The 54,538-nt window shown below is 31.8% G+C and overlaps 1 protein-coding gene across 1 annotated transcript; it reads left to right on the top strand.

Moving 5' to 3' along the window:
- Positions 1-6,542: 6,542 nt before the first annotated feature.
- Positions 6,543-50,311, top strand: LOC111622081 (farnesyl pyrophosphate synthase-like). The gene is made up of 10 exons (XM_023364433.1): positions 6,543-9,178; positions 16,324-16,477; positions 21,345-21,485; positions 22,775-22,855; positions 26,478-26,600; positions 32,934-33,107; positions 34,668-34,781; positions 37,910-37,987; positions 43,653-43,787; positions 48,563-50,311. The coding sequence occupies exons 1-10, from the start codon at positions 9,000-9,002 to the stop codon at positions 48,767-48,769; spliced, it is 1,386 nt and encodes a 461-aa protein (XP_023220201.1). The 5' UTR covers positions 6,543-8,999; the 3' UTR covers positions 48,770-50,311.
- The last annotated feature ends 4,227 nt before the right edge of the window (positions 50,312-54,538 follow it).

The following is a 54,538-nucleotide window of genomic DNA, read 5'->3' as shown; positions in this document are numbered from 1 at the left end:
AATTTCTGAATATAGACAGACTGACTCACTTATTTAATTTTTGTCTTGTTTCAGTTACTATGCCTTGACTCTGGTTCGGCATAGTACAAAACAACCAGTGTCCAGGGCCGGATTAACCCACTTTGGGGCCCTAGACATTTTCTTCTTCCGGGTCCCCTCCCCCCGGCTCTTTCAATTAATAAATCTTGTTACTATTTATTAAATTTCATACGGACACTGCAGCTGCTTTATAAAAAATAAAAGCAAAATTATTTAACAATATTTCACAGGATTTAAGAATACATATAGTTAATATTATTCTTATCGCTATAAAAAATATTCGAAATTATTGGGAGTTTTGCTTTTTATTGAAAGTAAAACTTTCAATAAAAAGAAACATAAGAATACAAGGGTTGTTCAAAAAGTTCCCGAACTTTATTTATTACAAAAAAAAAATACTTCATATACAATTTATTTGTCGGGATCCCCTTCAAAGTAGTCTCCTCAGCAGCATATACACTTCCACATTTTGAAACGGTCCTGGAACGCTTTTTCCGTAATGCTCATAAGCTCCACCGTCGTTTTTTTTTCTATCTCTGGAATGGTGGCAAATGTTTTTCCTTTGAGCGCGTTTTTTAGTTTGTTGGAGAACAGGAAAAAGTCTCTTTGTGTCAAGTCAGATGAGTAGGGGGGCCAAAAACTCACGAATTCGGAGGGACAAATGAGCCGCCGCGTTGTCGTGATGAAAAAAACCACTCGCCGCTCCTCCAAAGTTCGGGCCGTTTTCGCCTGATTCTGTCTCTTAGGCGTTTCATAACACCAAGTAGTACTCCGTGTTGACTGTCTGGCCTGTAGGTAGGTATTCGTGATGCACAACCCCCTTTGCATCGAAAAAAAACAGTCAACATCACCTTAACATTTGAGCGAACTTGTCGAGCTTTTTGGGGCGGGGGCTGTTTCACCCACCCGTGGGAAGTTTCCGTGAAGGATTTTCCGAGTTTCACACAGAATTTCACAGAACAACGCTGTTCTTTCAAAGAGCTGATTTCCGCGGATCCGATTTTTCGCCGAACCCCACAAACACCCCTTCACATAAACGGCAGTAGCTAATCACCAAAACAAGATATCAACAAATGGGTTGAAGGAGGTTACTCGGGGGTTTCCGCGGACACAACTCCTCCAAGCGGATTAAAAAAATAACAAACTGGAGGTGCGCTATTCAAAAAGTTCGGGAACTTTTTGAACAACCCACGTACATTTTTTTTAGATTTTAGAATTCACAATAACCATATAAAAAGAAATATATTTTTGTTCATTTGTTTATTATATACTGTTATCCAACAAAAAAGTAAACTATCTTATTTACAAATCTTTTCAAAATAGACAGTTTGACCTGGCCCTTCTAAAAACCGGGCCCTAGACAATTGTCTCATTTGTCTATGCGATGATCCGGCCCTGCCAGTGTCAATTGAGTATTACTCACTAAACCCAACATAATTATTATAATAATAATTTTTAAATAAAAGCTATATGATAATTTAAATAAAATCTAAATTTTAAATTATATGGTACAGATATTATTACTGTTTAAATGACAATTTCCAAACAAATGTTTAATTATGTTAGGCAAATAGTTTATTAGAGTGGTTTTAGCAATTAGTTTTTCCTGCATACCTCTTCAAGAAAGAGTTCAAACTCGTGTACCCCTTATAGCAGAAATTTATATTAATCCATACTAATATTATAAATTCGAAGGTAATTCTGTCTGTTACCTTTTCACGTCTAAACCACTGAACAGGTTTTAATAAAATTTGGCACAGGGACAGCTTACATGTTGGAGATGGACATGGGCTACATTTTACTGTGAGAAAATATCTTACTCCCACGAGAAAATTCGATATAATGCGGATGTAGCTGTGGGTAGACAGCTAGTGATAAATAGAATAAGTTTTTTTTACATTTTTTTTTTACATTTATTACCTTTAAAATACAATTCTAACAATAATGAAAATAACATAAGGTTATTCAATTTTAATGGGACAAATGTGCATGATTTTCTTTGCACAACTTTGTAAAATCTGGTTGCTTTTTGGTCAGCTTCAGTCTTAAGTCATCTTTGAGTTGAAGTCGGAGATGTTTAGTTTTCATATTTGTCATGGCCTCTCTCACTCAAATATGCTCTCACAGAGGTATGTTGTGCAAAATGGTAGTAAATATTTCATTGCCGCTTCGTTGACATGATAATAGTGATAATTGTACAGTTAACACAAATTGTGTTAATTGTACAATTTTTGTTTCTTATGTAAGAATTTCATTTAGGTATTGTCACAAATGCATTTTTTTGATGAAATTTCGAGAATATTTTTAGTTATAAATAAATAAATTTGTGCATTTGACATCATGTTGTAAATTGCTGAATGTTTGATGGCCCACCCAATATTTTTTTGATTGCTTCATCTCATGCATTTAAATTTTAAATCGACTGATTTTAGATTGCTGCGCATACCCCTTCACACAATTTCATGTACCCCTGGGGATATGCGTACCACTAATTGGGAACCATTGGTCTAAAAGAATGGCTTTTCTATCAAAGAAATCGAGTGTGGAGGGACTTACAGTTTGAAGTAAAGCAAAAGCAGAATTAGATGATCACGTAATCACCCTTTTCCTTATCAGGATTCCCAACACCAGTTAATCAGTTTTATTACACGCTGATTAATACGTGTTATCGCCAACTTGTGAGTATGAGGAACACAAGTAACTTGAATAGGCAGAAGTGTGAATATCTAACATTAACCAGGCCATATTTATAATATAAACTAAAAACATTTAATAAATCAAAAATATTAACAGTATACAAATGAATGAATGAATAAATCAAAAATATTAACAGTATACAAATGAATGAATAACTTAAACCTAAACCTATATATCCTATGTTAAACCTAACAAGAGAGAGTTTACAATCGAGTGGAATGTGGTTATATATTACCTTCCCAGTTCATTCAATATTCCAATGCATGAGAATCTTCTTATTTGTGGACATTCTTTTTCTTATATTTTCTATGGCAAATTCTTTGTATAAATAACTCTTCTTATAACGGTCTCCTCGTGTAATGGACTCTATACATTGTATGGAGAACTCTGTAATATGACTTTCGATTGATGGACTCTATATTGTATGGAGAACACTTCGAATGGTGGGAAAATGTCTCTTTTATATTGGCCTTCTCTGACGGCCAAATAGCATGTGCAAAGGCCGCATTTTTTACTCATCTCGTGAGTCGGCCGTAGGAAAGGAAATCAACTTCCTTTCTAAAATCAAAAGTTTCTTTTGACATCCGTTTTTCAAAATTTTGTTGAAGTTTGAAAATAAATTTTTGTAACTTTTAATCTAAATCTTTTTCTCTCCTCTGTTAATTTGTCCAAAAATGACTTTCCTTCTAACTGTAGATTCTCACAGGGGTTACCAATATATGGTTCTTTTCAATGTTAAAATTTGTTTTCCCTACATTAAAAGTCAACAAACTGTAGATATGTATATATTCTATGATAAATTATATTATATTCAAATAGATTTTAGTCTAACCAAATATCTTTTTTCTTTAATACTTTCATTACAACTTTAGATATAATATATAAAATGCAAATACCAACTAGGTTAATATATTGTATCTAGCAACTTCATTCTGATCTTTAANTCAACACGGGATAGGTTAATATATTTTTTCGTACATAATCGGTTATTTGAAAAATAAGTTATCCGAACAACCCCAGTCCCCAATTGATTCGGATAAATGACGCTCTACTGTATAATCTACACACATAATCTGTAAATACAGGTAACCCCTGTATAACATGGCACTTCTATAGCACAGATTCACTCTAACACTGTTTGAGAATTGGGAACATCCCTGTATAACATGGTGCTTTTATAGCACGGGTTCACTCTAACATGGTTTGGGAATTGGGTAAAATCCTCATACAACATGAAATGTAATAAAGGGTGCATTCTTTTATACCTCCGCGTAACTCTGCGTGAGCATTCTAATTGTTTTCATGGCTACTTTGAATGATCTTTCAACAAATAATCCATTTAATGGTTAAATTTTACAATTGGGACCCTTCTTTTGCCTCTAAAAGCTCATTTTAGAATTATAGATTCCTCCATCACGATACTATCAATAGTGTGGGCGCTGCCATCTTTCTTTCACCGTTGTTCAAAATGCCTACAACCAGCAGTGCACTCCCGTTGCAATGCAATCGCTATTAATGAACACATTCAAAAACTGTTACCAGTTGATGATGCTCATACTGAGATCATCATATAGGATGAATAATCCTCTGGTAAAATATTTATTTAAATAATAAGTATTTTACCTATGAAAAAATAAATAATAAATCCGATCTAAATAAGGATTTAACAGCATGTTTTTTAATTTTTGGAATCTAAACCCCCTTTTTGTACTAGTTCTTTGTTTCGTATAACACGGATTTGCATAACATGGCAATTTTTTGGAACGTAATTCCCATGTTATACAGGGGTTACCTGTACTAATATTTGGAAACTTTATTCTGTCAATATACCTACTATTAAAAGTTTAAACTGAACTGTAGATTAATTTTGTTCTAACTTGATATTTACTAAAAGTTTCAAATATTACTCACAATAGAATATAGCAATTATCAAATTTATTTATACATTTTTAATTTTTTGTTATTTTATGAAGTTGAAGTGCAATACTTGTTAATAATCTTTGTTAATAAATATATTAAACACATGGAAAGGTAGTAAATAAAATAGATTCACATATATTTATATACTAGATGTATATAAATAGATTTACCATTTTTGAAAATAAATAAAAATCAATATTTTTTTACTTGTAAAACATAAAACTTTGGATTGACAATATAGACTTACTTTTTTAATATAAAAATGATGTATGTTTTTTAAACAATTGTTGTCAAATTCTTATGTAATTACTAAAACAGAAATTTTAATTTTTTTTATGACTAATTCTTTAATAAACTGATAATTTGTAATACATTAAAGTAATATTTTAAAATACTATAAATTATATTGTAAATATTCACAATATAGTTTATAATGGAGAATTTATTATATTGTTATAAGAAATTTTCCATTAATTAAATTGTTTTTTCATAATTAAAAAATGTTTGTATGATAATTAGAATACTGTATGTGATAATACTGTTGATATATACTTTGTATGGTCTTTTCAATAAGTATTCTGTGCAATTAATTTTTAAAAATCCAGATAACAATAATTATTTGGAAATGAACATATTAGTAGTTGATATGCAAGGTCTGTTCAAAAAGTATCGGACCTTTGGTCGGCAAAAATAAATTTATTGACTTTGAGGTACAAAACCCTAATCCCCTTCAAAGTAGTCTCCTTGGTAATGTATACACTTCTCCCAGCGTTCCTGCCATTGCTGGAAACACTGCTGGAACGCATCTTTTGGAATGGTTATCAGCCGGTCCGTCGCATTTCGCATGATGTCTTCTCTCGACTAAATTTGGGTTCCTTTTAGCGGCATTTTCAGCTTGAGAAATAGCCAAAGGTCACACGGAGCCATGTGGAGAGAGTACGGAGCGTGACGAACCACAGGAGTATTGTGTTTGGCGACGAAAGCCCGAATCAGATGCGCAGAATGGGCGGATGCGTTATCACGATGGAGCTGCCAAGTTTTGATCGACCACAGATCCGGTCGTTTGCGTCGCACTGTATCGGAAAGACGACGAAGGACCTCCTGGTAGTACTCCTTTGCGATGGTTTGGCCTTGTGGTGCGTACTCACGACACACCACCCCACGAGAGTCGAAAAAACTGTCAACATGACCTTTGATATTGCTGCAGACCTGCCGCGCTTTTTTTTGGCCTCGAGGATCGTCCCCGAAAGCCTGCTGAATCTTGCGAATGATTTACACTCGGGTATCGCCAAGGTTTTTGGCAAAATTTGATGTAATACCGCTGCTCGCGTTGTTCAGTCATTTTTCAGCTTAGTGGAATCCGACGAGAGCGCTCTACATGACCTCACTCATAGGCCGATTGCCAACGACTGACGCTTCCTGCAGGCGGGAAAAAATTCAGAGATGTGCACGACTGTCCCCTCCACAACTCCACCAAAGGAGGCCTCTCGCGCATCATTGGTTTACGCGGAAAAAAATAAGGTCCGATACTTTTTGAACAGACCTTGTATGCATGTTAAATTTTATAAAACTACATCAATTTACTTGTACAAAATTTAGATAATAAGTTATATACATCTCTAAACCTGATATATTTGTAATAAGCCAAACAATTACTGGAATTAATTAGAAATTAATTAAATATAATCACAAAAATGTAGCCCATATAATGTGGTGGTTGTTTGGCTTATAAGTTATATACAGTACTTAAAATTTATTATTTTATTAATTAATTGAAATTAAAATATAGGGTAAAAAAAGAAACTAAACATTAAAAACTGCAAAGTATTAAAAAATTCAGATAATTTAATACTTTTCCATTACTAAACTGTATATTTAAATTATATAATGTAAATTATATAATTTAAATCGTCTGTGTGTTAAATATTTGATCTTTTTTTTTTTATAAACAAAGTTTTTAGTGTAAGGTTTATTCCACTCTGTTCTGTATTCTAAATGCATTCTATATACTATATTCATTTAATTTTATGGATTTTTTTACATTTGGTTGTACGGGTAAAAAAGTAATGCAAAGAGATTTCTGCTGAATGTAGAAAATTAAGTACAATACTATTTGTAAAAAAATTGATAATAAATTGTTAATATTTTAGAATAAATTAAATTTTGTGTTTCATTTTATTTTAATTAATTGAATAAAAACAGACTATTTTAAATAATATTTTGTACCTATTAACTGTTGCTTTTAAGAAATTGAAAATAATATTGTTAAACATGCCTTAATATGCCTGTTTAAACTTAAGAATATATTTTATTTAACATATAATAGGTTCTTTAACATTGACAGTACAATAAACAATGATAAATGCACTAGCTTTACTTTTGAAATCATGTGAAAAGACTGACGTTGACAGTGTAAAAGAAATTGATGTTAATGGTTGCTTAGGGTCTAGGTCAGGGGTGACACAGGTCCCCAAAATCGCAGGTAGGGAGAAATCATCTGGCATGCAACATAATTAATATTCCATTAGAGGAGTTTCATGTTGTTTGAGACATTGATTATGTGTTGTTTTTGATTTGGATTTTTTCCTGGGTCCCACTGGTTTTTTGTCACTGATGCCAGTATTTTCTTTGCACTCTTTGCATTTATGCCTGGTGGAAATTTGAGTGACATTATTTGATCGGGTTGGTTCTTGTGTGTCTTTTGTGTTCTCTGTTGACTGCTGATTAGGATTTAGGAATGGGGTATGGGGCGATTCTTGTTAGTACATTTTAATGAACAATTGCCAGGAGTTTTAGAAGTTTGTATTATGTCTTGCAAGTGTGCCAACATGATCTGAATTGTTTAGTTTTGCATGTTTATGGAATTTTGGATTTCACATAGTTGTAAAATTTCAGAATTTTGGGTTTGGATAAATTCCAGTGTAATAGACAAATTTCTCCACCAACAAAGTATAAACAATTTATCTTGAATGATCTCACTATATGGACTGGTGGGGTTTCATGTTTGGTTGCCAGTGCTTTGTGAGCTTCTTTGGGAGAGTGGTTATACTCCTGTTGATATTGAACAATACCCTTGGTAGATTTGTAAAATGAGCAAGTTAGGGATGTGTAGGAATGTGAGTCCCCACAGTTGATGCATTTAGGTTCTGTGATGGGGCAGGAATATGCTTCATGGGGATCTTCACATTTTTTGCATTTAAAAAATATTTTACAAAAGGGTTTTGTATATCCTAAGCATATTATGGTATAGTCTTGGATGTTCTTGATATATCTCAGTACGATAGGAAGTAAAAAAAAACCTGATACACTTTAGGATTTTATCGGTTTCCATGGTTATCTTGATGGTTGTGGTAGCCGAGTAAATTCTATTGACGATTCTTTTGAATCTTCGGATGATAATTGGGAAGAAGCTATCTTCATGTAATTGTTCCATTATGTCACATGCATTGAAGTTGGTTGGAACTCCTTTGACAATGAATTGCTTAAGTGTATGAGCCCTTTGTGAAATTGATGCTAATGAGAATGAATGTCTTTGATCTGTTTAAGTTGTATAATCTCTGGGAGAGTGGATTGTTTGGACTGTATGTATATCAGGCCTTGTCTAGTCATAGAAATAGCAAGGATTTTATGATGTAAGGAATATATTGCACTTGAGATGTTTATAAATGGATAATTCATCAAGATTGTTGGTCCGGTAAAACCAGATTTAGTTTGTATGTTGGATTAGTAATCTGGATGTTGTTTTTGGACAGGCATTGAAAAAGTGACTAATTGTCGTCATCCGAATTCCATATCCGGTATTGGTCTACGTTAGAATCTTGACGGTGAATTGAGGCCATGATTGGACAGAAACAAGACCACACGGGGGAAAGCTAGTTTACTGGATGTGGGATGTGGATCTGAAGCCGCGGGGATACTCTTGTAGGTCGAGAGGGCTCCAAGAAAGCTAGCTTTCTTGGTGCCACGAGTTGACTGGTCTCGTGCGATAGATCTCCACGTGACGTAATACTAACAATCGAAAATTTCGAATTCACCTCTGGCAAAAGAAAAACTAAGGTCGATATTGTATTGATACTGTTCGTCATGTGACCTTGATATGCTTCCTCTCTAGATGACGCTATCTTCCCATCCCCATGTCGTCGCACTAAATGTACTGTAGTACGTCGCCTTTTAAGGGTAACGGTTTACAAATTTAAGCGATTGTAAATTTATGCATCATTTAATTTAGTTTGTAAATTATTCATAAAAAATAGAAATTTGATCGATTTTAGTAACGATTTTTATATCTTGTTATGCAGATATATTGTATTTAAAACATAAACATACGACGATAACAGGAAACGATGTTGGCATCAGGAATTTCCATGATGAATTTTGGCCGTCTTATTAACCGTACTGCCAAACTGTGTTCAAAATCAAGAAGCTGGATAAAATGTAACAAGAAAGTCTGGACTTTTAACGTTACAGATTCTTACAGAACAAAATCCACAGCTCAAACATCCAACATTGGACTTATCAACAGGTTAGAGGATATTTTAAAATTATTTAAATAATAGATCCGTACATAAAATAAATGCTAATATTCAACGTAATTCATTTAATACGATATTTTAAGATTAACTGAATAGAAAATTATATAATTGCTATCAAGATAATCAACGTTATTGTTGGTTATCCGAAATAAAATCATTGTAACTAATACAGATTGAATACTTTTGAATGATCATAAAGAAAAAATTTAAGATTGATAATTCTAGATTTATAAAACATGCAAATAATTTAAATAGTCTAAATCAGCGGTTCTAACCCTTTTTTGACTTGAGTACCCCTTGGCAGTCTATTTTCCTAAGTTTTATTTCTCATTTCTGATTTTTGCTAAGTTTAATTTCGCGTGTTTGTCAAACAGTAGCATCTTGGACAATTTTATAGGTCTGTATACTTACATATATTTTTATTTCAAACTAAGCATTGAGTGCTGTGACTTTGTCAAAGTCCTCAACGCAGAATTCGAATATTATTATAGTGCATCCGCCATTAATAATTTTTTTTCGTGTACCCCTAAATTACCAAGCGCGTACCTCTGGTTGGGAATCGCTGGTCTAAACGAATTATAGAAATCTATCACATAAAAATGTAGAATAAAGTAATATATTATTGTGCTGTTAAGAGTATAATTTTCAAATAATGGTTTCGAATTTAAATTATTTGGTTACTAATTGTGTTCATTAATATTATTATATTTATATTCGTTCATTATTATGAACGAGCAAATTTTTTTGTGACATCGTTACTATGCCGGGCTGCAATTTTTAATCATATTTTTAATGTATTTAATTTAAAATATGTGCTCTCCTCCTCAAATTAGTATTGGCTTGCCCCTGTACAGTACATCATACTTTTCCTTTTACAATAGACTCGTGCCCGTCATCTATCTAACACTTTTTAGGGAAAATTTTTGAATTGAAATAACATGACTTCCAGTTTGCATCGGAAGTTTGTATATAGTTTATCGGAGTCTGCTACCCCAAAGGTTTCCATACCTGGTCTCGTCTTTCGTCTATATGACTCCGTTCTCAAAATAAAGGAAGGACGGACAGTAGGAATTCATATGTCTACAATGTTTTCAAATTGCAGTCCAATGATCTAGGTGAAATTTTTATTATTACTGCTCTATTGCTATATGTGTATATATATATATTACAGTCTTATTAAATTCATCATCAGTTATCCAACATATCCTCCATTGTGATCGCCTATGCACTTCCGTTTCATATCACACATCCTGTTTGATGCCCTGAAGTAGGCGCCAAATATTTCTATCAACTAAAACTCACGTTCTTGCCGCGATACGTTTAGGATTAGAGCAGAATAAATCTACGTACGGTACGTTGACCCTGATCCAGACCTTCAGTTTCCTCTGGTTTTTTGTATTCCGGATATTTTTATCGAGTAAATAATGATGTGAAAGATTAGTCTTCATTTGTACCGGATACAGATTAGTTTCGTTTGTACTGTGATATTTTTTGGGATTAGAGCCAAATTAACGTACAGTACATTAAGTTTGATCTTCTGTATATTCACGAGTTTCCTGCGAATTGTTTGATCCCAGATATTCTGCTGATTAAAAAAATGGCGTGGACCGATTGATCTTTGCTTGTACCGGATTGTTCCGTGAAAATTTTTGTTTGTATCATAATATTTTGAGAGTTAAATGTAATCAACATTAATTTGATTCTATTAGATGCCAATGTGGGTGTCAGGTAAGGCCATCCAGGGGGGGCTTGTTAACAAAGTAGTCCCGAAAATTCTGACGTCATCACATGACCTCAGAATATAAACTTCAATAAATATAGTTCTAATAAAGTTAGAACGTAGAAACTTTTTTATTCCAAAGCTAAAATACTCCTGTAAGTAATGACATAGTCAATATATAAATATGTATTCGATAATTTTTTTCTTTTCCGGCCGTTATATACAACAGAGGAAAAGTGTAGTGATCGGTCAAAAAATGATCCTACCACAAATTTTTGCATTTTTGGACTCGGGACACCTCGAAATGTCGAGATATGCAAAAGATTCAGGTTTTTCTTTTTGTATGTACGAATGTTAGACTATATGGGAGGCACAATCTTGTATCGGAGTCGGATGGTTTAACACAGGAGTTATTAAATTTGAAAATGGTTGAACTAAATCGGCTGGTACATATTCTAACATCCGCGCGTACAGAAAAAACTCCGAATTTCAAAGCTTCCCGAATCCAAAAGAGTAAAAATCTGAGATTCATTTTTTTGACTGATCGTCATTCTTTTTCTTTGTTATAGGCCTATACTGTATAACAGCCGGGAAAGTAATAATGACGACGATTCTGATTATTTTTAAAATACAAAATAAAACGATTTTAAAAAATTAATTAAACATTAAAATTTGACAGATTTACTGAATATATAAATTCACATTTATTGACTTGTTTGATTATGTCAATGGTATTTGGTAAGCATATGAATAATGTTGTACATAATAAACGAGTATACTGGGTAATATATAAGTATACAGATAATACAGATATATTAAACTAAGCCAAGAACAAGAAATATAACATTTAGACTGGTAAAGAAAAAGGTTGCTTACTTTGCCATGTTGATTAATTTATTATTTTTCATCTCTGTTATAAACTGAATTACTCCTTACAAAAAAAAATCACTTCTATTAAGTCAGCATTCACCGAAGCTCTTAAATCATATTTAATAATTTTAAGAGCGGAAAATGAACGCTCTACTGAAACTTGGTTGGTGGAAATGCTATGAAAATCAATGTTATATTCTGGATAATCTCATTTTGGTGTCACCCCGTAGAGACTAAATTGTACTTAGATATTAGATACATTTTTCATTTTTTACATTATCATGTATTATCAACATTCTACGCTGTGCTGAAAACATTTGTAATGAAGCGTTAACTCTAAACGCACAGTTAGTTGTTGACGACCTTTTTCTTTTAGCGTCAGGATTTTTCGTCGAAATATTCGGACTTAAGTAGCTAATATTGAAAGATTAATCGCGGGCCGCATAAATTCATTAGACTTGCCGTATGTTGGCCATGCGTGGTCTAGATAGTGTAGTATTGCCGTTTTAACATCCAAACTTTAAGACTGGTCCACTCTTCAAGTATTTTTTCCAGTGCATAGTAAATATCATCATCAATTTTTGTAAGATTTCTTTTTCAATCTGTACTCATATTAGAAATCAAGCTTAATTTTGCGGGTAAAGACGAATTTTATATATATATATATATAAAACTAGTAGCAGATGAGCCAGATGTTGCTCGGGCACAAAGTAACGATAACGAAGATTATTATTATTAGATTATAGCCAATTTTTACCCGTTTTCACTGGGTTCAATAATTAGGTCCCCCCTCTTTCGAGACTTAATTAGAGAAATTTTACATGGGTCTAAAAATATGTTCAATTTTTCGCAAAAACGCAGAAAACCGCATCTAGAATAATACGGTAGAACGGAGTTCTTCAGGGTAATCCTTAACAGTCTCCCTCTCTCCCGCGAGAGGAATTTCGAAGAATCCCTTCTTAGGATACGTCATAAGAATGTACGTACACTAACTATGTACCAGATTTCAACTTTCAACTCCTAACCATTTGAACTCTGAGCTAATTATTATTATTATTAATCCATCTCGATTATAAGATTGTGAATGCTAATAACGAGGAAAATATTCATTAAGTCCGATCACACTGGAGATATGACATATGATCCCTTTTATATCTCTACTCTGTCGACCCAGTGGCGTAGCGTGAGTGTCAGCCTCCCGGGACAAAGGAAAATTTCTCCGCCTCCTTATTTAGGTATCTCAATTTAAAAAACTAAAATTCAGTTTCGTCACAGAATAAGTAATGAAAAATTTCGTGCTAGTGTTGCCACCTTTTTAAAATCGCTGACCCGGACGGCAGGTGAGGTTTGTTCGAACAGAAGTTCCTGACGCATGCGTATATTATTTTGCAATGCGAAGAATAATGTGCAGTGCATGCCGGTTCAGTTAGCGATTACGGAGAATTGGGTAGGAGTAACGTAAGTAATCTAGATGACTTAGCTGTATTGGACATTGGAGGTGTATATGAATACGAGTGATTTGTACAAGAAAAAAAAAGGTCAACAGGTTGTGCACGAAATCCCGGACTGTCCGGATGATGACACTTTTCGTGCTCATTTCAGTCGGTCCGAATCGTAGGTGCGACGAAAATATGTGATGAAATGGTCCCAGTTTTTACAAAATATTATTATTATTTATTGTGAAATTTTGCCGCCCCCTAAAATGTAATTTTGCCGCGCCCTGAAAAGTGCCGCCCCCGCTACGCTACGCCACTGTGTCGACTTTTAAGAACCAAAATTTAATAGCATTAATACCCTTTATACGCATGCTACAGCCAAATTGTGTTTCTTAAACTTTATTCTGTTCTATAATATTAAACACAATCTCATAATGAGTAAAGAAATTCAACAAATTAGATGCCAACATACGAGCGTGGGAGCGCGAATTTTTCCCTTTATTTCACTTTTTTTTTTTTTTTGGGTTCGCGAGATCTCCAAAGGTATAGATTTGCAAAACACTTGTAGGGTCAAAGGTCACACGATTCAAATACTTTTTCATTTTTTTTTTATATATATAACAAGTTGGGAAAGTAAAAAGGAGTCGAAGTCGAGGGGGGGGATTTTTCATGACTGCGACTCCACAGCCCTGTTAAATAAACTTGAAAATGTCATTTTTCTTAAAACGTATCTGCAATTAACAGTAATTTTAATGTGGCTAACTCTTTATTTTCGGTTTATCGCAATAATTTTTGTCTACATTCCTGAAAAGTGAAATCACAACACCACGAAGGAATGCGGTAGCCATATGAAATTGGAGGACAGGTAGAGGTGACAGAGATATGGGTACCGAGATATGAAAATGATTAAGTTTGCCTACGCATCAGGTCATGTGGTACCCAGTTTCGGGCTATAAAGATCAGCAGCCGGCTCGGGACGTAAATGCTATCAGCGACAGTTCGTGGCAACCGAATTTTCGAAGAAGCGTAGAAAATGCTTCGGAGACGACAGCGAGCTGAATACCAGCAGTTAATGACTGGGGAACGAGACCGTATCTAGGAGGTTATACTTTAAATGAATGGACATGACGTCACAAGACTTAAGCAGGAAAGAGGGAGACATTTTGTGGTGATACCCTTTTCGAATTCACTTCGGAAGACGTACGCGAGTTTTCGATTTAGCTTTACATATTATTAATATGACGACTAAAAACTGTCATCTGCTGCTTTTGGAAGTGCAGTAATAAGCTGAAAAAAGATAGAATATTTAATTGGCAAGTTTTATTTTCCCGGATGTTGTGTGTACATAACGAGGGAAAGTATTGGAATCGTGTCAAATTTCACACTGCGACTTTTTTTGCAAATTTCCACATTTTGTGACTCCTAAAAGAAAAAAAAAACCCGGGAAAAATTCCGTGCATGTGTTGGTCTATTTCGTTTAATATCTCGAGATCGGGTTAAGATTAAGAAACGAATTTGGCACTATTGCTTTGTGTGTGTGTAAGGGGCATTGATGCTGTTAAATTTTGCCGGTTAAAGGTCGAGGGAGTAGAAAGATAGATGTTATCATGTGTCAAATCTCGTAAGCGGTGGGACCTAATGCAGATTTTTCGTTGTTAGCATTTACAGTTTTTTTTTTTTTTTTAATAAAACTCACCACTATCGTCAAAATTAAACTTTTTTTGCTATTTTACAATAATATAAAGTTTTTTTTAAAACAAAATCTCATAACAGCCAGGAAAGTTACAAAACTCGTTGCTAGATATTTTCTATGCATTTCGTGAAAAATAATGGAATAATAAAACTGTTTACATGTATTATTTCTTTAACTTTTGCTTCATCTCTCTGCATTGCATTATTGTTGAAAAGGATGATAGGATGGGGGTTTTCCAGACTCTGCCCACCACCTTTCTAGCTTCATGTGTTACTGCAGGAAGGATTGGACATGTTTACTTCTTCTACTATACACTGGACATTACAATTTGGTGAGGCATCATGTTTGATCAGCAGACAGCCCTGGTGCACATTTCCAGTACTTGGGCCATGTGACATACTGGTCTGCTGTCAGTGGTTTGGCCGCTGATGCAGACCACACCCAATATGGTGTTCCAGCAAAAAAATGCCAAATTGCACATCTCATGCCAAAGCCTGAATGGAATTCCTATTCTTCCCTGTGGGCAGCCTTGCTAGATCTCTCTTCCATTGAACACCTATGGGATCTCGTCCGATGTGAGGTGCACGTGGGGCTCACCATCACATACCTTAGACAACGCATGCACTGCAGTAAATGCAACTTGGCAAGGGTTATGTGAGGAAACTATTAATTGCCACATTGATATATGCCTCACCATATAGCTGACCATGGGGACATACTCATTACTGAGAAAACACATTACATATCTCTGTTCTTTTAATCATTTACATATCTCTGGCATGTGCATATGGCTAAATGCTTTCCTTTGTGGTGTCACTATTTCACATTTGAGGGGTGCATTAGTGTATGAATCTTCAATATACAATATTACACATAATATATAACATATAGTGCAACATTATTTAATAAATAGGCATAGGGCTAAAATAATTATGGGATCATTTATGGACATAGATTTCTTTTAGTTTTGGAAATATGAATGGTCAAATATTAAAATATATTAAAAGCATGAAAGGTGTTATGCAAGATAATCAAAAGAGATCTAATATAAATAAGTAATAATTATATCATTAATTATACATCAGATATTAAAAATTTTATTTCAGTATCCTATTTTGTACTAATATTTAAAAACAAATATCCAAAATATTTGTTTTGCATATACAATGTAGTATTTTTAAACAAGTCAATTAAAAGATTGCACTGAATATATCAATAGAACAGTAATAAATATATCACATTCAAACTAATTTATATGATAATTTATGTATGGAAATCTTTATTATTATAAGAGTAGAATATAATTCTATTGTCATAAGACAAATAGAAATTATATATTTCTATTTGTCTTATCAGTCATATATGTTTTATCAGTAATCCATTAACATTTTATTAATGTTATATTTTCTTATATAGAGAAGGATATTTTAAAGAAAAAGACTTAAACTTATTAGATCAAAGAGAAGTGGAAGAATTTGATGCAGCATTTACCTTTATTGTAGAAGATCTTATTAATGAAGAGGACATCCAAGATGAAAGAATAAAAGATGTTTTTATTAGATTCAAAGAAGTAAAGTTGATAAGTTGTTAACAATAAGATTGGCCAAACTGCAGGATGTGAAAGGACATCAAAAAATAAGTATAATTAGGAATAATAAGCTTAATATCCTGAAATATTTAGTTTTTGAGATAACAGGGGCTTAAACTTAAGAGTAATAGCTAGACTTCCTAAATATTATCACAGTATTGGAACAGAATGTCACTATGTACAGTATATGACATTCTGTTCCAAATTTGAGATATTTATTAGCCTGATAACAATGATTTTGTATCATTGAAAGTACTTGTTATAAAAAAAGAGTTTAATTCCATCTGCCAGTGTATTTACTTTATTTATTATTATATTACAATATTTATTGTAGAGTTTATTATTAATATTGTCTGTTTGAATAAAATATAAGATAATAATAAACAACGCTTTTTTGCCCGCGACTGTAAATTAGACAGAATTAGATAACCCAACAATTAGAGTATAACGTTTTGCAGGGCTTATCACACCAAGGCCGACTGGAAGAAGGACCAGAACTTTATAAAAAAGGTTTGGTCTTTAATAATCACATATCAAATTTAGGTAAGTATGCATTTCGGGTACAAGGACCCCTCATCAGCTTACAAACACATGGCAACAACGTAACAAATACAATACCAATAACCTGTCGGTACAACGGGGTAATCAACATATGCAGTGCACTGCATTTACAAATTATCAAAGTAACTTATACACTAAAACTAAATTATCAAGTATAAATCAGCATCCAATGACAATGTGGTATCACATATTATCTCCACCCGTAAATGTCTTAGTTTCTCCTACATTTTCCAAATTCTGGTAGACGGTTACACTATTAATAATAAATATTGTTAAGTATATTAAAACCTCAACAAAAGGAGGGGAGAGGAATCCAACAATGAACTTACTCTTATTAAACCAATTGGTCTCCAAATTTTAACACAAAACAAAATACAACTAATCTATAAGCCTTTGTGAAGTCAACTGCACTGTCCATCTGCATTTTACAAGGTGATGTGCCTAAACTCCCCACATCTGTTCAGCATCTGTTTCAAGGTTAAGTGAAAACAATGTCAATCCACCCCTCATGTAGCTTCAGTCCCATGTTGTTATTAATTCTGATGTCTTCCTGTATCTTCAGAATTTCTAGGTGTTCCTGTAGTCTTCTTTTAAGTTGATTGTTTTCTGTCATAATACACTTGATGCTATCTTTTAAAATTTCACAACCTTCAGTGTTGCAATGTTGTGCCACTGATGATGATATTAAATTATTTTTGATGGCATATATATGTTCTTTAATTCTTGTCTTTAATTTTCTACCAGTTTCCCCTACATATCTTTTTTTATGTGAACAACTGCAATCTAATGAGTAAACTACATTATCTTTTTCTAAAACATTATGTTCAATGTTACCATGTTTACTGTTTAGCAAATTTGCTATGGTGCTTTTGTGGTTTGGTACTAAAATAATATCTAATCTTTTTAATTCATTTTTTAATTTTTCAAAAACACCAAAAACATATTCTATTTTTAGGTACACAGTCTTAACATCTATTGGTTGTCTATTTAACGATATATTTTTCCTTTTGCCTTTACTTGCTTCCAACCACTTAATCAATAATGTTCTAGGGTAATTATTTAGATTAAACATTCTTATTATATTTTGTATTTCCATTTCTTGATCAGTGTGCAAGGTCGTTCTTTCTTTAATTTTGTTGATATACATTTGAAAAGTGTTCTTTTTTATATATAAAGGTATATTAGATTTGAAGTCAATAACTTTATCGGTAGCACAGTCTTTAACATATTTTTTAAATAATAATTTGCCATTTAATCTAACAACAGTAAGATCTAAGTAATTCAGTCTATTATCTACTTCTTTTTCACATTGAAATTGGACATTTTTATTTATTAAATTAATCCCACAAACAAAAGAGTCAATATCTAGTATGCTTTTATCATAGATGATGAAACAGTCATCTACATATCTTTGGTAACTTATTATGCCCTGGGTTTTGTTGATTTCTTTATCGATTGTGATCATACACAACTCAGCCAATCTAGGTCCTATGCAGGATCCCATTGGAATACCTTCCGATTGGCGGTAATATTTACCTTGAAATTCAAAAAAGTTATTATTTAATACTAATTTAACTAATTGGTTAATCCAATCTGGGCTCTTCACATAGGACAGTGAAGTTAAAATTAATTCTAAGTTTATTGAGGGATACATATTGTTAACATCTAGTGATGCCATTCTGTAGTTTTCTTTCATAACAATAGCTTTCAAGTTGTGTAAGAATTGGTCAGTGTTTGTGATGCTATACTCAGAGACGGGTAATTTATTTAACTCTTTTTTTATCGCTATTTCAAGGTTGTATAGTAAATATTTTCGAATATCTATTAAGGGACGATAAGTAATAGGATTTTTGTGTGTTTTTACTCTAAAGCTTATTTTCGGGATTCTATTGCCAAAACATTTAATATATTTAGTAGTGTTATTATCTATGTAATTAAGTTTTGAAAAATTGTTTATAAGCTTTATGACTTGTTTTTTTAGACTATTCACCGGGTTATCAGCAAGTAATGTATAATTTCCATCCTGTAAGATATCTAATATTATATTATTATAATTATGTTTGGTTAATACAATAGTTTGTTTTGCTTTATCGGCCTTTGTTAGAATTAGATTATTATTTTCTAAAAATTCTTTAGCCTTATTTATTCTATTTTTAAATTTTATAATTTTATTTTTCTCTTTTTTGTTTATATAAGATGTTGAGAAACTTTTTAAGTTTAGAACTAAGATCCATCTCCAAATTTTATAAATAGTCAAATCTTGCTTTATTAGAGAGCCAAAAATAAAATAAATGAATACAGTTAAAACCTAACAAGCCTTGAAAATTAAAATAAATTTAAACTTAAAAATTTAGTATTCTGAGTTTTATGTTTGTATATTTTCTGATGAGTAGATGCGTCTGATGATGAGTCATGAAAAGTACTCAGGAGTTCTTAAGTTTTATTTGTGTTCATTTATTTTATATTGACTCTTCAAGAAAGTGATTTCAAAAGATTTGGTTAATTTAAATTCATATATATTTCAATAAATAGTATATTTTATATATTAAATTTTAATTATTATATTGTGAAATATGTTTAATTTATTATTAAATTTAATCAACAAATTTTTACTGGTGAAAATTATGAAGGTGAAATAATCGTTATATATATGAAGAAGAAATTGAATAATACAAATGTCTTGATTGCTGGACACTTCTATTATCAGTTGTTGGATACTTTTGTTGGGATCTATTGGTCCTTGAGGGAAAAACAAACCCTGTGAAATATGTTCAGGCATGGGATGCAAAACACTTTTAACTGATCCATACCAGTCAAAACTAATTTTAAACAAGTAAAAACTTGTGAATAAGTGAAAACAAAATAATTCTTGCAGTCAATTCTGGTTTTACCAAAAATCTGCTTTACTTTTCACCATTAGAGAAAAATGTCCTTATGTATGCTAAGAAATTATTAGTCCTCAATTGGGCAATCCTTGTTGGACAATTGTGAGAAAAACACTTGGATCCATTGCTTGTAAACTTTAATCTTCTGTCTTTTCATCCAAAACAGCTCCAGAATTTGCAAATATCTGCTTTACTTGTCACAGATAAACTCAGATCTGAGAACGTATGACAGTTTTCTCTCTTTTTTCCCAATACCGTCTCTTTTGTTCTCATGTCATCACTCTTCCTTTTCCCCAATTTAATAACACATTTTTCAAATTTTTCCACATTCCTCAACTGCCTCTACAGCCTGTCTAACTAATTCTCCATGGAAGTGAGAGTCCAATCAAAGAAAGGGAATGGTAAGAGAGAAGAAGCACTTAGTAGAGAACAAGCCATTTTGGTATAATAGAAAGGAAAGGATAGCAAAATATGAAAAAAAAAAAAAAAAAAGGAACCTTTCAAACTAACAATACATAAGCTAAACATGGTAAACAGCCACAATGTGCTTGTTGATATCCCCCTGGTGCACTTCTAAACATTTTGCAACCAGTTAGAACCTCTTCAAAACCCTGGTTGGAATTCCTTTTCAAAAAAGAGGGGTTCCAATGGGTAACCTCTGTTAGTTGTCATGACCATTCTGACCACTGTGATTGCCAGAATGACTGTCAGATATTGTTTTTCTTAGCCTGATGTTTTAATTGAAAGTTTATGTAGATTAAAAACACATCAAAATCAATTAGTTTTTCAGTGGTGTTATGTATGTTTTGTAAAGAAATGTGCTAACCCCACATCTCTGCTCATGTTGAAAAAAATCACACACAAAACCTTTACAAATGTAGATAGATTCCTGTAGCAAAAACTATACAAAAAATTTCAAGTAAATATTTCATATTGTTTCTGATATATTAAAAACAGAACACTTTTGCAGCACTGCAACTTCCCTTTATCTCAAAAATTAAGCATTTTCTGATATTAGCTTTTTTTCTTAACTATACTTTTTTTTGATGTGCTATCATTTACCAAAGTTTTGTCAGTCCTGTAGTTAATACACTGTATAACAGGTAATATAGTTAAAGTAACAAAATAGTTAAATTGGGGAAGTGATTATTTATTTACATAAAAGTGAAGCATTCTAAAATTTTAACCTACTTTGAGTCTTGAATATTCCTATTTTAAAAATGCTTCTAACTTTGTTACCACATTTCTTTTAACCACTTGGCCATTCAGCTATCATTGAAAAGCTGTTTAAAAGAGAATTACATGCTGTAATTTTTTAAATACCAATTACTTTATTACATTTTTTTCTGTTTAATATATTTTAAATTTAAATGTATTCAAAGATGTTTCTCAAATTTTTTTAGATTTTGGAATATAATATACCCCACGGGAAAAAGAAGCATGCATTGGCTTTGGTTTCTACATACAAATTTTTAGTAAAGTCCAAAGATTTAATTGAAGAGAATATAAAGCTTGCATATATTTTAGGATGGTGTGTGGAAATGGTAAATTAATATATGTATAAATAAGTAAATACAATTTTGAATAAGATGTTTTTCACATTAATGTATTATAATAGTTAAGATATTTATTATTCATTTTGCATATTTTTTATATTAAAGAATTTGAGAAATTACAATTACTTTTTCAAAGTTTTTGAACAGAATTAAATAATTAATTCTTTTGAAGACAAAGTCCTTTCCACAAAATAGGAACCACCATTTATTAACTTTGTGTTCCAGACATTACACTTTTGGCGACTGACCCAGAATTAAATAATTTAATTATATTCAGTGAATTTTTATTGTAATGAAACATTCTAAGAATATGATTATGTGAATAACAGCGATAAATATAATAATTAGAAATATTTCTAATTGAATATTAATATAGTAGATGTTAGAAAGTTGTGTATGTGACCTTTGTCTTTGTGATCGTCGCGCCCTTCCCTCTGCTATGTGTGGGGTCTGTTGAGTTATGTTCATCAAGGGAGTTGTACTCTGGTCCAGGTTAGTTTTAGTTTTGGAATGTGTGCTGTGGTCTAACAGACATCGCTTTCTAGTTCTCTCCATTTTCTTTGTGTTAAATTCGACATTACCCTTCATTTTATCCAAACCCTGACAGTAGAGTTTGCTTATTGTAATAATTTTAGGTCTACCATTTCCTGATCATATTAAAGAAGATAAGTAAATAACACTGTAAATAGTGGAAATTTTATGGCTTTATTAACATCAACAATAAAAGAACATGCTAAAAAATTAAAAAATGTATAATATGATGATCTAATGTAAATCTAACTTAGTTGTATGTATTGTGATATTTATAGTTTTATCAAAATAATTATAGTTTTTGTACCTCAAAAATTTTTCTCTGTCCCTTCCATTTTGAGTTATTGAGAGAGAGTAATATTTCAGTTCAAAACAAATGCAAAAAAAGTTAATTTGAGAGAGTTTATTAAAATTTAAATTTATGAAAGTTAAAAAAAAAATTATTTTCAGACTTAATCCATTTTTATTTTTTTCTAGTCAGGTGTGCAGTGATTTCTAGTAATTTGTGTTAGGATAGAAAATATTTCAAAAATGTTTTTTTGAAATTTTTAAGTGTAATTAGTGTTGTTAATTTATTAAAAAAGCTTATTTTTGCTCATATCTTGATATTTTCTCTTATTGCTTCTTGTTATTTTGAAATTTATCGATATTTTATGTGTGTGATAAAATTGATTTTTTGCTTCTACCAAATAAATTTTTAGTTTTAATATTTCTATAACAAAAAAATAATAATCAAATCTTTTCAGATTCATGCATATTTCTTAATATTAGATGATATTACGGATCAGGCTTTTACTAGACGAGGAAGACCATGCTGGTTTAGAAATGTAAGTTTTATCAATTAACACTCATAAACCTTAAAAGTCCATAGTAGATATTTAATAGAAAACAAATGCTTTCAACTGTACTTTCGGTCTTCTTCAAGTTTAAGAAACCAGTGGGATTTGAACACATGAATGCATAGAACATAATTACAAAATTATTTTCAAAAAATGGAACAGCACAAATAGAATTAAAACCAATGGAACACTCTATGTGTATGTATACAAATATATGCATGTGCATTACCATGGCGCTGGAATGATATAAATACATATGAATTAAACCGATTGAGGGTGGGGGCTTGGTTTTTAACTGCTGGTGTGGGCGTTGCCCGTTCCTTCATAGCTGTACTTCCATGTGTGCGACACATTGATTAGAGTTAATGCAATTGGCATGTAACTCAACTTTGTAAATTTCAAGTGCCTCCATATTTCAAAGGTGCTCAACACGGTGAGACATCCTGATTAGTTTGGTCCCTTGTAGGTCCGCTCTTATGCCGGGGTCAGTGGCATATGTTAATAATAGGCACACCACCACCCTATCATCAATATCGTATTTGTGTTCCTGCAATCTTTTATTCAGAGAGCATTTTGTGGACCCTATATAAACTAACTCCCTTTGAAACCTGTTGTCCCAGAGAGGAACCATGTATACACTCGGTACTAGCTTTTTATTGATCTTATCCTTGCCGCTGTGGAGTAGCCCATATATAGTGCTGGGCCTCTTGTATGCAATCTTAGTGTTTGTATGGGAGGCAATCTCTCTGTAAATGGAGTTGAGGTGGTGGTTGTACTCAACCACAGCACGCAAATGTGTGCTATTTATCTACGTGTGCGGTTGTGTGTTCTGTGTGTCTTTAAGTGTGTTCGAGAAGTGTCAGGTGCGGCTATTTGTGTGGAGTAAGTACAAGAAAGGTTGTATATCATGTTTGTACTATATCCATGCTGTACAGCTATGTCCTGAATGCATTTCAACTCTGCCTCAGTGTCTTTAGATCTGGTGTTGTGTGTGAAAGCCCTTTTTGTTAGGGCACATTCCAGTACTGTATACATGTAAGAAAGTTGTTTTTTACTTAAGTAAGTTTTATCTTTTGATTTTTTAGTTTGTTAAAATCTTGCAATAAAATATTTATATAAAATTATTTCATCATGAAATATTTATTAAGCAATGCTTTTTTCTATATCTGTCTATAGTAAATAATAAAACTTCAAACTATATCTAACACAAGAGAATACAAAAATAAAATCAAAAGTACACTTTTGATTTTATTTTTGTATTCTCTTGTCTTATAGTTTGAAGTGTTGTTATTTAGAAATTATACAATGAAACTTGTGTTTTTCTTTTTTGGCTTTGTTTTTTGAATCAATTAATGGTGACTGTAGTAACAGTATTTAGCTTTTAAATTATATTTTTGTATATAATCTGAAGATGGGCGCTAGCTCAGAAGTATTTATATGAGAATTTTTGATTATATAAATTTTATTAAAGTATATATTATGTTAATTATAGAACCAAATCTAACATTTATAAAATTTGCTGGCAATGTAAGTGCTGATTTACTGGTCAAACAGAATGTTCATATCCTTTTGTAGGGCCCAAACCAATTCTTGGTATTTTTTTAACACTTTCCTTAGAGCAGTTAAACCTCCATTGCTTAGAATGATTGAACTACAGTCAATCATTCTAAGCAATGGATTAACTCCTGTTTTAAAGTAGACTAAGATGTTTTTATCTAGCCTGCTCTCTGGACAAACTTAATATTTTCTGTCTTTTGACAAGAATATTTTGACTTTTGTAAACACTTTTGCTGACTGAAACTTGTCTCCTCACAATATTGGCAAGAGGCTAAGGAGACTCCCCTGCATCTTATTTCACTGCTTCAAAAACCTAGCTCATCCTATATGCACGAGTGAAGGATTCTTTTTGTTTTTGCAATAATTTTTGTAAACTGTGTATTTGCATTTTTTACTGGATTCCCAACTTCTGGTGTTTAAAAACAAAAGTATTTTATCCGGGTTGTTTAAATCATTCTTGTATATTGTCATGAGTAGAGATGACAGTTTAGGATGTTGTAAATTTGCACCTTTAAGATGCAAATTTTGCAACCTTTAAGATGCCTCCCCTGCATCTTTTCTATGAAAACAGAGTATAGATTAATACTGGCTCATTAGATGTATTTATTTATTATTAACTGTATTAGCAAAAAAAGATGGGATTGATAAGATGTTGCAGAATCCTAAAGAGGCTGTCTATAAATGACATCCATACTGGAAGGGAGTGAGGGGTTACCACAACTTGGACAAAGTCAGAAAAGAGGGAGAGAAAGGGTTGAGCTTCAGTGGACATCTGTTTATTTCATTAAATTTTATACAGTTTATGCATTTTAATATATTTAATTTATTACTTATCTCAAAAAATCACGTATGTTTCATTTCTGCTTATGGTATCTATCATGCATAAAGTAATATAGGTTTTAAGAGGAGTTGAGTTTTGTTGGATGTCCAAAGAGGGGAAAGGGTTACAGAAACTTGGACAAACAGGGAGAGGAGGGATTAAAAATTTCAAGAAAAATACAAACATAAGTTACAGATAACCACAAAGGGATTAACAATTAAAAAAAGAATGTTTTTTATTTTATAACATCATATATTTTAACAGAAACAATATAACATGATACTCACTTTTAACATGTGTTCATAAAATCTTGTATAATTACAACTCTTAAAGAATGTGTATGTTCTACAATATAATGTCACAGCAATTATGATCTTTTTATAGATTAATCATACGTAGTATATTAATATTAACACATTTTCAAGAATTTTTTTTTTTTAAATAATTTGTAGTTTTGAATTGAAGAGGGACTTAAAATACATATAAGTCCGAAATGCATATGTCAAAACAATAAAAGAAGTATGTAACCTGAAAGCTGTATTGATAGTCTACTGAACTGAATTGATCGGATTAAAGAGACACATTCACAACACAATTAAAAAAAGTTTGACTAATAATAATAAACAATGCTTTTAGCTCACAACTATAAATTAGATAGAGTATTTATTAGGTTATCCAACTCTATCTAAAAAATTAGAGCAGGTGTCCCCAAAGGGATTAAAAGTCAAAGTGTTTGTTTGTTAATTAATTTACAGCAATACAACACTTAGGTGATATGCCTAGGGGATGCCTTCCAGAGGGATATTTTTTTTAAGGGTAACTGGTCTCTCTATTCAAGTGTTACAGATGTGGACAAAACCTGGAAAACTCTACGTGGACAACCTATCCTGGCGAGATGCAAACCCACGACTGAACTCCCGGTGTTCGGGGAATGCAATCACTTGGCCACTGGTGGGCCCTGCTCTAAGTGTAGTTCTTTATCTTGTGAATTATGTTATTTTGAAGTTTATTTTTTCCCTGTGATTTTTATATAATTTTGTATAATTATTATTATTATTAATTAATAATATGAAATATGTTGTTATTCATGATAGTAAAAATATAGTCATATTTTTAAAACTTTAAAAATTATAATTAGTTTCACTTGAAATTTTTGTTTAAAACTATTTGGAAATAACTTTCATTCAGCATAACAAGTAAATTACATCCTATATAATTTATTTTTTTAATTAGGAAAACATTGGACTAATCGCTATAAATGATGCTATAATGATTGAAAGTGGAATTTTTTATCTGTTAAAAAAACATTTAAAAAACCTTCCTTGTTATGTAAATGTTGTAGAAGCATTTCATTGGGTTAGTAAAAAGTTTTTCTTACATATTTTTGACTTTGAAATATTTGACTTTAATTTTATATTTATATTCTTATAACAGAATATAAACATTTAAGTATTTTAAGTAATTATTTTATATAATTTAACTAAAAGTTTTAACTACTTTACATTTAAATAGGGAAAAAGATGTCTCTTTTTTCCCTCCCATTAAAATCAGTAATAATGAGACAACTGAAGACAAGGAAAAAATCCAGCAACGAGTTGCTTAATTTTCCTAGCAGAATTTAAAATTTTGGTGGTGCTATCTGTTATGATATCTCATTTAAAAAACTTTTTATATTTTTAATTATTATAAAAGGGTAAAAAGCTTAATTCTGAGGATAGCGGCGGGTTTTATAAAAAATTGTAATTGCTAATAATGAATAAAATTGTCATTAAGTTTGATTCTACTTGAGATAAGAGACACAATCCCCTTTTTATCTCCCCATTTTGTCAACTTTTAACCACCAGAATTTAATAGCATCAATTCCCGATACATAAATCTTCTTCCAAAATTTCAAATTTTTGACAAAAAGGCACATGAATTATTAAACTTCAAAGATCATGGCCCCCACACACACAGAAAAAATAAACCCCAATTATTTTGAATTTCTCAATGTTTCAATCACCGTACTTTACCTCTACCTCTGTTATTACTATTACATCCTGGCTCTGTTATATATATATTAGTGATGTAACAAATATTCGGTTACTATTCGGCCGAATACCAAATATTTAATCACTATTCGGCCGAATACCTAAAAACAGGAGTAAGAAATAACAAAACACATAACATTAAATTAATCATTTTGGTATTTAGATTTAATTGGGTTAGTGTTGTTTGTTTATATTTATTTATAACTTATAACATGCACAAAATAAAAAAAAAAATAATATTAGTCACATGTATTCACAATTTATAATTAAAAAGATCAGCACACGTACACACCTATTCTCCAACAAATAGGTATGTGTTGTATTGTGTATGTGTGTACATTGCACATCTGAGGGTCTGACCCTGCCTATCCTTCTTTTTAAGTGCTCATCTTTGCTTTTCCCTTTCCTCTATCGCTCTAGTCCATGTATGCCTACGCATACATCATAATACGCGCTCACAATACATTCGATTTGTCACTTTTCTCTCGTAGATTTCCCCTTTTTACAATTATGTGATTCATAGCCTAGTGATAACAGAGAAAAGAGACAGATAGGACATCGGTATAAGTCCCAGTTATGATTTCACAGATTTGAGATAGCTTGGTAGCCTGAATGGCCCCAGGCTTTCGTCTGTGTATGCTAAGTGACTTTCATTACAAGCATATAGCTTTCCGAAGTCTATGACAACAATTGTTTAGCATTGATGGCCACAAATTTTGTGCCAATAAGCTGCCTCTGCTTGTTCGATTATGTTATCAACTCAATTTCATATTTATTTTCATATTTTCACTTTGCAGTCCTTTTCTGTTCTTTTTCCGTTATTTACACATGTAGGTAATTTTATTGTTATCCACATCTGATATCATCACTTATCACATGCAATGACGCTCGTTTGTCCGCTACAACTGTCAAGAATTAATGTGATTGGCGAAGTGTAGTGACAGTGGGCAATTAGAGAGCAGGGTCCTTGCCATAATGCTGTTTGCACGCCAATTTTTGTACATGCGTTAATCAAGCTGAATAGTTTGGCCGAATATTCGGCTATTCAGCCACGCTCCTGGCTGAATATACTATTTGTTGCAACACTAATATATATCTTTCATAATTTTCTCATTTCAATTATTAATAATAATAAATCTACATAAGTTTATATTTGAGTGATGAATATGTATTCACTTTTATAAATGACAAAAATTGGCTAATTCCTAAAACTGTTTCTTAAAGCAAATGTTTTTCATTAGATAGTTTTACATATGTTTAAGTCAGTCATGAGCAATCCGAGATAGTAATTTGTGGCCACTGGGGTTTTGTCAATATATTTTATTTTCCTGTCTTCTGCTTTGTGCCATCGTGCAACCCTAATTAAAGTGATATTTGTGATGAAGAACATTCAAGCTAAACTATCAGTGAAAAGATGAGAATAAAGTATATATTATTAGTTTGCAGGATATGCTGGAGTGATTGTTAGTCATGAATATATGCTAATGATATGCAATGCTGGAGGGCAATAATTACTGTTCCTGCATCCAGGAACAGTATTTTTTGTTTAGATTTTTGAAGAAGCCACTCAGTTTTCAGCCTCCTCTGCAATGCTAAAGATTGTCTTGACATGCACTTCCAATTAGACATCTACACTATCCCTGTTACTGATCACAAGAACCATTCATTCAATATCTTTATTACGTATCAAATTTGTACATATCTGGTTCCTCATGGCACTACCGGGAATAAAATATATGAAGTTGGATGATAAAATGACAGTATGTTTTTTTTTTTTTTTTTAGTAAATATAGAGTAATGTAAGATTGAGTATGATTGAAATACAACATGCACAATGAAACAATTCAATTCATATTACAAATGGAAAGAGATGCGCTAAGATTGCGAGTGATAAAGAAAAAATAAAAAACAAAACATGGTTACAGTTAATTAATTAAAAGTACAGGATAATATCATAGAATGACTACACTAAGTCTATGGATATGAAACATAACATAAGTTACATTGGGATGATTACAATTATGCATACATATAATTAGGATTGAGATGACGTACAATAGTTAATATAATTAATACAATTAATTGCATGAGCATTGTTGCAAGGTGTACCAAGTACACAAAGTAATAAAATAATGTTAATGAATGTTAATAATCATGGAATAGGTTACATGCAAGTAATTGTGTACAATATAGAACAAAAGTTGCAATAACAAAATGGTTGACATGTAACATACAGCATAACATACAGGTGGAAAACAGGGTATAAAATGTTACAAGAGTAGAACAAGACAAAACATTACAAGTACTATTATGCTGACATATGTACAATATATACAATAAGACCGAGGCAGAGGTGCTGGAATAGGAGGGAGCCGCTTAGGAACTACTCACTGGTGGTGGTGGTTGGTGGTGGGAGCTACGAGCTCATAGGTTTGCATGAGGTTGAGGAAGGCTGCATACAGTTCCTTGTGCTTGAAGAGTTCTGACTGTTGACATGGCCAGGAGATATCGAGGCTCTGTGCCATAAGTTGGATAGCAAGTCTTTCCTTAGTTAGACAGATGCAATTGTAGAGGTAGTGGTCTGGGATGTCCACTGTCTTGCAGATGGCATAGAGGGGGGGGGACCGCTTCCCTGTGAACCTATGTAGATAACTGGAGAATTTCCCATGGCCGGTGATGAATTGCGTGAGAAGAGAGTTGTTAAAAATCCAGGTGTAGTTCTGGTACTCGTGGATGTTGGGGATATAGTTGTAGGTATGACTGCTGTGATTTTCATACCAAGAGTCCTGCCAGTGGTGGAGTGTGTCGTTGTATAGAAGTCTTTTAACTTTATTCAGGCTGATTTTTATTATAGATGGAGTCTAGCATGTCATTGTTGGCAGCTGTCTTTGCCAGCTGGTCAGCTCTCTGGTTACCAGTGGTACCATGATGACCGCAGACCCAGGTAATGCTGTAGCTATTGGAGGAGTTGAGAGTAAGTTTTTTGATTGCAGTTGAGATGGAGTGGAGCTGTTTGCTATTGATAAGGTTGATGGCAGTCTGTGAAGATTGCAATCTGCTTATGTGTTAAATGCTGTTCAGACCAGCCAACATTGATGCTAATGGCCACAAGCTCAGCCTGAAAAACACTGCATAATTTGCTTAGTCTGTAACCCTGCTGATGGATCTTATGGTTATTTTGCATAACAATGAATGTGCACCTGATGTTTCCATCCAGGCCAGAGCCATCCATATAGATTTCCACGTCGGAGAAATTGGGCGAACTGGTGTTAATTAATATGGTTGTTGAGGTAAGGAGGAGTGAAGTCGGTGACGGGATTCATTTGCTCAAAGTTGGCAGCGGGAATGTTGCAGATGACTGTACAGATGTCTTGGCCAGTCTTTAGCTTCCAAAGCTCGTACCTGGCATGAATAACGTCGGTGATGGGTGGCTTGTGGGTTATGGTATGAAGACTACTGTTCAGGGTTGTTCTGTAGGCCCCGATTAAGGCCTTGCACTGGGATGAAATTAGTTTCCTGGAGGGGTGAACCTTCTTGGCAGCCCAATTCCAATTGCCGCAACCATACGTGATGATTGGTGTGGTCATAAATGATACCAACTGCCTCGGAAGACCCCACTTCTTGTGGGCAACCTGGGAGAAAGCTGAAAGATGAGGTTGGTTCTATTGGTAATATATTTTATAGGATTGTCCCAACTAAGGTGGTGGTCCAACCAGACGCCAAGGTATTTGATTGCCCTTTCAACTTTGATGGAGTGATTATCCATGTGAATTGTCGGTGTGTGACGGTACAGATTTGGTTGCCTGGGTCTATTAAAAACAATGCAGGTAGTTTTGCCAGGGTTAAAATTGAGTTTGTGCCTGATGCTTCAGTGATGAACACAACTAAGCGTATCATTGCCTCTGCTCTCAAGTGTAGCACGGGAATTACCGCCAATCAGTATCAAGACATCGTCCGCATATGCTATGATGCCATCATGTCCAAAATCTTCTTGAAGAAAAGAGTTGAAGGCAAGATTCCATAGGAATGGTCCACAGACCGACCCCTGAGGGCAGCCTTGGGCAATATTTCTTTCCACATGATGTGAGCCATGTTGTAGTAGAGCCTTCCAGTCGTTGGGGTAGTCCTTGAAAAGTTGGTAAAGATGCAACTTTGAATATGTGTGATACAATGCACCCTTTAAACACTTGCCTCAAAGAGCATCAGAATTTCATTCTGAAAGGATTGGCCAACACTGCATTAGCTATCTTTGCCTCCAATCCCAACATATATGTGCATTTCAACCATGCACACCTCATACATCACTCCACCTGGAAATAACATTTTAGACATTTAGAGCAAGTTGAAATTTATAAGTCCACCCTCAAAAATACCACCATTAACTTCTGCAATGTAGATTCCTTCCTCCTGGTGTGGAAGTCATTCTACAAACCCCCCTCCCTCTCTCTTCCTTATGTCACCTCCCCTCTTCACACATGTACAGCAATCACCCATTGTTTCAACAACTGCAAGGTCATATAACCTGATGATGCCTGTTCAACATGGGCAAAAACATTAGCTACATATCTCTTGTTCTGTTGGTTATTTGGTTTTTGTGGCTTTTTTATGCATTTATATTATCTTTCAATCATGCATTGTATCCAGTTGACATTACTGATGAAAATATACACAAACAAATTTGAAATCTAGAATCATGCAGACCAAAATGCCTTTTTCCTATAAATTGTGATACCAAATTTTCTTTCTTGTTCTGTTTTTGTTTTAAATTAATAATGTGTTTAACAGAGAAAGAACAAGAAAATGGCTCTGTTATTCTCCCAACTAAGTGAGTTCTATTGACTTTTTGTGGATAGAAATAATAAAAATTATAAACATGGTTAGATACTTCAACTAGTTAGAAATAAATGAAAGTAAAATAAAATTTTATTTATTAGTATATTTATAAATGGGCCCTAGTAAAAACTATTTCAGTTATGTGTCTGAATATGTTAAAAATCATCTTGAGATTTGCAACAAGTGAAAAGGGGGCCCTCCAAAACACTTTGCGGGGAAATCCTGCAGTTTTCTGTTATGGTCCTGCATGTATTACTTTAATACCTAGTGAATTGGATGGTACCAATATATCTCATAACAAGTAGGCTCAAAAGCCTGCAGCTCCAGAAGTTTACTAAGTTCACCTGCAGCCTGTATCCAGGAAAGATTTCTCATCACTGATGTAAATCAAACCAGTCTGAATTTAAAGATGAAAAAATTTCATAAGTTTCAACATCATTAAATATTTTATAAAAATTCATTATTTTAATATGAAAAGTCAGTTTTATGTGTTAAAATTGTATTGATTGATTTGTGATTTAATGCAAATTATATCAAAGTAAAAAAATTGAATTTGTTGAATTTTATAAAATATAAAAATATAAATTACTATTTGAATAATTTTTTTTTTAAATTATTAATAATAATGAATTGAGTGAAACACATTAAACTTTGTTTTGATGACAAATTTGCTTAAATTTAATTGAATGAACAATAACATAATTATACATGTAACTAAAAAAATTCATATAAATTTACAAGTAATGACTATAGAGAAAAATAGTTTTAGAAAAATATATTTGTCATCAATTTAAAATTTCATTACTTTTTTTATATTTTTTATCAGATAATTAGATTTAGTTCTTTTGGACAAAGCATGGATATGATGTCAGAATATTCTCGTCAGTCATCCAAATTTGAATTTTTTACTGAAGACAAATATTCAGCTATAACTATGTACAAGACAGCTTATTCATGTGTTCTGCCTGTAAAATTAGCATTATATTTGGTAAGTAAAATCTGACTTTTATATAATATTTAACCATTAAAACTATCTTCCCTTGTAGGTCTGATAATAGCACAAGGATGTGCGGTAAGGTTCTCTATCATTTCTTCGCTAATAGTGTCTTTTAGCGCCTCGTCAAAAGTAGCAGGCTCTCGAGACATAGTTCGTTGCCTTATACGAATATCAATTCCATTTAAACATTGTACCTTTAATTGTTCATCTAATTCCTTTGTTTGGACTCTGAATAATAGCAGTTTCCTCAGAATTTGCGCTCGGCTCCGGTGTGATCACTATCTCCATTGCTAGCAACTGAAGACAAGCGGCATACGCCTGCACATTTTCCTCCTTTTTTTGAACGCATGTATAAAACTTATTTAGTCTGAAGGGAAAGGGTTTGCGGTCAAAGTACTCTATCATTAGGCATTTGAATTCATCGAATTCCTCTATATCTTTGATTCGTCTATCTTTTCTAATGAATTCCCGGGCTATTCCTGTGAGTCTAAGCTTTGCTACTGATAACATTTGTGCTTTTGTCCATTCTGACAATTTTGCTACATCTACCAATGAGTCAAAAAACTCACTGATGTGGGGACCTCCTGCTTGTCCTGCGAATGCAGGCAGTAAAGGAACCAAACTACCTAATCCTCCAAGTGTTGCGCAAGGATTTTCGCCTTCCATTTCTATGCTACTATATACTAGAATCCTCTATTTAGTGTAATTTTGGGGCTATCTATGCCTCACAAAATTTTCTCAAGGAAGCCTGTCTATTGCGGACAAAACTTGTCTAAGCCAACCTTGTCTATCACGGACAAACCTGTCTATTTACCCCACTCCTGACACCAATGTGAGATTAGCAGTGGGTCAGAAGTTAAGCTCTTTCTGGCCACTTACTCTGCAACAGGTTGATAAAACCCGATCTCGGAGTCTGTTGGATGGCTAGGAGGGCAAATCGAGTGGGAGGAGGTTAGGAAGCTGGCAGGTGTCCTTAAATGACAGGAAACAGGTTCAAATAAATAACAAACATTTATTGAATGGCTAAGCTAGAATACATAAGGTGATAACAATATATAGGTTAAATGCGGTTAGATACAACTAAGAGTAACTGCGTATAACATAAGTTCACTATACCCAAAAGGGACGCCCTAATAGCTTTAACGGCTAGTCTGAGAGAGAGAGTTTTCAAAGCTCTAAAACAATGCAAATACCTCAATGTGGATATAACCATCACACGTTCGATGAATATGTTCCTTAATGGTGATGGAAGTTCTGTCGTATCCTGTCAATCCAGCGTACGGAGACAAAATGCACAGTTACAAGTCTAACTTCTGAGAGATTGCACCGAGCTTCGGGGATTCAAGCTTTTATATCATTCGCATGGAAAAACTGACACGTGATTGACTTTTGTTGACGATGACAGTGCATTCTTCACACCTAAGTGTCAACTTTCCCATCTAATTGTTATTACAATCGGTGACCTCCGATCTAGTTCAAATTCTTCAGGTTTTGTCCAAAGATCTTTATACTTGATATAAAATTTGGATATTTTTAAGAGCCCCGTAAAAATCCGCGGGCTCACATTCTCGTCAGTCATCCAAATTTGAATTTTTTACCGAAGACAAATATTCAGCTATAACTACGTACAAGACAGCTTATTCATGTGTTCTGCCTGTAAAATTAGCATTATATTTGGTAAGTAAAATCTGACTTTTATATAATATTTAATCATTAAAACTGTCAATAAAATTTTAATGCATTAACTATAAATATTATATTAGTTTAATTATTAATATTAATATAAAAAAATATAACAATGAAAACATTTAAGAGAATAGAAATGTTCTGATTGATATTTTGTAGAGTTTCTATTTTATTAAAGAAGTATTGAAAGTATATTTCTTAAATTAAATGATCTACTAATACATAACATAGCACTCAATAATACAAATAATCTGAAATGTTTAAAAATCTCAAATTCTTGTTCTAAACCAGAGCTTCTTAAACTATGGGTCATAACACCATTTGGGGTTGCAAAAACTTTGGCAACATGTTTGCAAAGGATGTCACTTGAAATATTACTCTCAGATTCTCCAATACTGATTAGCAAAAATAATCATGAAAACCATTTTGTTTTAAAATATTTAATTAAAATTAAAAACTATGTTATATAAACATTTTATTTCTATGTTATGTATTCATAACTTTTCTTGTTATGACCTCCACTACTTTTAGATTGAGATTGAATAAGGGAGTAGATTTAATCTACTATTGCTTATTTTTTTCAACTGTGTATCACACAAGCCATCTTAACAGTGTTAGTTCACATTTCTGTTTTCAAAATTGCCTGGAAAGTTAAAAATATAATCTTAATGAGTCATAAACATTAAGTTTGGTTTTAGACTTTCTCTCCCAATATATATAGTATACAGTGCTGGAAAAAATATTTAGGATCACTAGTTGTAACGGACACTTTGTACCATACATGTGATTGGTCGAGTTGCCAGTAGCGCGAAGCTATTGTTCGTTGGATTATGACTAAACGCCCCTAAGGCGGAAGACCCCTAACCGCGAAAACGGAAGTCGTTGGGAGAATAACCCTGCGCGGTACGAGAGGAACCGCAGGGTCAGTCACTTTTTGGTTTGGTCTCTGGTTGTGAGGACGTCGATCAGTGCGAGACGCAAGAAGAACGAAGTTATACCCCAGAATAGATTTGAACCTTGGGGTACGAACTCATCACTTTGAACTTGTACCTGGCTAAGATTCCCGTTAGCCGTAACACTAGTGCATTTAAACTTGTGAATGAAACAGAGCAATTTCTTTTCATTATATTAGTTATTTCTAGTAAATGTGAGGTTCTAGACATAGTCCAAATTTCTTGTTAAATGCACTATAAATATAATTTAATATAGAAGTGAAGTATGGCACAAAGAAACGTGTGTGAGATATTAAGTTAGTTCATAATGGAATGTGAACAAGGTTCTCTCTAAGCTGTGCAGCTATGCACTGCTCAGATTGTTGCTGCACATGAGAATTTATGTGCCATACAGGCAAGCATGCACACTGATTTCTCACTCTATCTGCAACATGATTATTGCTATGTATATTTTGATTAAATACATTAAATCATTGACAAAAGATAATATTTTGTTTGGAAGCATGTTTTAAAATGAATTTTAATCTTTACTTTATTGTTAAATATTAAAATAATTAAAGGAAAAAAATAAGATTGTGTATGTAATCACTTTTAGTAAGATGATTAGCTCTTGCTGTTTTTATACCTGCTGGTGCAAAAGTAATGCACCAGCAGATGCTTCTATGCAAATAACAATCATATATATACAATATAGGAACTTGTAATCATCAAGGTATACTGTACAGTTAATTATTATATACGTAAACTGTATGGTGCAGCTTGATATTTGCATGCTAGGTTAATTTACACCATAAATTACATGTTTTCCTGACAATTATGTACAGTGGGTGATTGGTTAACAAACATAATCCATTTCAAGACTGTTTGTTAACCGATTATCGATTTACCATAGGTTTTTATGGAAATTTGATTAATTTGTTCTGGAAAAATAAAAAATATATACTTTCTTACTATGTTTATTTATATGTAATAATAAAAATACATATATACACAGTCTTGCATTTTTATTAGTCGTGTTTTTTCTGTTTGTGGGGGTTAAAGAATCTGTCCAATGTTGATTGCTTATCTCTCTTTTTCAGGATTTTTCAGAAGTAATTAACAGTATTGTAATTGTAGAGATTCCTGAGCCTATTAACCTCAACCTGGTTTGGATGCCATTCTAAGAGCATTATTCTGACATCATTCCACTTCTTCAAAAGGTATTTAATAGCAGATATCGGCATTAATCCTCTTTTTCAGAAGAAAACATATCTCACCAAGTTTCTTGGTGTTCTTCTGTCATCAATCAGTTTCAGGTTCCATTATGAGCTCTTTAGTGTTCTTTATTTCTTCTTGATTATACAGTATTTTCTTAAATAAGATTGAACTGCAGCCTACTGTAGACCTGTTCATTCACACCACACTGCCCAGCAACATTAGACATCTTCTGCCCACTCTCTACCTTTGCTATTATACTCTCACCTTTCGAAAAAAAAACATGGAAAACTGAACGGGTGCCCGCCCGACAGTCTTGGGAATACTATAAAAGAATTGCTCTTGTCAGAAAAATAAAAGGCTGGAATTACGAGGGAGAGTTTTATAGAGGAATACTATCAATATCTAAAGAGTATATACTTATCTATATATCTATCTAAAGAGTATATACCGGTTTGAGCGTCAATGTTGACGTTTCCCACACTCCAAAAAGTCTCAAATTGTTGCCTGAAGACAAGGGAAGACCAATTGGTATTTATTATTTTACATCACTTCTTCTTGTGTTTGTTCTGTGAGGTGTTAATTGTCTGAACATAAAAATCGTTTGCTAAAGTGTTTATTATCCGATTTGTTCGTTAATTGATCACTTACTGTATTATGTTTGAAAGCATCCTCTGGTGCCTTACTTTTGAATAACCATGTATGTAGTAAAATTTAGTTAATCATTTATAAATTTTAATTTCTCTAGCATGGAATGTCTCTTTAATGTATGCAGACTTAAAATATTAACTTTAAGATACATTAAATGTAAAATTCAAATTTCTTACATTTTATAATTAGAAGAAATAGTCAACAAAAGTCTTTCTAAAGAATAATATAGAAATTATAGAATAGATTTTTATATCTTACTTTTGTTTCATGTATATTTATGTTTTAAAATGTTAATGATATTCTAAAACTGTTTTAATGAAGGTAGGCTGGACAAATGAAACTCATCTTAAGAATATAGAACAAATTTTAGTAAAGATTGGACAATATTTTCAAGTTTTAGTAAGTTTGTAAAATATAACAATTTTATTATAAATTAGATTAAAGTGTATTTGAAAATAATAAGTATTTTTAATTTTTTGAACTTGATTAAAATTCTATAGTTGAAAAATATAAAACAATGTTTATTCAACTGTTAAAAAAAAATAAAATGATTTGTAGATTAAAATATATCCAAATTTATTTCATTAATGTTAAAAAAAACCACTTGTAATGGCATAAAACCATTTTAACATCATATTTGAAGCACTCCCAAATTTACAAAATTAGATTACAAATTTTATTTAATATAGGACTGAACACGTAGTTTTTTCTAAGGTCAGCGTTCACTTCTTAGAATGACTGTGGGTGGTACTCTCCCCCACCTGACTTTGGTGGGGTGAGGTGCCTGTTTTGCCTGTTTGTAGAAGAGGGTCACTATTTTGTATTTTATTTTGACTCCTCGGTCTCCTGACTACCTACGAGTCTGGATTTTTTTATGCGCAAATGATTTGGGCACCTAATACTCTGTGCCAAATATCAACTCTCAACATGTACTCCTTTATACCTCTATGCTGGTAAGAACATCGGGCAGTATGATTTTATAAACAAGACAGTCTTGTCAATAAGGAAATAAATTAAGCTTACTTATCCAGGTTAATCTATGTGATTTCATTCATATATCATATGACTATATGATATCAGAAGTAATTATAAGTCTAAGTGGTTTACATCTGCATAGCAAACAGAAGTTGAGTTTTTTCCAAGTTGATCTTTCTTTTCTTTTAGAGTTTTCTAACCTATTTAATTACAGTATATTAAAATTAATAATTAGAAATTAAAGAGGTAACTTAGCTACTTTTTGATCAAATTTGTTAGCTTAATCATTCTTACAGCCCAAAATTGATCCAGTAAATTATGCTTAATTATTTTTATTCAATATTTGTTTTTTTTTTATTGTCATCATGTATTAAATTACTAATAATCAAGGTTTTTATATAAATACTGTTTGATCAGTATATGAGGTAGAATTAGATAATATTATATTCAATATTTAGTGTTGTCAAAATTATTAGTTTACTATCTTCATTTACCTCTGAGATCCAGAGAAGAAGTGAAAAGACAAGAGAGAACAACAGAACATTCTAGAAATGTATATAAACTATAACTAAACATATTTACATATAATTCATGGCGGTTGACTGTTGCAACTATTCTAGGTTTAGATGGAGACCAAAGAGGTTGTTCTTGAAAGTACTGAGGAATAGGAGTACTTTTCAACACTATTAATATATTGTCAACATACCTAGAGTATAAACTGATGTATTTGAAGACTGGAAGGATTTTGTTTTCTAGTATAACCTGCTTTAGTTTGTGGAATTATGGAGAGGTGCTTACAGGAGCTCAAACTTCAAGGAATCCAGTAGATGATTTGGAAGCAAATGTGAGGTCAGCCGATTAGGGTGAGGTTTTTTCGACAGCCGAGCGGTTCTTTCTGTCGTGTGGGTGCAGACTGACTTCCTGAGACAGGTTTACCATATAACCGTTTATTAAACATAGAAATTTTCCTTACAAATTACTTGTTAGACGAGGTAGCACCCCAAAGCGCACGGATAAAGTTCGAAATAAAGTTCGTAAAAGTCGGTTTTCGTCACTAGTGGATGGACGCTGTTGGTGAAACACTCGGTGGGCCCCGGGGCGTTGATTACGGCTTTCGGCGGCTTCTCGCGGATGATCCGACGAATCTGTCGATTGCTAGGAGCACCCAGAGAACGATGCTTCCACGATGTTCCAAAATGTCCTTTTTTTTCTAAGATCTGGAGCACGCCCGTCCAGGAGACGACACACTACGTATCCAAACACCAAGAACCAAAAACTACAAACCAAGAACCTTCGTCTCTTGAGTCGCACAAATTTATAGATTTTTTTACAGAAGTCGCCTCTCCATTGGTCTCTCATTGTCACCTGGTGACAATTCGAAACCTAATGGAGGGCGCGGGAGAGGTTAACATAGCGACTGAATATGATCCTCTCTCTCGTCGCGTTTTCCTCGAATTTCTCCGTTTCCATTGTTTAACTAATTTTCCGAAAAAACCCATTGCATTGTTCAATCGAGACACCTAATCCGTTTCCTTAGCGTCTGAAAAGGAGCTCTTTATTTTCGATCGAACCCATAATTCGGACCTCTCAGTCGACCCCTGTTCGGGTCCTCACACAAAATATTGTTGCAATAAATAACCCTGCTACTGGGAGAAGTGGTTACTCTAAATGATTGGAATGTGGAAAGCCACCTTTCCAGCCCTTTGGCACAACCCTTACTTCTTTGAGATTGATTGGGTTTATAGCCCCAATAAAGAGGGCCTTTACACATTCTTTAGACCTTAACAGTAGAAAATAGGAGCTCTGCTACATTACCAATATTGCAGCAGAATATGGATACAATCAAGGGATCATCAGAGACCTAATTAAGTACTTACATCAATCTATAAAGAAAACAACAAAAACATCCAAATTTAGAATAGTGACTTATAATTTGCATTTTATGCAACTTCAAGGAAATTTCCAGAGCCAACAATATCTCTTTGGCCTTTAAAGTCTCTCAGTTTACACAGTCCTCAGAAACAAGAGACATGATCTTCTCGGGTTTATTTGATACCTGAAATGGATGATAGAACAGGCAAATGCCTATATTATTTTTGAGCTACCAGGAGGCATTTACATGAATGCATAAAGGAACACCAATATTCCATTAGAAAGAAACAAACATTTACAGCATTTACATTGGACAGTGGTGTACATCCTATCTTTGACCAAGCCTCCATACTATATCATTCAAAAAATTGAGCCAATGTTTGGAACCTAGAAAAACTAGAAATTTGTAAAGTGCACTTTGCAATCTATTATAAAGATGATAATACATTTGTATAAGCATGGAAGGCTTTCCAGGAGATCCAGCGATAGTCATAAATTTGTTTGATCAAGAGAAGACAACTGTAAAATTTAAAAATATTCCATTTTCAAATGTAACCTGATGATGGTAGTTTAATATCACTGAAAACACTTGTTTGTCTCATTAAACTTAAAACTCCATCAGTTTCTAAATAAAATTTGTTTTGTAATATAGTATTTTTGTATTTATCCAGTTACATTAGAACTAATAGAAGATCACAAACAATTATAAAACTGGTAAAAAAAAAAAGTTAAAATAGTAGCACACAATTTGGAGCTGCATTTGACCACTTCAATGATCTTGAAGGACAAAGTGTGAAAGAGACAGTAAAAGCATCAACAGAATTTAAAGCCATAATAACTAGGCAGTAGAAAGGTTTCATTCATGAAATAGACTCAAATATAAAATAGAATGTCAATGATTGTTAAACCAGATCACTAGTAATGTTTCTTTTATTTAATAATTCAAACTAAGGCATACAGTATCTCTCAGACTTTGAAGGTATGTGAAGGCAAAGAATTGATGGAAATATTTATGGCAAGCCATGGGTCGTTTCAAAATTTTATCCAACCTGCATAATTGAACTTTTAGCAGTGAGGTGGCAAACTCTGACATAGCAGCAGTTAAAATTATTGAGAAAGGCATTTACCACTCTGAACAGATCTTCAAAGTGGATGAAACTGGACTTTTTTGGAAAAATGCCCAAAAAGGTCCTATATACTCAAAGAAACTAAAACATTGACCAAGGCTTTTTAAGCCTTATTTACCTTTTTTTTTTACGAATGAATTTTTTGGTACATCATGTTTATAATTTATGCTGATTGTATTTTTATGTTCTGTAATATGCAAGAGATGCAAATTAAAACAAAGTTATCAAGTTAGAGTTGCCTTTGGACCTTTCTTTATCTAGACCAAATACTGTAAAAACAATTAAACTTCAATTAAACAATTTATCAACCAATTTGTTTAATAACCGAGCTGTAGAAACAGCACTCAGCATTATTTGTTTGTTTATCAACCAAAGAAGTACATACACTCCTCATTTAACGACTAAGTGAACCTTCTGTAATTTATGACTGTGCCTTAAATGGTTTTACTTTGGACTACCAGGTCATATATCAAATTTTTTCAATCTTCATTAGTTGCTCAACTGCAGCTTAGAAAGTTTTTATATTTGTATAAAATCACCAAATTTACAAATCTGAATTCTAGAACCTTTTAATATAATTGTATATATTAATTTCATTTAATGAAATTAAATAAATTGACTTTTAAAGGTAATTTTAATTTTAATTAGACTATTTATTTAAATTTTCTAACCAAATGATAAAGAGAACTATAGTAGAAATTAAGTCATAAAGCATTTGATATAAAAATGTTTATATATTAATCAGGGCTGCGGAGTCGGAGTCATCAAAAAATCTGCCGACTCAGACTCCTTTTTACTTCCCAACTTGTTATGTATATACAACGGAAAAGTATTGAAATCGTGTCAAATTTGACCCTCCATGTTTCTTTTGCAAATATACACATTTGGAGACCTCCCAAACCCCCAAAAAAGTCAATAAGAGGAAAAATTTGCATGCATGTGTGTGTTGGCATCTAATTTGTTTAATTTCTTTATTTTCTGTTCTGAGATATTAAACAATATCTCAGAATGGGTAAAGTTTAAGAAACGAAATGTGGCACTGTAGCTTGCGTATAAAGGGGCATTAATACTATTAAATTTTGGTTCTTAATTAAAGGTCAACAGGGTGAAGACATAAAAGGGGTCATGTGTCATATGTCTTAATGAATATTTTACTAGTTATTAGCATTCAAAATTTAAAAAATGAAAAATAAAACATATCTCTACTCTCAAAGTAAACTTTTTTTGTCATTTTATAATAGTACAGTAAAACCCGTTAAGATATTCTCACCTACGATGTTAGAATGTGTATGGGGACATGATTTAGTTCAATCATTCTGACGCTTAATATCGGAGTCAGATGGTTTAACACAGGAGTTAATTATTATTAACTCCTGTGTTAAACCATCTGACTCCGATTCCAACCACTCTGACCACAGAAATTATTAGGCTTCAAACAGGGTGAACAAAATTATGCCCCCACACACAGTAATATCCACACATATGCAAAAGATTCCATGTTTTTTTCTATATCTTGAAATTTCAAGGTGTCCTGAGTCCAAAAATGTAAAAATTTGGGAGGGGTAATTTATTGACTGAGCATTACACATTCCCTCTGTTATATATAACAGCCAGAAAAGTAAAAGTTATCAAATACATATTTATATATTACTTAGAGGAGTCTTTCAGCTTTGGAATAAAAAGTTTCTATGTTCTATCTGTATTAGAACTCTATTTATTTAACCTTTTATTCTGAGGTCACGTGGTGACGTCAGACTTTCCGGGTCTCTTTTGGTAACAAGTCTGTCCCTGGTTGGAATCGGAGTAGGAGTTGAATGGTAAGGAAAAGTCGGAGTCGGTAGATTTTTATGCGACTCCACAGCCCTGATATTAATACACTGTAAATTTCAAATTAAGAATGAATTTGTTCTTCATTCATGTTAAATTATATTATTAAAATATAATTACATTAAAATGAATTTTATTTATTTGTAGTTCCTTATCATTTAAAAATAAGGAATCATTTGATTTTGAAGTATATTTTAATGATTAAACACATTCAAAGTTATAGAAATAAAATAATAAAATTCTTAATTTTTGTTTTTATATAGGATGATTATCTTGATTGTTATGGTGATCCAGTGATTATGGGTAAGCAAGGTACAGATATTGTAGATGGAAAATGTTCTTGGATGATTGTTACTGCTTTGAAAAAAGCATCTGAAGAACAAATAGCTACTCTTAAAGTAAATATAAGTATTTTTCAATTCTTTGTATGATATTTTTATTATATACATAGATCACTATAATCACTAACAAGTCATATAATTTGACTTTGCAAAAATTAAACATTTTTTTAATTTTTGCATAATAGTATGTGAAATAAATTCAATTATATTAAAAAAACTATTCATAAAATTTTGCAATATTTACCTATTTTGAGTTATGCCATTTTCATTATCACTGATATATTTAGTTATTATTTCAGATACATTAATGTAATTCTTGTTAGAATTACTTTTTGTTTATTATGTCATATTCCAATAAATTTAAGATATTTGCATTATAATAATTTTGTGGACATTCTGTGTATCTAAGTTTGCTTGTTTAGAGCAGTCTACAGCTAAAACTATCTACCAGCATTACAAAAAAGTTTTGCTTTATGTTATCGAAGCCATTCCATGCAAGTTTATGAAAATTTTAGTTCCAAAAGTTTTCACCAGGACATTCAGCTATGATATGCCTTTTGTAATTTCTAATTTGAAAATAACTGATCACAACTAATCAACAAAAAATCCAACAAAAATAATTATGATGGCCTATAGTCCAAGTGATCACAGCTTATCCATTGGGCCAAAGACTGATTGATTTTTTTCAGGAAGAATACCTTCCACTCTGTGGTCACTTTTTATGAGCCCAATGATCATAGATTTAGCCAAGTCCACAATGGCAAGTGAAGGACAAAGCCTAACATATTCAGGACAGACAGCCTAAGTTTGATCCTGAGTCCCCAGAGAGGTAGGTTGATACTTTAATTGTTTGGCCATCCTGCCATCATATAGTTATCCAAGACTACAATAAAATAGTTATTATTAGTTATAAGTCTGCCTACCTATATATTTGTTGCCAGTTTGATGCTAGGTTTGTTTTCATCTGTATGTTGCTGTCCATAATTGTAGAATATGGGCTAAAGAAAATTCTCAAAAACTGATAAAAAGTCGCCTTGGGGAATGGAACTGCTATTTGGTGCAGTTTCACATTACTTCTTGACTTTTTTAAAAAAAACTTGGACTCAGAGGCACAATAACATGTGTGGCTACTGGCAATTTATAAGCATCACTATTGAGTAATTACATAGTTGCTGTTGAAATGCTGAAATTATGTCTTAGATCAACTGTTTTTGTGAATATAAGGTTTGCTGACTGGGAAGATGGAGAAGTTTGATTCAAAGTTAATTTGACTCAAGTCCAGATGAGCAAGGGGTGATGGTAGACATACTAGGGCAAAATGCCTTTATATGCCTTTATACAGTAAATGGAATCAATTTATAAACTGGTAGCTTACAATTTCATATCAAGAATGCTTCATTCAAACTATGATCTAAAGAGTTTGATTTGTTTTCAATGATGTCCCTTGATGTATTGGTACCTTTGAATTTAAACTAGAATTCCCATGTCTACGAACAGAAAATCAGTCTTCAATGTCGACCAACAGTTCTTGTTGAGAGAAACTTTGGGATTTTGGAGATAAGTTGCACACAACTAAAAGGGCTATAAGAAATCTAAATGGTATATACTAAAAGTGAAGAAATTGTGTATAATGATAAACATAGTTTACAGTCAAACAGTGTAATTGAACAAACAAATACAAAGAACAGTTGACCAGCACAAGCCTTCTGTGCTAGTTTGTAGCATGGCAGAAGTCAGTACAAAAAGGGTGCAGGATGATCTGATGTCCCGACACAACATTCCTTGACAATATACTCATAGAAATCCAGCTAAATCGCCTGAAGTTGGGCTCTGTAAAGCACATGCGCAAATGCGTATAATCTGGCTGCTTTACATGATTCAGATATTTTCTCTGTGGAAGCTATCCCGTATTCGATAATACAGCACTTCCATTGGAAATATGCATATACAATAACAATCTTATTACAAATTTCTATACATGTGAAAAAATATGATAAGATACATAATGCGGTTGAATTAATTAAAATTAATATTTTATTATAAAGTACATTAAAATACAAAAATACAGTAATCACACCATATGTATTTATATTTTAGACAATACAAGAAAAGCTGCACTTTTACAGCTTCCATGGATGGCAAGCCATGGCACAAGCTATAAAAAAAGGGGGGCCAACGTACATTATTCAAGGAGCTTCAAATTCTATGATTCAATGTCAGGTCAGCACTCCCACAAGATGGTGCTGGTTGCACTCAGAGCTAACTTGGCCTTGAAAATAAGGAATGGTGTTTTTGTCAACATATGATGAAGTTGCATTGACAGTCAACAGGTATTGTTCATTAGTTTCTTTTATATTTGCAGAATATGATAGAAGTCACAAATTTTCTGTTGTTTGGTTTCCTCTTTGGGATTAGGAAAAGGGCAACCAAGATGAAAAAGGGAACACATGTCCTAAGTGCCCCAATGTACAGATGACCATCTCCAAAATCACTCTGTAAAGAGCAAGTGGATTTTCAACGAAGTACTAGCACTTTTGAGCAAAACACTGATTGGATAAGTGGTATATTTTATTTTAACAGGATCATCAATATGTTAAATGAAGGGTGTTTTTACAAATTTGATGTTATCCCCCCTCTCTCTTTCTTTGCATTTATATTTTCCATGACACATTAAACAAATATAAACAAATGTTTCTGCATCTGCAAAGTTAAAGTATCAGATTCAACTACTATTATTATAACAAAACATTAGATTAAGTCATATAGTGATGTAGTAACCTATCTATATCTTCTTTAAAGTGCAAATTTGGTGTCATTTCTCTCTCTCTCTTTTGAGTAATGATCATGATATATTAAAACCGTGCACATCATTTTATCAACAGATGAAAGTATATTGAATGTTGTTTATTAAATTTTGGAGTTTTTAGCTAAATTTATACAGAAATTTTACTTAGAAGATGAAATAAATATAGGTATTCTTCTCCTACAAGCTGGAGGGAGAATACAAGATTGTTCTTCAACTGGTTCTCGTCTTAATGCCTAGTGATGTGGCAGTGTTGGTTCTATTGACTCTTCTTCAGTAGTTGACCCTGTGTTGGTTTCCTCTTCTGGTTCTGCTTGATGTGCTAAAATAAATTTGTCCCAAGGATCTATGGTTGGATTTAGTTCCTGTTCTTAATGCCCTTTTCTATGTACATGTGTTTCCGGTTGCCAGTGGAGTTGACTTGTATCTGTAGTATTTGCTGCACTGGATTCCTGTCAATAGATGGTTTCACTCTATTGGCATGCACATATAGTTGCTTCTTTGTATATTTTTGGTTACAAAATTTACTAGATTTAACTCTATAATCCAATATGGACTCGACTATTTTAGTGTGAGCTTTCATTTTACTTTGTTTAGAAAGACTCCTGTGTGATACTTGGATGGTTTGTTTCTGTTGGTAATGTTCTTATCTTTCTTTTGCTGCTTTCTTGGAATATTTCATATGTTGTAGTTATCCTGAATTTTAATTCAGAAGCAAAATTTTTGTCTATATCATATCTAGTCATTGTGGGACTTGTAATTAAATCAAATCAATAGATAGGATCCCTGCTGTCACTGTTGAATGTATATTGTTGTGATGTGTGCAAATAAAGCATATTGGGACCAATGGATACCATATCAAATCCCATATCACTGATCTCTAGCTATATAGTATGATTTAACTCACATTGACATAAAATAAAATAAACCTTTAACTATCCAACAATAAAAAATGTTTAATAAAAACGTTTTCAACCATTTTTAAATGCCCATCTTCAGTTGAACCAATATTAAAAAAGAACACTAACATAAAAACATAAAAAAAGAATGCATGAAATACATTTTAAATTAGTTTTTATGTTAGTGTTCTTTTTTAATCTTGGTTCAACTGAAGATGGGCATTTAAAAATGGTTGAAAACGTTTTTATTAAACATTTTTTATTGTTGGATAGTTAAAGGTTTATTTTATTTTATATTATTTATTCATTCCAGTATAAGTTCTTGCTTTTATTTATTTACTCACATTGACATTATATCATTTGACAATTCCATTGCATGCTGGATGATGTGCTATAGTAAGTAATCTCTTTATGTGAAATAAATCACATCTGACATTGATCAACATGATACAATTTGGCAAACTGTCTGGCAATTAATGTAAACTGATCAATGTCAGAGATGGCTTTAAACTTATTAACATGCAACAATTGTGTTCTTCCATGATGTTTTCTTGTGCTGGGATGTTGTAATAAATGTTTTATTTGCTCTCTTTTATTCCATTGATTACTACTACATGCTAAGCTTTAAGATGTATCAATGTTTATGCAACAAAGCATTTGATTATCAATTAATAATATACAGTAGAACTTCAATTATCCAAGGTTCTATATTATCTCAGGCAAACCTGTGAGTACATTACTTTACTTAAACTGTAATTCATAAAAGAAAATTTAAAATGAAAGCATATATTACAAAATTATTTGTTTCTGTTACATTTTACCATTTAACTTCACTGTGAGATAAAGCCATTCTTATTAAAATGTAACTTACGATAATTATATTTTAAGAATATAAATGTTTATATATGATTAAATTCAATAAGAGATAAAAAGAGGCTTAAAAGTAATATAGTATATTATATAAATTTTTTATATTCATAACTTTTAATTTAAAATGGCTGTAGTCATCCATTTTATGAGTTTTCAGTTATCTGAAATAGCATTGGTCCACATTATTCCAGATAATTGGGATTCTACTATAATTATTTATTTTATTTGAAAATAATAATATAATTTAATATTAATTTTAGGAAAATTTTGGTGTTCATGAAGAAAGTGCAGTCAGAAAAATAAAGCAAGTATATGATGAACTTGAACTTCCTAAGTTGTATGACCAGTACGAAGAGGAAACATTTCGAGAATTAACAATACTCATTGATAATGTAACAAATTCCTCTATTCTTCCACCAGAAATGTTTTATAGATTTATAAAAACGATATATGAAATAAATAAATAAATAATAATGCATAAAAACAGCAACTAGACGTCAAAACAATAACCAACCACTCAAATATCAAAAATCTAGCAAAATTTTTAATGAAATGTAATGTTTTCAACTATTTTAAACAGCCATCAACTGGTTATTAAATATTCTAGAACAGAACAATAACCCACACAGAAAATTTATAAATTGATGGAATTGGCTTTTGATTGGATTTGGTGTGTCACAGCAGGTGAATACAAAATGAATGTCTCAAGAACTTAGAGAAACTAGAAATATATAAGGACAATGACACCTTATCACAGTCTTGGCGATCTTATTTTGAATGTTCAACACTATATCCAATCAGAAGCCAATTCTATCAATATATCAATTTTATCAAATTGCTGTTCTGTTCTAAAATATTTAATAATTGTTTAAAATAGATCAAAAACGTTTCATTAAATGTTTTGGAAACTATTCTGTTAGTATGTTTGTTGTTAAAAATTTTAACTCAAGGTTAACATTTACTAAAAGTTTCAAAAATCACTCAGAATAGAATGTAACAGTTAACAAAAAATGTGCACATAAAATTGATACTTTGTGAAGTAACAAAAGTTATTAACAAGTGTTGTATTTTATTAAACATATTAAAAGCATGGAAAATGTATTAATGAAATAGATTCACATATATTAATATGCTAGATATATATATATATATTTCCATTTTAAAAAATAATAATAAATCAATACTTTATATTGTAGAAGAGGGATGGTAAACCTATGGAATGTGTACTCAAAGTAGCATATGGAGAGAAATTATCTGGCTCACAACATATCAAAAGATTTTGTGCAATTTGAAATAATTGTAGATCTATAAATTCTTACTGTCATCCAACTGTCTGTCTGTCTGTCTTTCCTTAATCTTCAGAATGGAGTTAGGTAGATGAAAGATGAGACCAGATATGGAAACCTTAGGGCAGGATTTTCCGATTAACTATGTATGAACTGATGCAAACTAAAAGTCACATTATTTCAAATCAAAATTTCCCCTGGAAGGTGTTAGATAGATGACCAGAATGACTATTGTTAAAGGAAAAGTATCGAAAGCTTGCAATACCCAGTCAGCGTATATGTATTGTGTACAGGGGCGGATCTACGTATGGACTAATAGAGCTTAATCCCTGGGCCCCCAGTGTCAAGGGCCACAAAAATTGAATTATCATCATAAATTTTTAACACATTTCATGTGTAGATATAATAGCTCATACTTTTTTATTCACACCAAATAATGTTTTGCCTATTGTTTAGTGCTAGAGATAGGCCTATTATTCTTATTATAACTTTCAGCATGCCCAAAAATTTTGCAAGAAATTTTGGTCAGGATTTTAATGCAGTAATGGGTTTTAATGCAGGGGCACTGCATTAAAACCCATTATTCAAAGCTTGGAAAATGTTTATTCAAACCAAAATTTTAAGACAACATGCTTAGCATCTGGCATGCCCATTCAAAAGGGTTTACCATCCCTACAATCAAACATCATAAAAAATATTGATCAATAATATGACACTTTTTTTTATTAATTACATAACATATATCATTTCTATATTTTTATATAATTTGCTAATTTTATATTATAAATGTTTTTATGAATTTAATTCTTTAATAAACTAATAATATATAATACATTAAAGTATTATTTGAAAATACTATAAATGATATAATAAATTTACCAATATAGACTAAGATTTCTATTAATTAAATGTTTTTTTGTATTAATTAAAAAAAGTTTGCAATCAGACTATGTAATAATACTGTTGATGTACTTATTTTGTATTGTTTTTGCAATAAATATCTAGATTTTTAAGAATTAATTGTATTATAACAGTAATTATATGCATGTTAAATTTTTATAAAACTATATCAATTTACTGTTCTACGAAACGTGTATAAGTTGTAAACTGGTACAGTAGAACCTCGAAAACTCGACCTAATGTGGACCGAAGGGTGGCCGAGTTTGTGAAAATGCCGAGTTATCGGGAATGGGGTTAAAAAAAATAAGTACGAGTATTTCCTCAGAAAATACTGTACTGTACTTGTACAGTATTTACTTGTACAGAATATAACAGAGAATAAACTGCCCAAATACCCTTAAACAAAGGAAAAGTACGTCCTTTATGAAGGCATAGAGCCACTACATGAAAATGAAAATTAATGAATACACTGTGTACAGTAATTTACCTGATAAGACAGACCTCAGAAAAATACTTTATGAGAGCTTTTATACTTTTATAAAGCTGTCTATAATGAAAATTAATTAACTAAGGATTTTTTCGCCCTGCCAAGGTGTGGACCAGTTATCCGGAGTGCTAAGTTATCGAGGGACGAGTTTTCGAGGTTCTACTGTACTTAAAATATCATTTTATTAATTAATTGAGATTAGTTTCTTCTTTTACATTATATTTATACGTTAAAAACTGTTTCATGAAATATACAAATAATTTAATACTTGATCCAAACTTTGCAGTTTAGTAAACTTGCAAAACAGAAAAATGCTTTAATTACTGTATTTGATATTTTTATAAGCACATTTTTATAGTGTACAAGTTTATTCCACTCTATTCTGTATTCTAAATTATATTTATTATTGTGAAATTCTATGGATTGTTTTTAGAATTGACTGTACTACTAAAAAGCATAGCAAAGAGATTTCTCCTGAATGTAGAAATTAAATAATTCAAACTAGGATAACTCAAAGTCATTTTCTTTCTCTGATCATTCATTATAGGGATTTACACATTAAATCAAACTAATTAACTCGAATTCGTCGAACTGTAACTTGAATGGGGTTTTGATACAGTATTTTCATAAACTCTCCAAATTATTTTATTTTAAAATAAAATAATTAACATTTATCTATCGATTATACTAATCAGAAACTTTCTATAAAGCGTAATAATAAACTATCCATACAAAATTTCCATGAGTCTTATGGGTCACCAATAAACCAATACACAAAATGTTAATATTTAGCAGAACCTCCATAACTCTAAACTTTTTAACTCCCAAGCCCTAATATTTTCCCTTGACGAATTCGAGTTAACCAGGTTCCACTGTATTTATAATAGCCCCATTAACTATTGTTTTCGAGCAATTAAAAATAATACCCTGAAATATATTAAATATAGATGAAATTGGAACTTCAAATAATAAGCTTGACAGACTTTTTAAATCTTTCTATAAACCTTACACAAGAAGCTGAATTATTCAGTTGTAAGCAGTCATGTGTATTAGAACTTTTCCATTTTAATTCAACATTAATCTGCAATTGCTGTGTATAAGGAATCAAGAAAATGAAATAATAAAATAAAAAATTTTTTTCCATCTTAATTATTTGGAAAAAGTGAAATTAATTGCTTATTATTTCTTTGTAATCAATTTAGTAAGACGTTCCTACTAATAATAAAGTAACAGGGTTATATTATTATTAAAATTTTACAAAGCTAATAAAAAGTTAATTGAATCATCATGATTAATGAAATAAAAAGAAAGCTTAAAGTTTACACATTATATTTGAAAGTATACATTTCATTAAATTTTTAAGCAGAGTAACACAAATGTTTTAATAAACACCTTTAAATATATATGAATGAAGTGAGGAAAGTAAATGCATATTTTATTTTTGAATTAAACTTATTTATATATAGATATAAATTTAAATAAATTCATTAAATATGCCAAAGGAAAAAGTTGCCTCCCTCCATTAACAAGATGTTCATAACAATAATAAAATATCAAATTTATAAAATACAAAGAAGCAAAAAGATGCAATTATTATTTCAGATTAGCATTAACAGGTAACATTATACAAACCAAATCTAACACATTTTAAATATTTAACTTTATTACTTTAAATAATTAATTAAAATATACTTAATTAAATGAGCTTTTTTTAATGTTAAAAATAATTTCCCTTTCAACAACTTAATAACATTAAGAAATACGTTTTGAATAGTCATTTATTTTTATTTTAAATCATTTTTTAAACTTAAAAAAGGTCGCCTTAGTTTGTAAGTTGAAACTTTAATATCGTTGTATTTACAGAAAGTCTCCACTATAAAAATATACCAAATATTATAGCCTCAAGTGATACAAATGTGGAATATTACAAATGAATTTTCTTCTAACTTTTATTAAAAATTTCCCCTTGTTTATTGCATAAATATGAGGGAAGAGTTGTTACGATAAATTTTAATTACAATTATTTTAGTATTAACCTATTCAAAAACTTAAACATTATTCTAATGTCGAATAGTATTTGAAAATAAAGGTTGTAAATATAATAAAAGACAAGTTTTTGATCTGTTAAACATTCCTAGATTTTTTTCCTAGATTAAAAAAAAATTTATTATGAATGTTAGATTTTAAAATTACCAAAGTTATAATGAAAACTTTGTTGTAGTAGTGAGATACCATGTTGAGATAAAATTTACAGTATTAGTCCTTGGTATACAATAATTATTACTAATATTATAACTATAGATATCTACAAATACCAATATTATAGTATTAAAAGTAGACTATAAAAGATATGCAAGAATATATAAAATCGCGAATTACATTGATAACACAGATACACCCAGAAATCTTTTTAGTAGGTTCGAATGCATATATAGGTCATTGCAGAATTATTCTACTATACAAAATCCTATCGTATAATATCCTACTAAGATAGAAACGGATAGCATCCTAGTTTCCTAATAATGGAAGAAATACAGTAAGGAGCATGTTCACTTTAACATTTGTCCAGGTGCAAAGAGTCTTTTCCAGTATTGCACAATAACATGGTCATGAGCGTCTGAAGAGGTGGTTAACCATCGAAATTTAATAGCATTAATCCTCCTAATACATATACCGTCTTGCAAACAAAATCGTTTCCCCCCATACACACTAACATTCGACAAATGAAAAAAATTCGGGTTTATATATATATAAACCCGAATTTTTTCATTTGTCGAAGGTTAACCACTTTAACCTGTATACTCAAATACATCAATAAATTTATCTAATAATATTATATTATAAATAAGTGTTGAAAAATAATTAATTTTTCAACACTAATAGAGTCAAATGCTTTAGATAAATCCGCAAAACAATCATCTTTTTAACAAATGAAAATGATTTTTTCCAGATCATTCCAATTATCATTCAACCATCTTAAGTATATTTTTTTTATTGGATGCCGATTTTAGAAAGTTATTTATCTTCCTAAAAACAGACAAAATGCCAATAGGACAAGAATTATGAGGGTTATTCCTGTCTCCCTTTTTATGTATTATTGAGTATATTGTAAAATTCCAATCTTTTGGAATACATTCTGTCAATCATATGGTACTATACCAATATAAAAAGATTTGTTTAACAACAAGAGGAATTTTTCAAATATTCAGAAAGAATTCTTTCAAAACTGGCGATGATCCATCACGGGTCTGAGATATTGCTTATATTAAGTTCAACTATCAAATATTTATCATAAAAATGTGCATTCTTAAATAGTTTATAAAGAACAGATCCAAATTAGGTTCATTTTGTACCAAATTAAATAATAATAATCATGAATTTCAGTCAATTAACGCCTTGACAGACTGACTTTCGACCAAAATTGAGAACTATTTTTAAAAAATTTGTAAAGTTAAATTTTTGCTTTGTTTTTTTAAATACGTGATATTGTATGTATGTTTAAATGTTAAATATTTATCCAATAATTTAGAATCATTTGCATTTTTTCAGCGAAGAAGAGAAGA

The sequence above is a fragment of the Centruroides sculpturatus genome, unplaced genomic scaffold (assembly GCF_000671375.1).
Source record: "Centruroides sculpturatus isolate CEXI.00-Female unplaced genomic scaffold, Cexi_2.0 scaffold29, whole genome shotgun sequence".
Lineage (NCBI taxonomy): Eukaryota > Metazoa > Arthropoda > Arachnida > Scorpiones > Buthidae > Centruroides > Centruroides sculpturatus.
Note: the sequence above shows the minus strand (reverse complement) of the source record. Positions and strands in the feature narration are given on the sequence as shown.

What these genes read in the sequence shown, in the direction of transcription:
- LOC111622081 (XM_023364433.1), top strand. Translation starts at nt 9,000, where the DNA reads ATGTTGGCATCAGGAATTTCCATGATGAATTTTGGCCGTCTTATTAAC. An exon ending in AACATTGGACTTATCAACAG is followed by an intron (nt 9,179 to 16,323) that starts GTTAGAGGATAT and finishes TTTCTTATATAG; the next exon opens with AGAAGGATATTTTAAAGAAA. An exon ending in TAAAATTAGCATTATATTTG is followed by an intron (nt 34,782 to 37,909) that starts GTAAGTAAAATC and finishes GTTTTAATGAAG; the next exon opens with GTAGGCTGGACAAATGAAAC.